Here is a 72,089-nt window from a genome sequence, read left to right as displayed (position 1 = left end):
CTGTTCGACCAGGCCTGACTGGCATACTAACTGCATTGCTCTCTAAACTTTCTTTGGCACATTGGTCGACTAGCTCGTTTCCCTCAATACCCATGTGAGCTGGGACCCACAGAAATGAGATGTAACAGCTTCTCTTGTAAAGGTCATTCAACAGTAGAAGAATATCAGAGATTAAATCAGGACGAGCATTAGAAGAATAAACTTGAAGACAGCGAAGGACTGACAGGGAGTCGGAGCAGATCAACACGAGTTTAGTTTGCGCCTCTACCACCCATTGCAGGGCTTTTAAAATGCCCATCGCCTCTGCAGTAAATACAGACATATTGTCACTTATCCTGTACCCTTTTTTTATTATTGAGCACTGGGATACAAAAAGCGCAACTTACTCTACCGGAATCAGGGTCTTTAGATCCATCTGTGAATATTTTTAAAGAAGAGTTCCAGTTAAGATGGATGTATTCCACAGCAGAATCCCTAGAGAATTCTACTTCTTCATCGTGTTTATCTTTGTGCAACCCAAGATCGACTTGTACAGAGGGGAGGAGCCAAGTAGGGACAGGTCCCCAATATGAACTCTGAACTGGAACCAAGTCAACTAACTTAAATTCCTTGGCCCATTCCATGCACTGTTTTAAGAAAGGCTGATTTCTTGCCTGCTCGGGGCCAAATTCATAGCAGTCCGTGAAGATATGACTAGTAGGGCAGGTAGACAATCTTTCTCTGAGTCTATTCCAGTAGTGTAACGAGAGTTGGATTCTCCTTAGCGTTAGAGGCTTCTCTCCCGTTTCGACAAGGAGCGCAGAGGTAGATGTGGAGGAGAACGCACCAAGGCAGACCCTAAGGGCCTTTGACTGCATAATATCAATCTTTTTTAAACAAGAAGGTGCAGCTGCCCCATATACCTGACACCCATAATCAAAAATAGACCTTATCATAGCTTGGTATACGGTTAACAGGGTGCCCTTATCCGCCCCCCAAGAAAACCCAGTCAAACATCTCAAAACATTTAACACCTTGCCAGATTTAGCAATTATATTGGAAATATGGTTGTTCCAATTAAGTTTGCTATCGAGCCACATACCTAGGTATTTGAAAGATTCCACCTTCTCTATGGGGGAGCCATAAAGAGACAAAGACACATCACATATTTTCCTTTTTCGACTAAAAACCACAAATTTAGATTTAACCACAGATATCTTAAAACCCCATTTCCTAGCCCAATTTTCTACAATATTCAACTTGTGTTGCAACTTATTTGAGATAAAAGGGATATTCCTGCCCTTGACCCAAAGGGCCCCATCATCTGTGTACAAGGACTTCCCGGTCCCTTGGGATAGGTCTAAAAACATGTCATTGATCATAACGTTGAAGAGAATCGGGCTGATTACGCTTCCCTAGTTTTCAAAATTGCGAGTCTAAAGTCGGAAAATTCGAACTGACACAACTTTCAGGTCCCTCCCCCAACCTCTAACAAGCTCCGAATCACCCCCCAAACCCCTCCCTCTCTGCGGACGAGGTTGTGCACGTGAATTCACACCAGTGTGAGCGCACACAAGCTGGGGCAGACTCACGCTCAGCAGCGTGTAAACAAGCTGTGATTGACAGGTAGGATTCCTCCACCCTAACTTGATTGGTTAAAAACGGGAGCGCTCGGTTTTTGTAAGCATGATTACAGGCTTCAGAGGGAGCTACAGATTTCGTTATTTTTCCTAAACAGCCTATTTAATATTCTACTTCCAGAATCCCATTACAGTTCAAGCTAATATGACTAAAAAAAAGTTGCCGACTGCCGCTTTAATGTGGAGGCTTGGGTGGAGAGTGCTATCTGTGCCACGGAGCCAATGCCGGTTTGGCAATGGTATTATCCGGGACCTATCCCGGCCCAAACCATCGACCTGGACTGCTTGGCCCATGGGGAAAATAGTTGTAACTAATTTTTGTCACTTATCTTATTCTTGCATTAATATCAATTCAACTGTAGTCTGCATAAATTCACCATTGCAGCGCAGCCGCCTGCTGCATCACAGCAGATTAAATAGGTTCTACCATGTAAGGGAATTCTCTCCTCCCAAATGTTTCAGATGGTTTGGCCCATGGCTCGTCTTTTAAATAACAATGGCGCGAAACAGAGCGCGTCAGTGATGGAGGGTAGAAAGAGGCCAGGTGGAACAGAGAGGGCTAAGCTCAAAAAAAGACAGGAGGTGGCAGCCAAATGTGCCAAATTGACAGATATCTTCTCAAGACAAGCTGGTAGGTTACTGAGAGATATGGATAATAGGCCTGGTTGTGAATTTGATCAAATAGGCTATAACGTGGCGAACGTTTGCAATGTCAACTCAACTGTCATCTGACAGCTTTTGTTGTTAAATATGTAAAATCTCACAATTTATATGATTTAGAAGTGTATTCCTATATTCAAAGAAGAACCGAACACTTTCTTTACATTCCAGTTCTGATGAACAATTAACGCTTTATCACGCTTTATCTCCTCATCAACTGTAGCCTGCATTCCCACAGGCGCGCATGTGGTTACTAACGCAATATTAAATAGGGGCGATCACATTTGTTGTTTGATATTCGTTATTAAATGCATCTCAAACATGCAATTAAAATAAATATAATTATTTAGAAGGGCTGTATGTATGCAAATATTGTACATGGTTTGCGTGCGCAGGGCCAGGGGCAGCGCGAGCACGTTGGGGTGTTTAGTTGCCTTTTTTAATTACTGGAGAGTGCACGCGCGTTCTATCCGCGGGAATCAGCATCATGTTTCATGTTCAAGCCTTCCCCTCCCATTTATTATAATGTGAGTTGAGCCCGCTCACGCCCGTGCAGGGAATAGACTGTTCTATTTTCAAGTTGCAATGAGCACTTATCCGGACACCGCGCGGGCACGACGCTTTGATGTGAAAGGAAGAATCTGTTTTCTTGTTGATTTCTATCCATTTCGGACTGAACACGAATGCAGATGCAGACCCGTGCTTGCTGTGTGTAAACGAACCGAACACTTGCTTTACATTCCAGTTTTCCATTTTTTGACAAACAGTTTCAAATGTGCTGTCACGCTTATCTCCTCTGCAACTGTAACCTATTTGGTCTCGCCGTCATATCGTGCATTTCCACAGAGGCGCGCACACTGTGGTTATCAACTCACTATTAAATATATATTTTTTTATTGTTATCGATTGTTTTTTGTTTGTTTTATCTTTTTTCATGGACTCAAATTCCTCCTCCATATCAGAGTGGCCTGAATTTGAATTAAATTCCCGGACTGAGAAAATGGCCCACCCCGGCCCTGCACGGAGCTGAGAGTGAAACTGAAAGTAACATTCCCAGAGAGAGTGAGAATAAACATCACCTCATTCCAGTAAACAGTGGTGAATGTCCGGCCCTAAACTTGTACTTCTTTCTTTATTCGTGTTTCCCTGTTTTTTGTAAAGGATGAAAACGCAAAACTGCGTTTCTCGTCACATAGAAATTACGTGACAAGCATAATAAAGCGCCAGAAAACCGTGGGAAATGTTGATAGCCTACTGATGTACATCAGTAGGCTATCAACATGTCCGTCCCTGCGGACTTTCAACTCGCGGTAATTGACGTTCATGAGTCATTTCATCAGATAACAGCAATGATGAGCGAGAGTAGTAAAGAACAGACCAAAAATATGAACTACGTTCTCGAAATTCTTGAAGTTCATAGAGAGAGCAGGCGACCTAGCCATCTGTGGGTGAGACCTGGAAGGACTTCTCAGTGGTGGGCGCCATCTGGTGTGTTTACTGCATCGATAAATATGAAACGTCACACACTTTTGCGTTTCCGTATGCACGCAGATTTTCACCCTAAAACGCTCGTCTAAATGCAGATTTAAAAGTGAAACCAAAACGCCACTTTTGCGTTTTGGTTTCAGATTGTTTCCGTGTAAAAGTAGCCTAAAGAAACCAATGACAGAACGGGGGGGACAGCAAGACGATGACGACGTCTATGCGCGACACCGAAGCTTGTAGAGTGTTAATCCAACATGGCAGCGGACACAACGTTACCGTTCGATGCAGCCTAAGAAAGTGTTTTAAGTAGCTTAGAACGCAAGTTTACTTTTATTTTACTTTTTTTTCCTCGTCGAATTTCTGTCGCTCTACATACGTCATCTGGTATAAGTGATACAATTAGCTATGAATCGCGCGCAAAGCAGCATGTGAAGAACCAGACGCCATTTGATAGACATTTGTAGCGCCCAATAAACGGCTCTAGGCATTCGTAAACCACGCCTCAAATACGAGAAAATGCACACCTAGTTCCCAGACCACCATCTCATCGAGATGTGGACGGTCAGCCAGGCTACTTTCATGCTGACATATAGGATACATTTGATATGATGGATTTTAAATGGCAAAATTAAAGGGACCAATTTTCTCTCATCAAATAACAGATTAAATAAAGTCTGATAGATCCCCAGCCCTAATATCAGGTAAAATACCTATTGCTATCCACAGCTTGTGTCACGTGGGTGTGGGGAAGGTAGGACACGGATGCGGACTTATAAAGGAAAACTGTGTTTTAACAAACAAAAACAAAGTTCAAACCAAAGGCGCGGCTGAGCCGGATTCAAAAAAACAACTGTGGCAAAATAAACAAAGAACTAGGCATGGCATGGAAATAAATAAATACTTAAAGGGACACTCCACCCATTTGCATTAGGCTTTGCATTGTTAGAAACCCAGTCATACTTTTGAATGGTCATGCAACACTCTCTCATTTCCCCCTGAGACGGGAGAAATCCGTATTCACCTCTTTACACTTCCTCCTACAATGACGCAAAATGACGATTTTTGCGTCATTTACCCCTCGCCCCTACCCCTCGCCCCTTCAAACGGAGGGGTAGGCGAAGGGGTAGGAATGTCACCCCTTCGAATTGGGACAGCACTTCACACTCACGAACGTAATAAGTCCGCGCCGTCAGTTGTTACGTAACCAAAAGCGACAGCTTTAGCCAGAAGTAAACAAGCATGACCGGTGCTGTGGTGTTCGCGCTGTCCTGGGCTATTCGGATATCTTTAGAAATATCTGCGTCGAATCGACGGAGTGCCATCAGGCGAAGGCGTCTTCGACATCTGGGAGCATTGCTGGATCTTGTTACGGTATGTAGAATAAGAAATTAATGCAAATAACGCTTGTGAGTGAGCAGCTGGTAGCTTCCAGAGCCGGCGTGTGAATATGATAACGTGTGTTTGTGTTTGAAAGTGCTTCTAACTGTACATTTGTGATATCGTGTAATATAGAAACAATTTGCTTGTCTAGTTGGATTTGCTGATTGGAGTAGTATCCTAACCTGGCTAACCTAGCTGAAAGCATAAGCTAACGTTTAGCCTTTGTTACTCGCCTCGTTCCGTTTGGAATAAACATGCAGCTCATGCGTTTTTGAAGCGGTTTTCTTTGTACCAGGTTCAGATTTGATGACATAAATAAATGCACTGCATTGTGTGTGCTATCAATGTGTTGGTTTGGGAGGATGAAAGCCTGATCTTTCCATGTTTTTCTTTCTAGCAGACGGGCCATCCTACAAATTATTGGACCACAACGTGTACCCCAATTTTTTTGTTATCCCTTGTATGATAAATCTCTTCATACCAATATCCGTTCCAGTCGTTAATATGATGTTGATGTGATAATCATGCTCAAACCTTTGCAAACCTTTTGTCCTTAATTTCTTTTATTAGGCTCACATTACAGACTGGTAAGGCAGCTCATTTTCAGAAATAACAGCTTAAAGTGTGTGGTGAAAATATGGACAATAAACAGTATGAATATAAACAATATGAACATAAACGGGCAACAGTGCAATCATCGAGAACGAGATGACCGGAGCAGGAACAGCGGAGGGCACATCGGAGGTACTGGGCTCAGTGATGTTCTGAGGGAACAAGACACGACATGACATTATAGCATGCACTTTCATCCATTGTAAAAAATTTAAAAAGGTGTTTCAGAATGCAGTAGTGGTGGCTGTGTGTACAATAGGTGCATGGCGCATCAACTCACCGTAAAGTTTGTCTATCATGCGCTCAAACAGAGCTAAAAAGCGCTCCGTTTTCTGCTCCTGGCGCTTCTGCTCCTTCAGGCTCTCCTGTATCAGGTAATCCATTATGGGATTGGACTTCCTATTTCTTTTTGTGGTGGTGGCTCAGGTGGTAGAGGAGCCGTTCGGCAACCCAAAGGTTGCAGGTTCGAGCCCTGCTCTACCTGACCCCATCGATGTGTCCTTGAGCAAGATACTTAACCCCAAATTGCTCCTGGTGGCAGGGTGGTACCCTGCATGGCAGCCACTGCCACCGGTGTGTGAATGTGAGTGTGAATGGGTAAAATGTGAGACATACAATGTAAAGCGCTTTGAGTGCTCGAAGGAGTGGAAAGGCGCTATATAAATGCAGTCCATTTACCATTTACCATTTACCATTTGGGGATGACTTTAGAAACAGATCTTCGTTTTCGGCGCTAAACCTGATCAGGCTCTGTTTGTGCTTGAGTCCCTGTGAATCAGTCACGTATATGAATACTTGTGATAATAGGTAGCGAAATGACGCTCATAAGGAACTTCTCTATGGTTAACCAACTACATTGCTTGTAAATACTCGTGTTACGATATAAAAAACGACAACTCTTTCGCAGCACCTTCACATGCATTGACCGATTACTCCATGTAAATAGCGACTTTTCCAATGTGCGTTTATATCAGAAAACAACTACATATTGCCACCATGTTAAACTCACACAATACACCAGTTATCACAACCTAAAACGATTAAAAAGACTCGCGATCTCCCGGTAGTCGCGTTGTACTCTGGGAAATATATCATACCCCTTCAAACGGAGTCTGCCTGGCCGAAGCCCTCCGTTTGAAGGGCTACAACGGAGGGGTAGGGCTAAGGGGAAGGGCTTTGGAAGAGTATTGGGACAACACTACCTCTTCACGTGAACGCGCAAAACGGAGGGGAAGGGGTAAGGGGTAGGGCCAAGGGGTGAATTGGGATTGGGCCTCCGAGGGGTGGATTTCTGTTGAGACTACAAGCCTAGTTCCCACCCTTCAACACCGCCCATAGGGGGTTGGACCTAATGCGCTAACAGACCTATCACAGATCAGTGCCAGTGCTTTAGACTGGCAGAGAGCTGCAGCTAACTATATTTATAGATATCTATATATAGGTATATATAATTGTCATGAGATCCACACTCCTTACCAGTTGGTGGCGGTAATGCTGCTTTAAGTTGTTTGCCAACCGCCAATAAAAAAAACTAAATATAGAGAGATAGAGAGCTGCAGCCTGCAGCTAACACGGAGGACTGTGGAGAAGATATGGCTCGAGCTGGGGCGCATTGGTGGCGTCCTGGAGACCTACTTTAGAATACCTAAAGTCAACTGGAAACGACAGCCAAAGCCTACAGGGCCAAATGGACGTCTTTCTGTAAGTTTGTTTTCTTTGTTACAATAGCCGCTTTCGGACTGTAGGAACCTTTGGCAGTTCTAATAACCTTTTAATCCGCGGGGCCGTTTTCTCCCGTGTTCGGACATACAGGAACTCGGGGCTTTCTCCCTTAGTTCCTATAACTATTTAGCTCCTTCTCCGAGGTCGGGTCTTTTCATAGTTCTATAGAACTAATCTAACGGAGGTGTGTGGTGGTGGTCGGTAGCTACGCCCCATGTCATGCTATCACGGCTGAAATGTCTCCTCATATGACACAGACACAACCGGCGCGTGTTTAATAAGTTAAACTTACACTGGTCTCATTTGTCTGCAGCGCTCTGCTCTCCTTTCTTCCTTCATGAAATAAAAAAGTATTGTCTCCTGACTCTCTCTGTGAGCTTTTCCAGCCTCGATATTAGACGCCTGATGTAATTGTCCATGATTAATATCACCATCATGCATATCATAAACACAGTGGCCTCCCCGCTCTCCATATTAGCTTCTTGGTGGTGTTTTTTTTACTCTCATTACTTTTACCGTTTTGTTTTGTGTTTGAATGTAGCGCTAAACGGCTAACGGCTAACACGTCACTGAAGCAGACGGCTGCGCGCGGCGCATCAGTCCCTATCAGGTCCCGACTCATGTGCGAATGCAGACTGAAACAGTTCCGCTGGGGAAGGATAGTTATCAGAACGAAATTCGAGGAGGGTAGTTCTGATAACTACTTTCTTAGAACGGTCTGTCCGAAAGCGGCTTATGTCAAGGAGTACTCTTGCTAACACGCTAACGTGGCATGTTCATTGCACAAATAGCTTGCAGTAATGCAAGCTACTGTGGCACGCTAAGCTCAAATGCCATCACTCACTTTGTGATAAATGTTTTGTCTAGACAATTTCGTCTAACAGCCTACCGGCACTTTCTGGGTCCTGCAAGGAGAGGGATCGGGCAGAGGGCGTCTGTCGTGCAGGCTATCCGCCAGAACTACCCAGCTCCAGACGGCCAGTACTGCGGGCACCAAGAAGCTCAGGAGGAGCTATAGTTTCCTTGTTTTATATTCATTCAACAGTTGTATTGTTTGTATAGTTATTTAATTAAATGGTTAAAATGTACGTTGTTGTGGTTCTTTCTTAGTAATGTTGCTCCAAGTGTATTCGAGTTATTGAACGACCAACATTTCAGAACGGGAACTACCTAGCTACTGTTACCTCAAATGACAAAACGACAGAATTGTGATCATAGCCTACCTATAATTACTATAAATTATGAAGCATTACAAGTATACATTGCATTATAAGTTTGTTGCAAATCAGTTACCTCCTTCCAAATTTATGATGCTATTCTAAACTTTGTTGAAGGCAGACAGGAGAGGAGTGACATTTTGTTTTTTAATTCACAAAATAAGAATTGTCATGAACATAAAGACACACAAACAACACTATAAAAAAAAAGAGGTATTGACCCTGTGATTGAGTATACAGTAAGGTGCTCGATGGAAGTGCAAACAGGTAAGGCAGTGACATGATTTCCAGGTAGCGTAGTCGGGTGGAGCTCGTACACTCTCGGGGGAGTGGCCTGCGGATCTTGAGCATTGCAATGCATTATGGGGATTGTTGTCTTTAATCCACAAGCACAAAAAAGTCATTATTACCAAATTAGAAATTTATGCTACTATTCTACTACATATATGGCCCACTTTCAATACATATTCATGTCTCCACTGGTGGAATGTTCCTTTAACTTGAAGATGAGAAACATGGAATAAACAGGTAACATTGGTGACGAGGTAAGACATGAAGGGCAAGAAACGAAAATATCTGTCAAACAGACAGGGGAGACAGGAGACTAAGGCCCCGTTTACACGATAGGAAGACGCAGATATTTTCCTGCGGTTTGGCCTCTCATTTACACCAAAACCCCGTTTTTATCACAGAAAACGATTATTTCTAAAACCTCCGGCCAAAGTGGAGATTTCTGATAACGGCGGTTATGTGTTGCCGTGTCAACTGGGAGAAACGGCGTTTTAGGTTCTTAAACGTCACATTATGCGCCAGAAAATGCTTAACGTCATGCGAGCGCCTTATGTTTACAGTTTGTTTGGCTACTGATCAGGATTATCATGGATGATGTTAAAGTTCTACTAATTTTTACGTTTGTGCAAACGATTCTGGCCTTACTGCATTTGCAACAACTGCTCTACATGGAGGAGCAGAGGCGAAGGATTGCACGGAGGTCAGCATTTTTACTGCATCTTTCCCTTATTTCCCATATTTATGCGGGTTGATGTAAATGACAAGTTTTTTGAAAACGATGTGTGCACGATGTTATAGGGCTCGGGCACGTGACGTCACTACGTGAGCGGCGGCCATACTGGAGGCTCAGAACTGTTTTGTTTACATTGTTTTCCACTGCGCGCAGACGTACTCCCGCCTGGTCTCGGAACTTTCTTCGTTGGTTTATCTATTTTACTTATTGTCTTTGCCACTATGGTTGCACGTTGCTGTGTCGTGGGGTGCAATAGCGTAAGCCGTGACAGGAATGGGGGGGAAATCGTAAATGGTTTATCTTTTTACCGGTTTCCTGCTTGGAGGCGCACCCACGGAGACCAAGTGTCCGAGATAACAAAGCGTCGTCGACTAGCATGGATCGCTGCTGTAAGACGACCAAGCATAACTTTCCACTCAATCCCGGTGTCGATGAGAGTGTGTTCTCTGCATTTTCATTCTGGTAAGTTACAGACTTTTGTGTGCTGAGGTAAAGATCCCCGCCTTCACAAGAGGACACTGTCAGTTGGAAGCAAGGGATGTCTCAATGGGTTAAAAGCGGAGGACAAATTTCGTGTGTATGCATGTATATATGACAATGAATCTGATCTTAATCTTAATTTAATGTGGAAAATACAAGGAAAATTGCCCATCTCCAAATTCACATGGAAAGGGCGATTGGAACTGTCAGAAACAATACACCTTTTTGTCAGCAAAAGTACCTATCAACATAGTTTTGCCATGCGAAGGTGAAGACAAAACATTCTTTGACAAGATTGTGTCTGTATGTTGTACTCTGACCACCATGAGCAGGAGTGCTGTGCAAAGTTGAAGTCGTCTGAAATAAATATGCTTTGAGATACAGCCAAGTGTGTGTGTTTCATTATTTATTTACAAGTAGAGTAACATGACAAAAGTGTAAAGTGTCATTATAATTGAAACTGTTGCAAAGTATAAGCACTGACACACCACATACTATATACGCAATTATGTCCGAAAGGGTGAACTTAGGCAGTAAATCTTCGTCGATAATCCATTCCTTGCTCGGTATTTCATAAGGGTCCAGTCCGTTTATAACGCCAATCTCCTGTATGTACCGATCTCTGGCTTCCTTCTGTAATGTATCCCGGTATATCCCACATCCTTTCTTCGATTTTAACATGCTTTTCTCTCACTTTTCTCTCACTGTTTGGTCCTTGATCTCCGTCTTGCCTCAGGGTTTGTTTACGAGATTGTGCCTCCAATATGGCGACCATATCCCAGAATGCAACGCGTGTGCCCGAGCCCTATTATTGAAAACGGAGGGGGGGAAATATTTGTTTCTCTAAATACCCGGCTATGTGTAAATGTGGCCTAAATAGAGGGCTGGGAGTAATTGGAGAGTGAGTGCAGCTGGTGACAATGAGTGCAGGTGACGTGAATGAAACTAATGACCTGAGTAAAAGGGGAACTCCGGGGCATTTGAAGCGCAATCCCATTGCTAGAGGTTGTCAAATACTGACAGTAGGACACAGACTGGTGCAAATCGGCGCTCCCTGTGCGGCGATTGCGCTGTTTGCGAAGTCTGTCATGCTAGCCAAATACGTGGTGGCCAAGGGGCAAATAATAAACCTTCCACGTAAACAACAATACATGCCCAGTAATATTGTTGTAATGTTTTAAATACTTGAACGCAGTTTTTCTGGAGAAGATAATTGTTTTGTATATGGGAGTATCGTCCATTGACTGTTTTGGGCTTTCACATGCGCGCGCATACCAACAACAGGTGAGTGACATGCTGTTTATAAAGTTGTTTTGTAACGTCCCCATGCCAGTAATGTAAGAACCATGCATATGGTTTTGATGGTAAGGCTTGTGACTTTATTGTCGGATGGTTTATAAAGTGGTGTGACGTTTCTGTAGTGTGCAAGTTGTTGTTTTACGTGGAAGGTTTATTATTTGCCCCTTGGCCACCACGTATTTGGCTAGCATGACAGGCTGCGCAATCGCCGCACAGGGAGCGCCGATTTGCACCAAGTCTGTGTCCTACTGTCAGTATTTGACAACCTCTAGCAATGGGATTGCGCTTCAATTGCCCCAGAGTTCCCCTTTAAGGAAGTGAGGGGAAAAACAATGGCAAAACCTAAAACTCAAAACCAAGACATGAACTGAAAATCAAAACGTAACCTAAAACTTAAAACATGAGTCCCATGGCGTGACAGCTTGAGTCAATAAGTTAAACAAAAAACACTAAATAAGCTTGTTACATTACCTTAATGTGGAGGCTTGGGTGGAGAGTGCTATCTGTGCCACGGAGCTCAAAGTGAACCTGAAAGTAACATTCCCAGTGAGAGAAGTAAAAACACCTAATTCCAGTAAACAGGGGTGAATGTCCGGCCCTAAACTTGTACTTTTTTCTTTATTAATGTTTCCCTGTTTTGCATTTTCATGCTGACATTTGATAGGATGGATTTTACATGGCAAAATTAAAGGGACCAATTTTGTCTCATCAAATAACAGATTAAATAAAGTCTGATAGATTCCCAGCCCTAGTATCAAGCATACATGTATAAAGTACTGGCGATTCAGACTTGAGTAGAAGTACAAGTACTCTATCAAAAAAGTGACATAAGTAGAAGTGCCCTTTAAGCACCGTACTTAAGTGGAAGTACTAAAGTATTAAACATGTTTTGTACTTAGGTATTGCAAGTAGTTTATTTTTAAAATTACTACTCAAGTACTGAAAGTAAAAGTATCGTGTAATGTAGTTATTAAAGAAATCAGTCGAAAGTTTGAAAATCAAATTGTTTATATTATTCAAAATGTTTGGCTGTAACAGCAGTACAGCGGAATGTACAAGAGCACCTTAAAACATTGAGCTTAACTCTTTTGAACAAAATAATATGTATTGGCAAGTATGGCCCTTCCCCCTTTAAAGCATCTCCCATCACTTCACACATTACACATTTTCTTTTAATCCTTGTCATTTCTTTCAACTTGTTAAAAAAATCTCAAGGCCAGTAGGCCACATACAAATACACATGTCATGTAAAAACACAAAGTGATTAGAACACCTGAAAACATTGGGCTTAACTCTTTGTGAACAAACAGATCAAGCATGTCCCCTCTCCATTTAAAGCATCCCTCCCCTCTCTTTCCTGCTTGTGCTTTTTTTTCTCTACAACTTTTCCCCTTCTTAAACTGTGTGCATGCTTGTTTGTCTTTCCGTGTGTGTTTTTGTATGTTTTCGTGTTTGTATGCGTGTGGGTGTGTTTGTGCATGAATGAGTGTACGTTTTTGTGTGTGTGTGTGTGCGTTTATAATAACGAGTAACGATGCAGCACATAAAAAATGTATCGGAGTAAAAGTACTAAACGCATTGAAAATATGTACTGAAGTAAAAGTGGAAGTAGGAGAAAAAAATAATACTTCAGTAGAGTACAGATACAGTATTTTAGTACTTAAGTAGAGTAGTGAAGTAGTTCTACTTCGTTACTATACATCTCTGGTATCAAGTAAAATACATATTGCTATCCACAGCTTGAGTCAATAAGTTAAACAAAAAACACTAAACAAGCTTGTTACATTACTTTAATGTGGAGGCTTGGGTGGAGAGTGCTATCTGTGCCACGGAGCTGAGAGTGAACCTATAAATAACACTCCCAGAGAGAGAGAGAGAGGGAGAGAGACGGAAAATCCCCTCAATTCCAGTAAACAGGGGTGAATGTCCGGCCCTAAACTTGTACTTCTTTCTTTATTCGTGTTTCCCTGTTTTCCACTTTCATGCTGACATATAAATAGAGGATACATTTGATAGGATGGATTTTACATGGCAAAATTAAAGGGACCACTTTTGTCTCATCAAATAACAGATTAAATAGAGTCTGATAGAATCCCAGCCCTAATATCAGGTAAAGTACCTATTGCTATCCACAGCTTGAGTCAATAAGTTAAACAAAAAACACTAAACAAGCTTGTTACATTACCTTAATGTGGAGGCTTGGGTGGAGAGTGCTATCTGTGCCACGGAGCTGAAATTGAAACTGAAAGTAACATTCCCAGAGAGAGAGACAGATATAGAGACAATTTTGGCTCATCATGCAGGCATTGCCTTAGCTCTATACATGGGACAGTTTTATGTTTCTTTTGAAAACTGTTTGTGAGCTTCGGTTATTGTCTAAACTCAACAAAGAACACTGAGCAACAACATGGTCTCTTGCCCAGCTCATGTGTATAAAGACTCCCTGCAGGTCTTCCTCTCTCACTCTGCAGACTGCCATGTTTTCTGTATGACCGATGGACCTTTCTTACTTCGAACTAAATACACTTAAGACTCACTTAAGAAAAAAAAAACAGTGGTAATTTTATCCTAAAATAATGTTTTACTAGAAACTTTATTTGCAGATCATGATAGATAAGTATACCTTTGATAACATCTACTGTCAACTTACAAGGTAACTGTTATCCATAACAAGTGTTATCCATTTGGTATTTGGTATTTTATTAGGATCCCCATTAGCTGATAAACATATCAGCTACTCTTCCTGGGGTCCACACAGAACATAAAAACAAACATCAACATACAAGACAATATATATATAAAAGGAAGAAAATAATGAATTCTCTTCTTGGGGGATAATACACTGAAACAGACAAAAACAAACAACAAAACACCAACAATAAGTAACTAACTGAACGAAACAAAAAAATGACAGTACATAGGTGAATGACAAAACTCTACCACAACAGAAAATATACTACACCAAAAGTTGAAATCTGACTAAAATTGCATCATCAAATGTATTTATATTTTTAAACCAAACTTTACTTTTCCACTGTATTCCATTTTAATTTACATCAAATCTCAAGTACAGTTGACCATAAAATACTGCTTTATTTGTTTTTTAAAACTACCTTTACTTTGGGTTTTTAAAATATGGTCTGGAAGGGAATTCCATTCCGCCATGGCTCTGCATAACACTGTGCGTTGTTTTGAGTTTGTTTTGATAGTTGGTATTGTGTAGTTACCACTGGTAGCATGTCTGGTGGGATATGTGTGCAGAGTGGAGCTAAGAGTGAGCTGCTTAAACAAACTGTCAGGTTTGCTCAATGTATTAACATTTTTAATAAAAGAAAGAAGGGATGCTCTCAACCTTTTGTCAACTTTCAGCCAGGAGAGTTGATCATGTAGGTCATCTGTATTGGCTCTCCGGGTGCATTTAAGGGCAAGCCTGGCTGCTCTATTTTGCACCCGTTGAAGCTTCTGTAGATTTGTTTTTGTTGTGCCTGACCAGACCACTGAGCAGTAGTCAAGGTGTGACAGTACAAGAGTCTGCAAGACCTGCTTAGTCAGCTGAGGTGTTAAAAAAGGAGAACATCTTTTGACTACTGATATATTCTTACCCATCTTTTGTACCAGGAGATCGATGTGTACTGACCATGATAAATTACAATCTAAGGTTACCCCTAGAAGCTTGGTTTCTTGTACCTGCTCTACAGCCACATCGTTCAGTACAAGGTTCAACTGAGGTTTGGACCTTAATGAATGTTTAGTTCCAAAAACAATACTTTTAGTTTTTGATATGTTAAGAACCATTTTGTTGTCAGATATCCATTTGAACACCAACTGCAGGTCTTTGTTGAGGACTGAGGTGATTTCCTCCATTGTTTGTGCAGATTTGTAGAGAGTTGAATCGTCAGCATACATACACACACATGCACTCTTACAAACAAGTGGGAGGTCATTTGTAAAAATAGAGAAGAGTAATGGCCCTAATGAAGAACCTTGCGGAATTCCACATTGCATTTGCTGTACATTTGAAAGACATCCATTAAAAAAAACTTTCTGGGTTCTATTGGTTAAATAACTTTTAATCCAAGCTATAGCAGGTGTAGCAAAGCCATAACACCTAAGTTTATTCAATAATATGCTGTGGTCGATGACATCGAAGGCAGCACTAAAATCTAATAGTACTGCTCCTATCATATTTTGTTGGTCAATATCTGTTAGCCAGTCATCTGTCATTTGTGTGAGAGCTGTAGAAGTCGAGTGTCCTTCTCTGTAAGCGTGCTGGTAATTACTAGTTAAATTGTTCAATGCAAAATAGGATTGTATCTGATTAAATACAATTTTCTCCAACAGTTTGCTTAGAACTGGTAACAGGCTGATGGGACGGCTGTTTGAGCCAGTAAAGGCAGCACAAGGATTTTTAGGTAGAGGGATTACCTTAGCCTCTTTCCAGATTTGAGGGAACCTGTTGCTGTTAAGGCTTAGATTAAGGCCCAATCCCAATTCACCCCTTGGCCCTACCCCTTACCCCTTCCCCTCCGTTTTGCGCGTTCACGTGAAGAGGTAGTGTTGTCCCAATACTCTTCCAAAGCCCTTCCCCTTAGCCCTACCCCTCCGTTGTAGCCCTTGAAACGGAGGGGTTCGGCCAGGCAGACTCCGTTTGAAGGGGTATGATATATTTCCCAGAGTACAACGCGACTACCGGGAGATCGCGAGTCTTTTTAACCGTTTTAGGTTGTGATAACTGGTGTATTGTGTGAGTTTAACATGGTGGCAATGTGTAGTTGTTTTCTGCTATAAACGCACATGGGAAAAGTCGCTATTTTACATGGAGTAATCGGTCAATGCATGTGAAGGTGCTGCGAAAGAGTTGTCGTTTTTTATATCGTAACACGAGTATTTACAAGCAATGTAGTTGGTTAACCATAGAGAAGTTCCTTTTGAGCGTCATTTCGCTACCTATTATCACAAGTATTTATACGTGACTGATTCACAGGGACTCAAGCACAAACAAAGAGCCTGATCAGGTTTAGCGCCGAAAACGAAGATCTGTTTCTAAAGTCATCCCCATCCCCAAAAAGAAGTAGGAAGTCCAATCCCATAATGGATTACCTGCTACAGGAGAGCCTGAAGGAGCAGAAGCGCCACGAGCAGAAAACGGAGCGCTTTTTAGCTCTGTTTGAGCGCATGATAGACAAACTTTACGGTGAGTTGATGCGCCATGCACCTATTGTACACACAGCCACCACTACCGCATTCTGAAACACCTTTTTCTTATTTTTTACAATGGATGAAAGTGCATGCTATAATGTCATGTCGTGTCTTGTTCCACCAGAACATCACTGAGCCCAGCACCTCCGATGTGCCCTCCGCTGTTCCTGCTCCGGTCATCTCGTTCTCGATGATTGCACTGTTGCCCGTTTATGTTCATATTGTTTATATTCATACTGTTTATTGTCCATATTTTCACCACACACTTTAAGCTGTTATTTCTGAAAATGAGCTGCCTTACCAGTCTGTAATGTGAGCCTAATAAAAGAAATTAAGGACAAAAGGTTTGCAAAGGTTTGAGCATGATTATCACATCAACATCATATTAACGACTGGAACGGATATTGGTATGAAGAGATTTATTATACAAGGGATAACAAAAAAATTGGGGTACATGTTGTGGTCCAGTAATTTGTAGGATGACCCGTCTGCTGGAAAGAAAAACATGGAAAGATCAGGCTTTCATCCTCCCAAACCAACACATTGATAGCACACACAATGCAGTGCATTTATTTATGTCATCAAATCTGAACCTGGTACAAAGAAAACCGCTTCAAAAACGCATGAGCTGCATGTTTATTCCAAACGGAACGAGGCGAGTAACAAAGGCTAAACGTTAGCTTATGCTTTCAGCTAGGTTAGCCAGGTTAGGATACTACTCCAATCAATAAATCAGCAAATCCAACGAGACAAGCAAATTGTTTCTATATTACACGAGATCACAAATGTACAGTTAGAAGCACTTTCAAACACAAACACACGTTATCATATTCACACGCCGGCTCTGGAAGCTACCAGCTGCTCACTCACAAGCGTTATTTGCATTAATTTCTTATTCTACATACCGTAACAAGATCCAGCAATGCTCCCAGATGTCGAAGACGCCTTCGCCTGATGGCACTCCGTCGATTCGACGCAGATATTTCTAAAGATATCCGAATAGCCCAGGACAGCGCGAACACCACAGCACCAGTCATGTTTGTTTACTTCTGGCTAAAGCTGTCGCTTTTGGTTACGTAACAACTGACGGCGCGGACTTATTACGTTCGTGAGTGTGAAGTGCTGTCCCAATTCGAAGGGGTGACATTCATAGCCCTTCGCCTACCCCTCCGTTTGAAGGGGCGAGGGGTAGGCGAAGGGGTAGAAAATAGAATTGGGATTGGGCCTAAAAATGTGGCATACAGGAATGGCAATCTGCAACAATCTTCAATAACTTTCCATCCAGGTTATCACTGCCTGGTGGTTTCTCATTATGGATAGACAATAATAGTTTTTTCACTTCTTCCACCGTTACTTCACAGAGTTCAAAGTTACAGTTCTTGTCAGACATTATTTTGTTTTGTATATGTGAATACAATGACTCATCATTTGGTGATGACATTTCCTGCCTGAGTTTACATACCTTATTGATAAAGTAATCATTAAAATAGTTTGCGATCTCAACAGGCTTAGTTATAAAGGAGCCTTCCACTTCAATGAAGGATGGAGTCAGGCTACTATTCCTTCCCATGATGTCATTTAAGGTACTCCATAGTTTCTTCCCGTCATGTTTTACATAATTTATTCTTGATTCATAATACAGTTTCTTCTTCTTTCTGTTCAGCTTAGAGGTGTAGTTTCTTAGTTTACAGTACACTTGCCAGTCAGACATGCAGCCTGAAATATTTGCTGTTTCTTTTGCCTCCTTTCTCTCTGACATGCATTGTTTTAATTCATCATCAATCCAGGGACATCTAGTGGCTCTGACCGTCAACTTCCTGACAGGTGTATGTTTATTCATAACTGGAACCAGCAGTTCTGTGAAAGCATTCAGTGCAGTATCTGGGTCACTATGCTTACTGACATTAGTCCAGCCAATATTATTGACATCATTAACATATGAGTCACAACAGAAACCCCTGTATGATCTTTTGTACACAATTTTTGGTCCGGCCTTTGGGACTTTTGCATTTCTGGAAATGGCCACTAGGTTATGGTCGCTAAAACCTACAGCAACTGATATAGCTTTTGAACATAATTCAATAGAATTGGTGTAAATGTGATCAATGTATGCGGATGATATACAACCAGTCTTATTAATGAACACTCTGGTTGGTTGATTAATAACCTGAACAAGATTGCAGACACTGATGGTATTAACAATTTTCTTTTTCAGAGGACAATTTGGCCCAATCCCAATTCTATTTTCTACCCCTTCGCCTACCCCTCGCCCCTTCAAACGGAGGGGTAGGCGAAGGGCTATGAATGTCACCCCTTCGAATTGGGACAGCACTTCACACTCACGAACGTAATAAGTCCGCGCCGTCAGTTGTTACGTAACCAAAAGCGACAGCTTTAGCCAGAAGTAAACAAACATGACCGGTGCTGTGGTGTTCGCGCTGTCCTGGGCTATTCGGATATTTTTAGAAATATCTGCGTCGAATCGACGGAGTGCCATCAGGCGAAGGCGTCTTCGACATCTGGGAGCATTGCTGGATCTTGTTACGGTATGTAGAATTATAAATTAATACAAATAACGCTTGTGAGTGAGCAGCTGGTAGCTTCCAGAGCTGGCGTGTGAAAATGATTGTGTGTGTGTGTGTGTGTGTTTGAAAGTGCTTCTAACTGTACATTTGTGATATCGTGTAATATAGAAACAATTTGCTTGTCTCGTTGGATTTGCTGATTTATTGACTGGAGTAGTATCCTAACCTGGCTAACCTAGCTGAAAGCATAAGCTAACGTTTAGCCTTTGTTACTCGCCTCGTTCCGTTTGGAATAAACATGCAGCTCATGCGTTTTTGAAGCGGTTTTCTTTGTACCAGGTTCAGATTTGATGACATAAATAAATGCACTGCATTGTGTGTGCTATCAATGTGTTGGTTTGGGGGGATAAAAGCCTGATCTTTCCATGTTTTTCCTTCCAGCAGACGGGTCATCCTACAAATCATTGCCCATTGGACCACAACATGTACCCCAATTTTTTTGTTATCCCTTGTATAATAAATCTCTTCATACCAATATCCGTTCCAGTCGTTCATATGATGTTGATGTGATAATCATGCTCACAAACCTTTTGTCCTTAATTTATTTTATTAGGCTCACATTACAGACTGGTAAGGCAGCTTATTTTCAGAAATAACAGCTTAAAGTGTCTGCTGTAAAGTGTGTGGTGCAAATATGGACAATAAACAGTATGAATATAAACAATATGAATATAAACGGGCAACAGTGCAATCATCAAGAACGAGATGACCGGAGCAGGAACAGCGGAGGGCGCATCGGAGGTGCTGCATGGGCTCAGTGATGTTCTGGGGGAACAAGACACGATATGACATTATAGCATGCACTTTCATCCATTGTAAAAAATTAAAAAAAGGTGTTTCAGAATGCGGTAGTGGTGGCTGTGTGTACAATAGGTGCATGGCGCACCGTAAAGTTTGTCTATCATGCGCTCAAACAGAGCTAAAAAGCGCTCCGTTTTCTGCTCCTGGCGCTTCTGCTCCTTCAGGCTCTCCTGTATCAGGTAATCCATTATGGGATTGGACTTCCTACTTCTTTTTGGGGATGGGGATGACTTTAGAAACAGATATTCGTTTTCGGCGCTAAACCTGATCAGGCTCTTTGTTTGTGCTTGAGTCCCTGTGAATCAGTCACGTATATGAATACTTGTGATAATAGGTAGCGAAATGACACTCACGTAACTCAAAAGGAACTTCTCTATGGTTAACCAACTACATTGCTTGTAAATACTCGTGTTACAATTTAAAAAACGACAACTCTTTCGCAGTACCTTCACATGCATTGACCGATTACTCCATGTAAAATAGCGACTTTTCCCATGTGCGTTTATAGCAGAAAACAACTACACATTGCCACCACTTTAAACTCACACAATACACCAGTTATCACAACCTAAAACAGTTAAATTATGGCAAAAAAAATAGAAGAACTTACATTTGTGTGGTGCTCTCTTTGCTTCTGCCATTTTTAAAAAGACTCGCGATCTCCCGGTAGTCGCGTTGTATTCTGGGAAATATATCATACCCCTTCAAACGGAGTCTGCCTGGCCGAAGCCCTCCGTTTGAAGGGCTACAACGGAGGGGTAGGGCTAAGGGGAAGGGCTTTGGAAGAGTATTGGGACAACACTACCTCTTCACGTGAACGCGCAAAACGGAGGGGAAGGGGTAAGGGGTAGGGCCAAGGGGTGAATTGGGATTGGGCCTTTGACACCATAAAATTGATATTCAAGTCTCCCAGTATGTAGATTTCTCGATTTTCATCACATGCCCTTTCAAACATATCACACAGATTGTCTAGATACTGACTGCTAGAGCTTGGTGGTCTGTAGCAGCATCCCACCAATATAGGTTTTAGGTGAGGTAAATGAACCTGTAACCATAGCATTTCTACATCACATGACATGAGATCCCGTCTGAGTTGAACAGGAATGTGGCTTTGGATGTATATTGCCACACCACCCCCATGCATATTCCTGTCCTTTCTATGAATCCTGTATCCTTGTATGTCCACTGTGGCATTATTGAATGTTTTATCAAGGAGAGTTTCCGAGATGGCAAGGATATGAAAATTGTCAGCTGTTAACAGGTTCTCAATTTCTTGCACCTTATTTCTCAAGCTGCATATATTTAGATGAGCTATTTTTAGCCCTTTCTTGGGAAGTGTTGATCGCGACATAGTGAAAAGAAAAGCGAAAGAAATATCGTACTCCACAGTTTGTGTGCGTGCATGCAAGCGACTTACGGATCGTTGTCCTCAGCTGGTGTCTCCCCTACGACTCCTTCGGTGTGGAGCTGAGCTACATTTGCAACTCCGACAGGCTTTTGGGAGGGAGAGTGGACAATAAGTTTGTCGTGGCGAATGTAAGCAATATTGCCCTTTGCTCTTTCCGCCTTCATGATTGGGATGAGTTCCTTTCGTCTCCGCCTCACAGCCTCGGAGTAGTCCTCGTTAAGATAGATGTTCGTTCCCCTTAACTTGTTGGCTCTCGCCATCACAGCCTCCTTGTCCTTCCACCTGAAGAATTTAACTATGATCGGTCTATGTCGGCCTAATTCTGTTGTCGTTTCGCCCATTCGATGGGCTCGTTCCACCTCCATCTCTTCCATGTTTATTCCCAACTTTTCAGATAAAATCTGGCGGACCTTATTCTCCGTGTCCTGCCAGCTCTCACGTTTGGACTCCGGAATGCCATCAATAATTATGTTGTTCCTTTTTGACTGGGCCTTGAGATAGTCCACCTTGCCATCAAGTGACAGCGCAGATTCGCAAACAGTGTTAATGTCTTTGCGTGCGTCCTTGCACATTGCATTGATCTCGTTGTTGATCTTTTTTTGGCTATCCACCTGCGTTTGGGTGTAGTCCAGGCTCTGTTTGTACTCCGTGAACTCTCTCACGAGGTCATCGACACGCTTGTTTGTCGTTTCCATGATCAGTTGCAGGAAAGTTTTGAAGTTCTTTTCCTGAAGATCCATCATTTCTTTAAAGAATGATTTCTGCTGTTCAAGCATTTCTGTGAGGACATTAACGGTAACAAATTCCTCCTCAGGAGCAGACTCTTTCCCAGATTTTTTCGGACCCATTTTGAATTGAACAAACAATTGAATTGAAAATGTGTGATTATCATCCATTAATGTCCCCTTCCTTGCAGTTTCATTACCTCTGGACCTACCGCTGATTGGATTTGACTTCTTAGAAAACCATCCCGGAAAGGATTTTTGATCAAGACAAGGAGTACTATCAAAGGTTTATGGCAGAAGGTTCATGATATATCTTCCAAATGCACTATAGGTGTAATGACCATAGACATGATAAGAATCAAGGCAGGTTGAATAGGAATCAGCTAGTGACAATGGATGACATTTTTTAGAGAAAAAAATTATCTTTGTCAATGTATAACGATACCATCATGAAATATCATTAATATGTAACTGTAAAACTTTGATCTTTGCTAAAAGGGATGAAACAAAAAGTGTATTTTTTGTGTCAAATTTTGAATCACAAGTGCTGGGATGGAACTGGGTTACATACTAATAAAAAGGAGTTGACTGTTTACCACACTACTTATTTGGAGCCGTTGTTGTCACGTTTTTGCGTTGCTTCATTATTCATCTGTGGAACGTGTTGGTGGTGAAATTACTTGAACTCCCACGCCCTGATGTGGCAATGCAGTCAAATCTCTGCAGGAAAGCACTCATGTTAAGTAACAGCCCACGTCAGACTGTACACATGCAACTTCATTGTTTCATCATGGATTTTTCCACAGCAATCTAAACACATACAGCAGCTTAACTTTCATTGACTCAAACTGGGAGCTGACCACAGTGAGTCTCAAAGTGTTTACATCCTCAGTGCAGAAAAGCGCATCCATCTGCAGTCGATAATTAAAGATGTAGCCGATTGTTACAGTATGTTACCAAAGCAAGAGTATCTTGTTAAAACAAACTTCAAGATGCAAGTTCACAGAAGGGCTGGAACCATTTAGAAAGCGAGTCAGACTACGTTCAGACTGCAGGCCTTAATGCTCAATTCTGGTTTAATATTCAGATCTGTTTTTTTTTTTTTTATTGTTGGCATGTTCTTTTTAATGTGGCCAATATAAGATTTCAGTGTGAACAGCTCACTGCACTGAACGACCCCTCGTGCAAAAAACAACAAAAACAGACGCATTCATGTGGTGACTTCCACCTGCGCAGAATTGTGACGAACGTCGATCGAGAGTGACATAGAGGTCGCATGAATTCCGATGTGACCATACAGACTGAGGTTGCATTGCAAAACATCTGATCTTCATAACCGCATACTAAAGTGTCCCAAATCCGAATTGAAAAAATCTGGTTCCATGTGATTTGTGCTGTTTACACTGACATGAAAAACTCAGATCTGAGTCACATAAGAGCAAAAAAAAAAAAAAACTGATTTGGGCCACATTTGACATGAGGTCGGAACTATCCGAAGATGTTAATGAGGCTACTGCACATGACAAGTCAGATGTTTACCGACGTTGTTTTTCCCCCAAAAATATTCAATATTTCCTGTAGTGTCTGCAGCATTACAATATATATTCTATCGTCAATTGACTTATTGTAAGAATGTGGTTTGGTTACACAGGACCAAACTAGGGTTTGGACAGGAAGTCAGTAAAGAGACGCCAAAACCTGAGTGATGTGCTCTCGTTTTGCCTGCACCAGCCATCCAGACGTGAGGTAATAAAAGCATGAATCACTGTCTCTAGGTGGCATCTAGACAGGAGGGACTTCATTTTTGACAGCCGCCTCAACTGAAAAAAAGAAAAAAACAGGAGATAAGACATGTTATGAAACGGCAAACTTTATATCAAAGTGTTGTTTATCACACTAGTATTCATACTAGCAATAACCTCCATTTTGTAATTTATTCTAAGACATTTCACTCCTAATTGAATTAATCCCACCAGAACATAAGAGTTTAGGCACTAACTCCGCTTAGATAAAACCTTAAGTATGAACTTAATTACTAAAAAAAAGAAATCCTGTGATTCAACAAAAAGAAGAAAAAAAAAGGTTTTAACAGTTTTTCATGTATTAAGCAGAACAGGTATCCTATCTGAATCTGAAGATCTTTGATATCTTATTTCACACATGCGCGCGTGCACACACAATGATATTAATTCATATATACCTTAAGAAATTGTGTATAAAATAAAGGGGAAAATCACACAAAACAAAGATTTTCAAATAAAAATTGGTTGAAAGAAATAGGTTGAAAACCAACATTTGAAAACCTCACCAACCTATCTAACAACACGTACAAACATCTAACATCATGTGTTCAGTACTTTGCTCACTCCAAAACAAATAAATGATCAGATTCACAAAGTTCCTGCAAAGGTTGACCAGCAACTTTTGAGCTAATCTTCATTTGGTGGAAAAAACACGACTTTAAAGTCGTGGACAAACACATGTATCATGTCGTTTTTTCACAACTGTAAAGCACTCATAACCTCAGAGCTGAAAAACAAGAAGAATCTGTTTCATTTCAACTGAAATGAATTCAGTTTTATTTCTATAGCGCCAAATTACAACCAATGTCATCTCGAGGCACTTCAAAGATAATTGGTTTGAATCCGATTCAAGTCAATTAGAATCCAAGTCATTGTAATAGAATCATAATCCAGTTGCCCACGAGGACTAAAGAAACAATCTCAATGTCAGAGTTATCTGAGTCACTTAACAAAGATATACCATCCCATTTTATTTCTAAAGCACCTTGAAAACAACGTAACAGTTGACCAAAGAGTTGTACAATACAGTTTAAGAGAAATAAAAATAAAAAACATAGCACATACGTGAAATTAAAATGCAGATAGAGATAAAATGGACAATTAAAAAGAATGAAATAAAATTGAATAAAATGAAAACACAGGACCAGTGGTGTCAAAAGTACACACATTTGTTACTTAAGTAGAAGTATAGATACTGCAGTTTAAAAACACTCTGGTAAAAGTTGAAGTATCAACTTGACCTCTTTACTCAAGTAAAAGTGAAAAAGTATGTGCTCCAAAACCTACTTAAAGTATAAAAGTATAAAGTAACCTTTAAATAAAAAAAAAAAAAAAACATTTAACGTTTGCAGTTTGTAGAACACTTGGTTGCTTCTGACGAATGACGATTTCCTTGTGTGTCAGCACAAATTTGACGAATAGCCTAACCGATGAGTGTTTGCGTTATGTGATTCATCCAATTACACTCGTTCTCACTAGGTGTGGATGCCGCCACTGATCTGTATCGGATGGCGCACATGACGTGAAATACATATACATTAAACTGAAGCCAAGAGTTAACAAAAAAAAACTGAATGCAAGAGTAACGAGGCTGTTTGTTTTGAACATGTAAGGAATAGAAAGTACAGATACTTGTGTGAAAATGTAATGAGTAGAAGTCAGAAGTAGGCAGAAAAATAAGTAATGGAGTAAAGTACAGATACCTAAAAAGTGTACTTAAGTACAGTAACGAAATATTTGTACTTCGTTACTTGACACCTCTGCACAGGACCTATAAAAATTTTGAAGAAAAGAGTACAAGAATAAGATTTAAATCACATACAACGACTCACACTGGGTCAAAGGCCAGTGAGTACAAGTGAGCTCTTAAAAGAGTTTTAAAAAATGGCAACAGAGGGAACCTGTCTGACCTGCAGTGGTTCCACATTTGGGGAGCTGCAGCTGAGAAGCCTCTGTCTCCTATGGATTTATAAATGTTTTACATCCTGTTAAAAGCATCTGGTCAGCTGGTCTGAGAGCATGTGGTGGTACATAAGGATGAAGCAGTTCAGACAGATAAAAAAGGGGCAAGACCATTAACGGATAAAATCTTTTTAAAATGGATTCATGATATGGACAGGAAGCCAGTAAAGAGACGCCAAAACCGGAGTGATGTGCTCTCGTTTTGCCTGCACCAGCCATCCAGGCGTGAGGTAATAAAAGCACGAATCACTGTCTCTTGGTGGCATCTAGACAGGAGGGACTTGATTTTTGACAGCCGCCTCAACTGAAAAAAGAAAAAAAAACAGGAGATAAGACATGTTATGAAACTGTGATTACTGTCATCATTTTGTCTGCACAATATTTGGGTCTCTGTAAACAAAACTCCATATTTCTCCATATACAATGTATATCAAACAGCTGTAATTTCTACACAACTTACCAGATATTTTATCACTCAAGATGTGGTCAAGCCCCAACTCGTGAAATACTCCTGTGACGACTTTAGATGGTGTAAAGCATTGGTACCGTTGGTGCTTCCTCTTTGTTCACATGAAAGCAGCCGGTGGGCAGCTAGTATATAAAGACCCGTGTGTTTCACACTCTGTAGTTCCTCAGCCATGGACAAAGGTTTACTGCTGGCCCTGTTGACTCTGGAGGTCTTCCTGCTCACCGCAGCCTTCACCTCTTCAGGTGAAGCTGCTCTTCTGACCGATGACCGTCAACAAGGAGAGCAACAACAGCCCGCTGATCTGGTAAGACAACGGTCAGACATTTTTATTGTGATGTCAGAACCTTGTGTTTTCACATCAGATTTGTTTACTTGTGAAGTAAAAAGTTTTAGTTAAAACTCATATTACAAGGTAACAGCATGAGAGGGCATTTTTTTCATACAACATTGATACATTTATCTTTATTTTGTCACAGAATGTGAGAAAAGGAGAAGTGGAGAAGGTGAGGGTACGAGTCAGGAGATTCTGTAGCTTCAAACGAGGAGGATGCAGTCCTTTCGAAGTGGTAAGCTTGCTTCACTTTGAACGTATTTGTTGGTTAAGAAAGTGGAAAAAAACAAATCTTATCAAAATACTGAAAATGTGGATAACAGTTGGTTAACGCTTCCTCTTTCTACTATTTAGAAGCCAAAAACAAAACCCACCGAGGCTGCTTTACTTTTTTGAAGGAAAATGTCAAGATGATGGAAACACATTCATGTGTGCACGTCAACATCAGAAGTTCAAAGCAAGTTTTTAAGGAATTGCTATGTTATGCTTCAACCCACAAAGGAATCTCTGCTTTGCCATTTATTGCCATGCTTCTAATCTGCTGATTATTATTACAAAAATAAAATATTTCACATTGATTTTGTGTTATTTCTGTCCACATTTGAAATGCCATGTATCAGATTAAAATCCTTTTAGTACCAACAGACTCTAAATAGTTAATAACCTGGCACACATTTAAAATCAATACTGATCTAAACTGGGAAGCTTTTTTTTAATAACAAATAACAAACGGCAAACTTTATATCAAAGTGTTGTTTATCACACTAGTATTCATAAGATTTATGCCAACCTACCTATAACCTCCATTTGGTCATTTATTCTAAGACATTTCATTACTAATTGAATTAATCCCACCAGAACATAAGAGTTTAGGCACAGCTACTAATTCAAAAGGAATGAGTCCAAACTGTTGAATAGAAGGTAAGGGACTAACTTCTCTTAGGTAAAACCTTAAGTATGAACTTAATTACTAAAAAATAGAAATCTGGTGATTCAACAAAAAGAAGAAAAAAAAGGTTTTAACAGTTTTTCATGTATAAAGCAGAACAGGTATCCTATCTGAATCTGAAGATGTTTGATTTTTCCCCACATGATGATTTTTTAATCACTGGATGGCAGTATAATACTATGAGACTGTTGACAAAGGGATGATACATTACTGATTTTATAGAGTCGTGGCAATGTTTGTTGCGGTTTGAGTGTTAATAATTTGTTACCTTCAGCACCATGGACAGAGGAGCCACGGAGGCCGCAGCTGAGGGTTCATTAACCCTCTGGAGTCTAAGGACTTTTCAGAGACTTTGAGGCAGTTGTCAACTTGTCACCACCTTGACATTTTCAAGTATTTCAACTAACTGTAAACATCTATGCAAAAGTGACACATATTGTTGTATTCTGAAAAGCCTAACAAAAAATAATATGAGAGTAAAGTGAATGTAATACAAACAAGTTTTATTAAAATTGAGGGTAAACACAACTGTACAAAAAAAAAAAGTTTTAGAGGTCTTCAAACAGTGCAAGAAAACACACTATAAATATATCTAGCCAAGACTTTTGAACCTTGTAAACAAAAGTATTGGCTGAATAAAAGAAAAAAGTGCAGTCAGAAATGTTTTTGTTTCCACACAAACTGTAAAAAAGTAATTGTAACTCAAGGCAGTGTCTCTGTTAGTTGAATACTAATTAGATGGGTGTGTAACACCCCTGATTGCCCCCACTCCCCTGTCACTCTCCATGTGATAATTGTCTGTCTCGGGCAGGACATTGTTGTTGAATGGGGTGTGTTCTCACCTGTGAATAGCCACTCAATCATCTGGTATTTAACATGTGAATAGCGATAGGTGTGGCCTAGGAGGCTGCTGCAGTCAGAGAGTACAGAAAATCCAAAGATTTATTTTCACTCTCTTTAAAAAGGGCCAGCTATATAGCTTATTTATAAATATTTCAACCTGGAGAGACTCAGACGGAGAGATAGGAGACAATTGCAAGGTTTATTGTCAATATTTCTTTGGCGCTCGGGCCCCGGCGGAGGACATGCAAGCTGAACCGCTGTGAGCTTGCAAGTCCGGCATAGGGAGATAGATGCTGAATATCTTCCCCCTTGGGACCCGAACCTGGTGGCGGAGTCATAAAAGGAAGGAGATCTCGAGACAGCGGGTGGAGATGGGGAGGTGGTGGGATGCAGCTTGCCGATGAACCGGTAAAGCCCCATGCAGGAGCGCCTTATATGTGGATCTGAATGGTTGATGAGCGATTGCCAACACCTGGAAGTTGATGAGCGATTGCCAACACCTGGTGAGTCTGCCATGTTGAATTTGCGGCTAGCCTTCATTTCAACCTGGAGAGACTCAGACGGAGAGATAGGAGACAATTGCAAGGTTTATTGTCAATATTTCTTTGGCGCTCGGGCCCCGGCGGAGGACATGCAAGCTGAACCGCTGTGAGCTTGCAAGTCCGGCATAGGGAGATAGATGCTGAATATCTTCCCCCCAAAAACTGAGCCGGGGCCGAGCTGGTGAGGGACTGGCTGCAAGGTGAGGAAGGAGCCTGTGAGAAGAGTTGCCCACCCTCCAAAAAAGAAGAGAGCCCGCCTGGGCTGCCTGAGGAGAGAGAACGGGAGAGTGATCCCGCCTAGGCTGTGGTAGACTGAGACTGCCTGGGCTGCCTGAGGAGAGAAAGAACGAGAGAGTGAGCCCGCCTGGCTGCGGTATTCTGAGCCCGCCTGGGCTGCCTGAGGAGAGAGAGAACGTAAGAGTGAGCCCGCCTGGCTGCCGTGAATTGAGCCCACCTGGGCTGCCTGCGGAGAGAGTGAGAACGTGAGAGTGAGCCCGCCTGCGGAGAGAGAGAGAACGTGAGATTGAGCCCGCCTGGGCTGCAGCAGATTGAGCCCGCCTGGGCTGCAGCAGATTGAGCCCGCCTGGGCTGCCGTGGATTGAGCCCGCCTGGGCTGCAGCGGATTGAGCCCGCCTGGGCTGCAGCAGATTGAGCCCGCCTGGCTGCCGTGGATTGAGCCCACCTGGGCTGCCTGCGGAGAGAGAGAATGTAAGAGTGAGCCCGCCTGGCTGCAGTAGATTTGAGCCCACCAGGGCTGCCTGAGGAGAAAGAGAAAGGGAGATTAAACCCGCCTGGGCTGCAGCAGACTGAGCCCGCCTAGGCTGCCTGAGGAGAGAGAGAACGTAAGAGTGAGCCCACCTGGGCTGCCTGCGGAGAGAGCGAACGAGAGAGTGAGCCCGCCTGGCTGCCGTGGATTGAGCCCACCTGGGCTGCCTGCGGAGAGAGCGAACGTGAGAGTGAGCCCGCCTGGGCTGCAGCAGATTGAGCCTGCCTGGGCTGCCTGAGGAGAGAGAACGTGAGAGTGAGCCCGCCTGGCTGCAGCAGATTGAGCCCGCCTGGGCTGCAGTAGATTTGAGCCCGCCTGAAGAGAAAGGGAGATTAAACCCGCCTGGGCTGCAGCAGACTGAGCCTGCCTGGGCTGCCTGAGGAGAGAGAACGTGAGAGTGAGCCCGCCTGGCTGCAGCAGATTGAGCCCGCCTGGGCTGCAGCAGATTGGAGCCCGCCTGAGGAGAAAGAGAAAGGGAGATTAAACCCGCCTGGGCTGCAGCAGACTGAGCCCGCCTGGGCTGCCTGAGGAGAGAGAACGTGAGATTGAGCCCGCCTGGGCTGCAGCAGATTGAGCCCGCCTGGGCTGCAGCAGATTGAGCCCGCCTGGGCTGCAGCAGATTGAGCCCGCCTGAGGAGAAAGAGAAAGGGAGATTAAACCTGCCTGGGCTGCAGCAGACTGAGCCCGCCTGGGCTGCCTGAGGAGAGAGAACGTGAGATTGAGCCCGCCTGGCTGCAGCAGATTGAGCCCGCCTGGGCTGCAGCAGATTGAGCCCGCCTGGGCTGCAGCAGATTGAGCCCGCCTGGGCTGCAGCAGATTGAGCCCGCCTGGGCTGCAGCAGATTGAGCCCGCCTGAGGAGAAAGGGAGATCAAACCCGCCTGGGCTGCATCAGACTGAGCCCGCCTGGGCTGCCTGAGGAGAGAGCGAACGTAAGAGTGAGCCCGCCTGGCTGCAGTAGATTGAGCCCGCCTGGGCTGCAGCAGATTGAGCCCGCCTGAGGAGAAAGGGAGATCAAACCCGCCTGGGCTGCATCAGACTGAGCCCGCCTGGGCTGCCTGAGGAGAGAGCGAACGTAAGAGTGAGCCCGCCTGGCTGCAGTAGATTGAGCGCGCCTGGGCTGCAGTAGATTGAGCCCGCCTGGGCTGCAGTAGATTGAGCCCGCCTGGGCTGCAGTAGATTGAGCCCGCCTGGGCTGCAGTAGATTGAGCCCGCCTGGGCTGCCTGCGGAGAGAGAACGTAAGAGTGAGCCTGCCTGGCTGCCGTGGATAGAACCCGTCTGGGCTGCCTGCAGAGAGAGAGATCCCACCTGGGCTCCCTGCGGAGAGAGAGAGTAAAAGGAAGAGTGAGCCCACCTGGGCTGCAGTAGATTAAGCCCGCCTGGGCTGCCTGCAGAGAGAGAGAGAAAGGGAGAGTGAGCCCGCCTGGGCTGCCTGTGGACAGAGAGAAAGAGAGAGTGAGCCCGCCTGGGCTAAGGCAGGAACAGTGAGCCCGCCTGGGCTGCAGGGGAAGAGCGAGAACGGGGAGAGTGAGCTCACTTGATTTGCCATAGAGATCGAAAGCCCCCTTTTTCTGCCAAAGAGATAGTGCTGCCAGAGAGAAGCGACAATTAGAGCTGAAGGACTCCACCACCAGTAGTTGCGAGAGCTTACCTATAAGCTGAGCGAGCGCTGAGCAGCGAGCACGGATTGAAGGTCTGGACGGATGCAGGAGGAGTAGGCTGCCGAAGACCAGCGACCGAGCTGTTGGAGAGATGCCTCAGGAACACCCTGGACGGCTGCGGAGGTAGCTGCCCCAATCCGAAACTAATGTCCGGAGTAGCTCCGAGTGGCTAAAATCTTTAAAAACAATATTTCATTGATCCGGGACGAAAGTAGCTGTGTGAGGTGCGCCCAGACACAATGAGAGATGACTGCTGTCACACTGCCTTGGGAGCGGCTGCTTGAGAATACGGTGGCGTCGGTTTAAAAACAACTAATAACAAAATCTATCATGCGGCACGATAGTCTGCAAATGTCCCGCAGATCAGTGTGGCCTTGTGCAAGAGGCAGAAGCGTCACATCATTCGAGCAGCTGCCAGCAGTAAAGATTAAAGCCCTGTCTAATGGGGCAGCAGGGCGTGAGGCAGTGCCAAGGAGCATAGCTGAGCAGAGCACTGCAGAGCAGGGCACACAGCGCAGAACCGGGCACAGCAGAGCAGGGCACGGGAGAACAGAGCAGAGCCGGCTACAGCAGAGCAGGGCACGGGAGAACAGAGCAGAGCCGGCTACAGCAGAGCAGGGCACTGCAGAGCAGGGCACTGCAGAGCAGGGCACACAGCGCAGAACCGGGCACAGCACAGCGCAGAACCGGGCACAGCAGAGCAGGGCACGGGAGAACAGAGCAGAGCCGGCTACAGCAGGGCACTGCAGAGCACAGCGGAACAGGGCACCGCAGGGTACAGCAGGGCACTGCAGAGCAGAGCTGGGCACACAGCACAGAACCGGGCACAGCAGAGCACGGGAGAACAGAGCAGAGCCGGGCACAGCAGAGCAGAGCCAGACAGAGCAGGGTACAGCAGAGCACAGCAGGGCAGAGCAGAGCAGGGCTCAGCAGAGCAGAGCACACAGCGCAGAGCCGGGCACAGCAGAGCAGAGCCAGACAGAGCAGGGTACAGCAGAGCAGAGCACACAGCGCAGAACCGGGCACAGCAGGGCACTGCAGAGCACAGCCGAGCAGGGCACAGCAGAGCAGAGCAGGGTACAGCAGAGCACGGGAGAGCACAGCAGAGCAGAGCAGAGCAGGGCAGGGCAGAGCAGGTATGTGAGCGCAGTCTCTCGCTGTGATGACTACTGCTGTGGTTATGTCCAGCTGTAACAGTTTATGCTGCTCCAGAACACGGCATCTGTAATGCTGCATTGCAGCAGCCGTCGCTTTGCATCGAGCTGTTGCATGTCATGAACACTAAAACAAATGTGCTGCCGCCATAATCCTAACAACGCCAACAGCGGCCCCAGTGACAGCCATGTCATCTCAAGGCTGCACTCACAATCGCAGCTAGCTGTTCGAGGAGCTCCTCTATACATTTGAATGCAGTGGAGTAGCTGTGTACATGTTGCCACGCTGAAGGACTCTTTATGTGGTCTGCAACATATCCGCATACCAAACGTATTGTGTCACAGCACAGCCCTGACTTCCCTTGTGGGAAATGCAATGTGAAGACCGTTTGAGGTAATAAGACATTTCCTCCAATTGTAAAGTTCTGCCTTCCAGACAGCAAGAGAAAATACGCCTGCATTTCTCACTTGACACGCACACAACTGTTTTCACATCAGAGTCAACATCATAGTCAGTTCCATCGTTATCGATATTCCGGTCTTTTCTCTTCCTGGTCTGATTTAGTCAATATCATTACAAGTTAATATCTATCATAGTTGAGCTGCAACACTTATGAAACATGGTGTCACCAACATCTTTACATGCTGATCATATGTTAACGCCTTACCCAACAGTTTGGTCATTTCTTGGCTGGCTTTGGGCTGCAACATCATTTCGTTAGACTAAGAAATAAATGGTCCTTGTTAGCAAGACATCATTTTTTTTGATCATTCAAAAAGGCACCACTGCGGATGCTGTGATGGTGGTAACAGAGCTGAACTTTGACTTAAGTGCAAACATCTGTTGATTATACTGCTACGCCCAACGTAGGGCTCGAAACCACGACCCTGAGATTACCAGTCTCGTGCTCTACCGACTGAGCTAGCCGGGCTGTTACCTGTACGGTGATCAGCTGGCGGAGCGGAGGGGGCCGGCTTAACGGAATGGAGGGACAGAGGGCGCTACTGTGGCCGACGGCCTAGCATGAGGAAGCAAACAGGGAGACCAGGTGAGGCATGTTAAAACAACAGAGACAGAGTCCCGCATCTTACCCTGTGATGAGCCGGGGCGAGCTTCGGCGAGGGAAAACGCACCCTGGAGAAGTTGAGAAGCCTGTTGATTCGACTGCACCGAAGAAGTCGGAGAGGGGCTGTGCGGATAGCTGCTGCGGCGGGCAGGAGGTGTGTGGAGAGAGCTGCGATGGATTGTTGCAATATATCCATGGAGGAGATGAGAGCTGCCGTGAGCTGCTGGGCGTCCAGGGGAGGCAGAGCTGAAGACAGATCGGTAAGCGAGGAGGGGGGCAGAAGGGCAGAAGTCGAAGCCAGCGGAGAACCAACCGGGGCGGAATAATCCGAGCGGCTCGCGGCTGAGGTGGGCCCCGCAGCTGGAGCGGAGGAACCGCAGGGCAGGGACGGCCTCGGCTTCGCTTAGCCGGAGGCGGGGGTCGCTTCTTGGACCTTACCAGCTGTGGGTGGGGAAGGAGTGGATGAATCGCCGGTTTGGAGAAGCTCTGCCAAAGAAGCGAGCTGATCGGAGCCGAGGCCATCGGCTGGGCGGATGCTCTTGGACCGGAGAACAGATGCTGAAGAGCCGGCAGCAGAGAGAGGAGCGAGCCGGGCGCTCCGACGAAAGGGAGCGGGTAAAGCAGGTTTGGAAATGCCAGAATGACTGCTCGGAGGCCTCTGAGCGGCGTCAGAATCCGAGTCAGACATGATAATCCTGTGGGGTTGACCAACAAGCGAGAGCTAATGCATGCAGCTTGCTGATGAACCGGTAAAGCCCCATGCAGGAGCGCCTTATATGTGGATCTGAATGGTTGATGAGCGATTGCCAACACCTGGAAGTTGATGAGCGATTGCCAACACCTGGTGAGTCTGCCATGTTGAATTTGCGGCTAGCCTTCATTTGAAAAGTAAAAGTTTTAAGGTTTTTAATGGTGTCACTTATATGTTTGAATGACAAAAACTCACAGAGTTACAGATGTGTTTTTGGAGAAGTGTCAAAAAAATCATGCCGGCGGGATTTAGACTCCAGAGTGTTAAGGGCTGATGTGCGACACCTGCGAGCAGCCACACAGAAACGCCCCTCTCGCCACCAGAGAACTTTTACCACCTACCCTTTCCCTGATTTTATATAGGAATTTGTGAAGTAAATAAACTATCCATTTTTATTCTTCCAAACCTCGACTCCTCATATGTCAACGTTTATAAAAAGCAACCTGAAATCCACTTCTTGTTATGAGTGGGAATTCATGTCAAATAATACTTAGAACCTAACAAGTTAACTCCTTGTTGATGTTGATATTTCATTGAGCATCTGAAAATAACTGCTCATCTCAAACCCTCACACGAGCTGATTGTTTTTCTAGTCTTCCTCTACTCCTCTTTTAATCAGCAGAAAACTAAAAGAGCTTTGTTTAAGAAAAAAAAGTTTTAATCCCTGTCTCATGTAATTTTGTACATCATTTAGAAGTTTTCCAATTACAGATCAAACCCTCTCAACTGCTATAGAAATTGTTTTCAACCTTGCTTGTAGTCAGGATTCAGATGTTCCTGAAGCATCCTAAATAGCTAAGATAAAAAAAAGCAACTCCAAACTTTAAAACAGTGTAAAGCTGCAATGAATATTAGCTCAATATGACTGCCCAGTATAACTAATATCATCATTGCTAAAAAAGATTAAGCATGATATATAATTATTCAACCATATACCGTGTGCAAACATGCTATTTAAATATTCTTATTTGTAGATAAACAGTGATCTATTCTTGTCATTTTATTTGATTATATATGTTAATCATGTCATTCCATGCACTTAAGTTAGTATAAGGTACTATTTGAGATTTTCATTTTCATGATTTTCATTTTTTTAAATTATGATTATGTTATTCAATTATTATGATATGTTTATGCATCTTATGCTTATGCATTTGGCAGATGCTTTTACAAAAAGCGACTTACACTCATATCCCAGGTAGGCAGGTAGAAAAAGGGGGTCTTGCCTAATATTAAGATATTATGAAATCATAATAACATTTCATGTTTGGCTGTTTTATGGTAATAGGCACTTCACAAACTAATATGTATAAATTTAATGATTCACTGGTATAGATTTTTTTTAATTCTTCTGGACAACAAAAGAGTCGTGAAACCAAACATCAGCTAAATTTATCACGTCCTTTCTTGCACCATCGGCCTGCTTAAAATGTGATTTTGCAGCAACCTTCCAAGTCATAGTAAAATTTAAAAAATCTGTTTGTTGAATGATTGTTTATTATGTGGTTATTCAAAACTGCTTATTTGTTGTTGGTAGATTTTTAGATTAATAAATATCCATAAACCAAGTTGTTGTTCTTTATGTTCCTTTTGTGAGAAAAGTGACGAGAAGTGAAAATGACAATCCTCTGTTTTATTTATATTTCTAATTAAGCAAGTATTCTAACTAAAGACCGATTCAAATTCATCCATCCATCCATTATCTTCCGCTTGTCCGGGGATCGGGTCGCGGGGGCAGCAGCTTGAGCAGAGAGACCCAGACGTCCCTGTCCCCGGCCACTTCCTCCAGCTCTTCTGGGGGACCCCGAGGCGTTCCCAGGCCAGCCGAGAGACATAGTTTCTCCAACGTGTCCTGGGTCTTCCCCGGGGTCTCCTCCCAGTGGGACGGGCCCGGAACACCTCACCAGGGAGGCATCCTAACCAGATGCCCGAGCCACCTCATCTGACTCCTCTCGATGCGGAGGAGCAGCGGTTCTACTCCGAGCCCCTCCTGGATGACCGACCTTCTCACCCTATCTCTAAGGGAGAGCCAATTTTGCAATTTCAAATATTTATTTCAAATGTCCTTGAAATGGCTCGATATTTATGATTCTATAGGATGCAGTAATCTACAGATAGCTGATCTTTAGTGCTGTAAATTGTTCAACTCGCACATGCTGAGTTACATCGAGCAGTGACTCACATCAGGAAAAGACATCGTAAAACTGTTTTGGTTTATAAGCCTGAAACCATGAGGCTAGAAAAGCAAGTCTGATGTCTATGCAGTCATTGGTTGACTGCAGTTAATAAATTCATTATCTTAAATGGGGAAATGTGTGTGGCCTGCTGTGATAGAAAGAACTGCGCTACCAGTTTTGTTGCATACGCAGTTTATTACAGCCTTCATTTGAACATGTACAGTTGTTATGAGAAAAAATCTGACACAATTTTCAAGATAATGCATGAGATGCTACTGACACAGCACAGTGGCTCAGTGATAAACAGAATGATCGGAATTAAATCAAAAACATTTCTGTAGCAAGATTATTTTATGGTAGAAGATTTTATTGAGGGTTAAATTATCTTTGTTAAAAGCATTGTTGGAATCCAAATTGTCTGAGGTCTGTTTCTGTCTTAAAACCCTGCCTGTGTTCACTTCATCAAATCAGCGATTCAGCAAATTAAATGTTCACATCTGCAACACATCTTAAGCTTTATCCTAAAATATTCCTCTAAATTATTTCCCAGCATTACTCTCAGTTATTTTCTGTAAGCATTTTATTAGCATCAAATATTGCACTAGAAAATATTTACCTCTGAATGCTGGGTTGCACTCTGTTGTCCTATGTTTTAACACTTTTCAAATTAAATTCAGTTTATTTATATAGCGCCAAATCACAACAAATGTCATCTCAAGGCACTTCAATGATACAGTCCTATTCAAGCCAATTAGAGTTAATTAAGTATTTTTAATTACTCAGAGAAACCCTTTATATGAATAAAGCACACTGGCTTTGGATCTCAGAGCAGCAGAGCATTTACATTCAGTTTCATTTGTTCTACAGCAAGTCAGAAAACGTTAGCTTGTATATATGAGTACCCGCTGGCATGACAAACACAACTACAACACAACACAGATAAGATGAATAGGTGCATTTCTTACATTTCTCATTTGGTGCCTGCTGACTGTCCATTCAAAGACTTTACTGTTCAGAGTACACACTGAAGAAATGTCACAAAGGTCATCCCATTTTTAAATCAGGTATGATGTGCTTTAGTCACCAAGCTGTACGCGAGTACACAACACAAAGAAATACTGTTGCATCAATGTGTAATATTCATGCACATTTCACAAAACATTATGCTAATTTGATATGGAAGACATCTTTATCATCACTGTGGGTCATAAAACAATATCATATCAGAAATCGCTCAGTAAAAGCATATGATTATTAGCAACAACAATAATAACAATTAGTACTGATATCATGGCTATGTCTTATGGCTTAGGGCGTCAAAGCCACCAATACAAGTATGATCTGTGTTGTATAAAGCTGTTGGGTAAAGCTCAAATCAGAGAGAGAACACTAGCCAATCAGAGGCAATAAGGTGTTGATGGCCTACTCACCATCCATCCATTTATCCATTTTCTATTTCCACTTAAAGCAATTCAGGATTGCACATGTGCTAAACCCTTTCCCAGCTGTCATTGGGCAAAAAACAGGGTGCACCCAAGACGGGTCAGTAAATCTGATTTGTCGATAGCAACAGAAAATTAGAAAAATATTTTTTTGTATTGTTTGTTATTTTATGTATCAGTCTGGAAAACGAGACAAGGACACACATTGTCTCTTTTTTTGGACTCATATTGGACTCCAAGTCCAATATGAAAAACACCCCATTTCTGTTTCTGCAGGTGTCATTAATACTGAAAAATCAAATTGTGCAAATGTGTCTTCAAGCCCCAGAAATGGCTACAGTTAAAAAATGGGGAATCTGAAAGCCAAACTTTTCTTAAATTTGAAACCAACTATATCTTTTCTATGTCTTTGAAAAATGGTGAAACATAAACATATGCTGGGGAGATAAGTAGAAATATGTATGAAATGAGCCCCATATTGATTTCCAAATATGTTTCTATCTGTGACACCCACAAATGTTTGGTCACAATTGTTTGAGTTGTTTGAAGTACTGTGTGTGAAGGCCAGATTTAAATATGGGTTTTATATGGGTTTTAGCAGAGTGTGTTTCCCAACTCCACCACAAGGGGGAGTATCGCCGAAATTGAGCGCCAGTAGTGGTAAGCTACGTTAGGCTTCCGTTTCTCAGACAGAGGACAGCCTGTGAAACAAGTACAACTGACGGCTCTTGTCTGTACTTTTCCTGTACAAAACAGGTTTGTAATGTGTGTTCATTTATCACAAGATATGCAGAAGGACTTACAAAGCCTTTTTTTGATGTTGTTGGAATAGAGTTGAGATACAAGATCGGGTGTTGAGAACTTTAAGGGACACAGCATTAGGATTTTCTTTACAGAGGGAAACAATAAAACAAAATGGCGGACGTACTGCCGATATTATCATTTGGTTGTATAGAGCTCCTGCGCATTTCTATTTCATTTCATTAATTTGATTTATTATAAAATCGTTAATTAATTTTATGTTGTTGATAAGGTAAAAACGTTAAATTTTATATTGTTGTATAGTGAAAAGACTGACGTTTGTTACTGGGAAGTCTACATCATTAAGTAAAAAGTGTATAAAAGTGTCCAGGCATAGAATAGAAAAAGAAAGCTATGTTAAGCAAACTGTAGAAACAGTGCTGTAGCACTGGTATAATACCTATCGAGGCTGGTTGAAGTAGCATGAGGAAAGTATGTGTTGGAGTGCACATTTGTTGTTTACAATAATCCAACAGTAATATGTCTGTTAATTTGCGAAATTGTGTATTGGTGGATGTTTAATACTGCAAAAAGAAATGTAAAAGCCTGTTATTAAAGAGACAGAGGACAGCCTGTGAAACAAGCACAACTGACGGCTCTTGTCTGTACTTTTCCTGTACAAAACAGTACAAAACAGGTAACTCATACTGAGGCCTGTAACATATCCAATCCACATTCCAGAGCGGGGAGGGAGGACGACACTGGGCGGGTCGCAGGTCCATCACAGGGCCTGTCAGTACATCAGTACATGTATAAAAAGAGCGCAGATTCACTCTGGTCAACTGTTAACTGGTCAACCATAACACAAAGTATATAGTTACAGTTACTCCTCAATAATTGTAAACACCATAGATTATCATAAATGATAATATTATAGATTTAAACAAAAAATGATTGATATCTATGTGCTTTAATTTAGTATTATGTCAAATGGGATCTTACCTTTGTCATTATAGAAGGTCGGCAACTTTGTTCCTGAGAGGATCGTTTTGATTGTTGTAGCCCTCGTTGTTGATCCATGTTTTAATGGTGTCACAATCTTGCTGAGTCATGACATCTTTTCCTCTGAACTCTTTAAACCAGTTGTCAACCATCTTTTCACTCTGTTTCTGAAAACTATTTTCAAAAACATCACGCTGGAATTTAGAGCGATTATCTTTCTTAAAATCCGGAAAGCCCTTGGTGGAATTCAGCTGGAATCTGGGCATTGACCCAAGGATCGTCAGTTTGAACGAGTCCACAACATTGTCTGTGCTGATGGTTTCAGTCAGCAATTTTCTGAAGGCTGGTGATTTTGTACTGGGAAACTCATGATGACAGTCTGCGGGCACAAAAACAGCTGGAAGTTCACGGCCGTGGGATTTCTTCACAGCAGGAATCAGTCTGTGATTCAGAGGAGAGGAGTTTGTTGCCACTTCAAGCATGGCTGTTGCTAATTTGCTATTTTGGTTCAAGGTTATAGCTCCTCGTATACAGCTGACTGGTGGCTGGTGATCAGCATTGATGAATTGCCCCATGTTTCTTTTTTGTTGATCTTTTTGCATTAATTTGTATTTTCCTACTCCTCCAACTTCTTTCATACATGTTTCTTTCTGTTTTTTTGTGAGTTTTGGTGCAGCTCCCTCTGCCATGTACCAGTCTCCTCCTCTGAGTGTTTCAGTCCACACTTTTCGTTTGATGAAAGGCTCCCAATGGCCTGGATGTCTGAGTAGAGTATCGGCCTCCAGAGATCGGAGGTTGTCTGCCTCCAAAGCAATCTTTTCTTCACGAGCTTTTGGTTTCATGCCTCGTGCCAAAGCATGAAACAGGCAGCTCTTGCCCTTTCCTTCAATGATCATTGTCTCATTATTGATGCGCACATCATAATGGCCACTGGGATATTGGGAACCCTTTGGTCTGTAGATCAGTGTCACAGTTTGGCTTGCAGGTTTAGTACTCGGGTTCACCTCCTGCATTTTGTTGAGTCTGCCACGTTTATCCTCTGTTAGGATGACAACCTTAGTACCAGTGGCCTCTGACAGGACTCTGACATCGAGAATGGTGCCCACAGTCTCACGGTTCTTGATCCTCTCAGCATGTGACCTTGACTGTTTACCTGCATCTCCTTCAACTTTAGAATTCAGATTTACTGGCATGTTTGTGATATATCTGTTGTTTTGTCCAGCTCTGAGTTTTTCATCTGTTCTGTCACTCTTTAATCCACTTCTTACATGTTTCCGAACGACACCATTCACTCCACTTTGAACACGAGAAGCAATGTGACCAGAGAACTTCTGGTGGAAGACTTCTACTAAAGCATCAGCCAATAAATCACTGATGACTTTGGCTAAATCTTGTTTAAATGCCTTCAGCATCTCAGTATCTGAGGGAGATAGATCATTTACCATCACTGTCTCTGGATTTACTTTTTCTTTGAATAATTTCAGCTCTTTCTGAAGGTTTGAGAAGAATTTGCTGGAGAGGGTGAGTACTGCAGCGATGGCATCTCCTGCAAGTGTCATGTAGTGGATAGCTTGAATGGATGATAAAATTGCATGCACTTTTCCTTTGGCCCCTGCTTTAGCGCCTGCTTTAGCTGCATCAATCACTGTGATGAGGGATGAGTTCAGCTTGTTCTGCCAGTTGAGGTCTGCATAGAATGGCTGTATTGCTGTGAGGCTTAACTGTCTGAAAATGGCCAGCAGATCACTCCTTCGGTTTTTGTCACTCAGCAGATCATTGAGTTGATCTTTATCCTGGAGGTGTGAGAGGATAATGGAGTCCACTAATGTAGCCAAAGGCTTTTTTTCTATGTTGGATTTTACGTCGTCAGTAATTCCCTTCTGCACTTCACTTTTGATCTCTTTTAAGATTTGTTTCAGTATTTCTTCCTCTGCCTTCCCGAGTCCATAGGTAATGATTTCCTCTCCTACCTTTTTAGTCACATGCTTTACTGCATTCTTCATGTTTGCCTTTGCAACAACACTTAAACCGTCTGCAGTCTGCCTAGAGAAGAACTTTGGCAATGACTTAAGCGTTTTGTTTAAACCTTTAATTAGAACTTTGCAAGGTTTGAGGCCCATTGCAATCAACTTCCCAACTCCAAATGTTATGATGGATAGACCAACAGAAATGGCCTTCTGTATAGCCCATGATTTCCAGCTGAACTCTCCCGTTACCATGGCCTCTACACCAGAGATGCAGTCTGATATTCCTTCAATGATCAACCCAAAGCCAACTTGAGCTAATATACCACATGTAAACACAGTGAGCAATGCTCCTCCAACAATTTGCAAAAGTCCTAAACAGAACACCAGCAGACCTTCCCATGAGAAACGAGGCTCCTCTTCCACAGAAAATACATATTTCAGACCTTGATTGTAGAGGTTGTAGGCTTCCACTTGGAGTTCCTCATCAGCATTTGACACCAAAGAGAAAACTGGTGATTTTTTGGCCAAAGCATCCCGATCTCTTTCTTTAATTTCATCAAGCTTTCTGATGGCCTCACTGATGTTTTCATCAAATAATTTGTACATAGAGCACCTGGTTGTTAACTGTGTTTCAAGGCTGGTTGATTCATTGTTTGTTGAGTCTGCAGAGGCCATTTTTATGAACTGCAAACAGGCCATGGATTCTTCAGTGAGATACTTCAGAGACTCCTGTGCCTTTCTTAGATCTTCTCCAGCATTACTAAGGTAATCTGCCTTCTTCTGCTTGATAGTGCAGTATGCGTGGCTGTAAAAAGCTACAGCTGCCAAAGATTTATCTTGATTCATGGCTTTTTCAAAGAGCCTGGCGCCAAGGTCCCATTGTTTTTCATCCACAGCAATATTTCCAAACTTGATGTAGTGATAAATGCTAGAACATGGTGACGTTTGACTTTGAGACTGACATCTTGCCTTTGTCAAATCAGCTTTCAAACTCTGTTGCAATTCATCTCTTTTCAGCTGGTCAATTTGTTCTGACTTAGTTTGCAGCCAGATCCCCCAGTACTCGTTCATGATCGCAACAACAGCTCTTTCTTCATCTCCATCTGTGTTCTTGTAAATATCTTGAAGAGTTTCACAGTACTGTGAAAACAGGTCCTCCCGCAGATTCATCTCAGTGACATCATTCATCATGTGATTCATCTTTTCTGCTGCAAGTCTATCTCTTGTGCTCTTAGCTTCCTCCAGAGACGACGTCATCCTGAAATCCTGCTGCATGTGTTCAGTGGACATGATTATCTGAGCAGATCCAGGTTTACCTTTTCGTGCTGTTCGGCCAAAAGCCTGCAGTTCCACTCTTGTATTTTCAGAGAGGAAGGAGAGGATTACAAATAATCCTCCACTTTTGTTCACCGTTTTGGATACTTTAATGTCTGTGCCACGCCCAGCAAGGTTTGTGGCAACAAGGACATCACCAGGAAGTAGTTCCTTGTCTATTTTGCTCAAACTTTCTTTGTTACTGCGGCAGTAGAGAACGATTTCACCTGGAATGCTGCTTTTCAGCTCGTCATAGATCTCTTTAGCTTTGTTGATTGTTTCACAGATTACCAGGGCTGCTCTTCCATCTCTGTATGAGTTTGGGGAAATCTGAGCCATAACCACACGTTTTATTTCAGATTTCCACTCTTCAGATGATTTCTTCACAGTACCTTTGACTTCAAACAACTTCTTCCTGTTGAATGTTGGCATTTTGCAGGCAGACAAATTTGGATATAGATTCTGCAAAAACAAAATGTCTGTTTTGCTGCCAAGTGTACCCGTTGTTCCATACATCTTCCCCTGGTACTTTTCAAAGAAGGAGATGTTAGAAATGTAGTTTGTCACTGTTGAAATTGTGCTCAGTTTGATTTGATGTTTAATCTCAACAAACTGCTGCAGGCCATCACCCCATTTCTTATTCAGTTCTACAATTCCAGTAGATCTGAAGTCCACAGGACAGACATTGTTGTTTTCTACAACATAATCTCGTCCTTCCCTCAGCTTCATTGCCAGAAAGGCATTCTGAACCCACACTGACACTTTCTGCTCAATCAGATTCTTCAAGAATCCAGGTATACTGATTTTGTCTTCATTGTTTGCACAAGGGGTGTACTGAATTTTGTCTGAGATTAACTCTGCAATGGGCTTAATGAGAATATCCTCTGAGTCATAGAGAGCACAGCACACGCCTTCCTCCAAGACAAGAAACTTCAGCTCTGGAATGTGGTTTTTGTTGTACGAGCTGAGCTTTTTCAGACAGAGCAATCCCTCTTCATTTAATGTGTACACGGTAAAGCCATAGGGGACATAGTTCTCCAGTTCTTCAAAAAGATCAACCACAGCATCCTGACTCACAGTTTTCAGTTTTCTAAGAAGTTCATCCTTTTCACTTTTGTAGATATCCTCTGTAAAGCCTTCTGGTACAGTGTTTGTTTTCTCAGCAATGTATAAAATGTCCATTGGATCATTAATTTCACTTTCTTCTGTGTTGATTGAGTCAAAGATGGCCTTGAAGAATGAAGCAGGAGGACCCTGTACAAGTACCTGGTGCCCTGAAGACAGGTAGCCATACTGGCTGACATGGCCCCAGATCATGGCCAGAATAGTGTTCAGGTGCTGCATGGAGACCATGGGGCTGGACAGGTAGGTCAGCTGCACTCCCTGATCCAACAGTAGTGAGTCTACTTCATCAATTATGATACACTGATAGCTGCGATCAGATCTCACATCCTTCATCTCAAATACCTGGCGAAGGTGATCTGCAGCAAAGGTTTCAATAGTTCCATAGACAACATCCCTCTGGTAGCACTTTTTTCTATCCTTGTCCTCAGTCTTATTTGTGTTTGTGTCAACTGTAATGCCAAAGTACTTGTAGAATTCACTCCATTCTTCTGCATCTCTTTGACATAACACTGACGAAGTCGACACCACATCTACTTTTTCGCCTCTAAGCACACGCAGCGCTGCAAACATTGCTATGACACAAGACTTCCCCTCTCCAGTGCCCATTTCCAGGAGCTTCCCAGTGTCAGACAAGGCCAAAAGGCACCAGCTAATCATCTGAGTGGCTCTGGGCCACCACTTCCCTTCAGCAATTCTCAGGTGAACAGCATTGCATAAGACTGCCAGGAGCTCCTGGAGGTTTTCTGTTTCCATGTCATGACTCAGATTTTTTGCTTGATGTACATCTTTGTGTTGTTCAATTTCACCAGTTTTAATCAGATTGGCTACATGAGTTACTACACTGTATGTTTTACTCAGTGTTTGTTCATCAATGTGTTTCATCTGTCGTATTTCATCAAAAAGAGTGTCAATATCTTTCATTTTCTCATCTCTAAGGTTCTTTTCTAACTGTTCAACCAGACTCTCAGTCTGATGTGAACCTAAGAGTTTGAGAAGGGACCGGTTCCTGTCATCTGTCCACTTGGAAGAAACTTGGTATGTTGCCATCAAATGTAAAATCTTCATGATGGAAATACATCCTTCATCATAATGGTGGTCAGTTAATTCTCCAAGGAGGTTCAAGGTTTCTGCTGGTGACCAAAGTCCAAGGTCTGAAACCATCTGAAAGATGTCTTTGACTTCTTCTTTTAGACCCAGGAGTTCTTCTGCACAGGCAAATAAAACCTCTAAACACCATCTGTCAGCAGATGATGTCAGGTTTTTTTCAGCCTCTTTTTCACCAGTGACCACTCTCAGGAGGTTCTCAAGAAAGGTCAAAATGAACATCTCCTTAGAAGACAATCCCTTCCCAGTAGTTTTCTTTAAGATGTTGGTGATTTTACTCTCAGGATTTGTGTCTTTGTTTAGGTTCAAGTGGAGTAGCTTGAAAAAAGCCTTGATAAAGCTTTGTTTTTGTGCCATGTCATGACTTTGGAATTTACACATGAGGTTTTTCAGAACTTTTGCAGCAAACTCCAGGGAATCATTGTCATTGAGCCTTGAAAGTTTCAGATTATGGAATGAACTCAAACATTGTTCTTCAATGATGTATCCTCGAATACGCTCAGGAATCCCTGTTTCCATCAACTTGATGCTGTTCGCAAAGTAATCTGACACAAAGTTATCCAGTGTACCATACACAATGTCTGCCTGATACACATCCTGGAATGCTGCATCGTTTTCTCTTGTGTTTGTGTTGAGAGAAACTCCAAGATTCTTGTAGAAGTCAGACCACTCCTTAGTTTGCTCTTCTGCCTGACCATCAGAGCTCAGCACAATGTCCACTTTGTTTCCAAAGCGGACTTGTGTGGCTGCAAACATGGCTATAGCACAAGGGTCTTCTTCCACACCAACTAGGTGTGGCACTCCAGTCTTCTCCTTCAGCATCAGTACGCACCACTGCAACATGTGCTTCACCGTGGGCCACCAGCCTTTTGTGTCAAAGACTGCTTTGCAGAGCTGAGACAGACATTTCTGTAAGTCAGCAGCATTTAAGGCTCCACATTTCAGGTCATCTTTTTGTAGCGTTGCAACCTTTTCTGAATGTCGCAAGACATCAGTGGTGATGTTTTCTATCATATCAATCACACAATCATCCAATTTCTGTGACAACCTTAGTTCTTCCAGAGCTACACGTAGACTGCTCCCATCTATCTTTCTGAGTATCTTTTGGAAATCTTCATGGAACCTTTCAGAGTCAACAAAATCGAGAACCTGGACGAGAGAGTGCCCAGACTCATCTGTCCATTCTGGTGATATGTCATATACTTGAATCAACATTAGGACTCGAGTTATTGAAACATCGTTTGTACATTTCCCTGACAGTACTTTGAGCAGAGCCAGTGCCTCCATTGGGGTCCATTGGTTTGTTTCCACAATTCTAAGGACCATTTCAGTGGATTCTGAGTGTGTTTCTTTGTCATTTAAATGTGTGAGTGTGGATAAAAGGAGCTTCAAGCACTGGATCTCCGTATTAAAAATAAACATGGAGTTTCTGTTAACTGCATCATCCAGTGATGATGTGAGGATGCTCAGGAATTCTGTAGCAATGAGGTGCTCAGTGGTGAGCTCACCTTCAGCCCATTGATTGGCTATCAGAACTGCGTCAGTGTCAGAGCTATTGCTGTTGGTGAAAAAGTGCATCAGGGTAAGATACAGGGCTTGAGTCAACATGAAACTCTCAGAAACATTACATGCTGATTGGCTGATGGACTCCACCAGGGACTGCACATGATTGCCGATGCTTTCTAGAGAAATTTCCTCGGATATTTCCAGAGACAGGGCACACAGCTCTGTGATGTACACTTGAGCGTGCTGCAGAGTGCCGAGAGATGGAGGAGCACTAATCCATTCATCAAACAGAAGTTTGTCCAGAGCTGACAAGATCTTTCCCAGCTGATCAGCTGGCAGCTCGGTGAGACTGAGATCTGAAACCTCAATATCGCATTTCAAAGAGAGGATTTCTAGAAGCTCATCATTGCCACTGTCTGAGTCATAGTCAATCTCAAATTGATCCAAATGATCTTTCAGAACCTTTTGCTTGGACTCCTGCTCCTCTGATATGCTGCTGCTCAGTTGTCTGTCATATTGCTCTTTGGCTTGTTGCTGTGATTCTTCAAGTCTTTGATTCAGTTGTTTTTCTCGTTCCTCTTCTCTTCTCCTTTCCTCTTCTTCTCTCCTCTGTCTTTCCTCCTCTTGTCTCCTCTCTTCCTCTATTTTCTGTCTCTCCTCCGCTCTTCTTCTTTCCTCCTCTCTCCTCCTTCTTTCTTCCTCCCTTCTCCTTTCCTCTTCTCTCCTCCTCTCCTCCTCCCTTCTCGTGTTTTCTCTTTGTTCATTAAAGCAATAATTACACTCGTACATGTTACCTATGTCAACTGGTCTGTAGTATTCACCTCTATTAAACACATGTACATATCGGCCATGAATTGTACTTTGATATAAATCATCAAAGGATGTGCATGGAGGCAGGACATTGTTGCACTTGCAACATCTCAGGCTATCGCCCATGTTACTTTCTGATGGTACATTTCCCATGTTGAATTAGTTATTCAGTGGTTAATGGATGCTTTTCAGATGATAATCTTCCTAGAAAAAAATGGATAAAATTACTTTATCATATATTTGTGCAGTCGGATCATTGTGGATCATTTGAAAAAAATATATATGAATAGCTACATTATTTGACCATAGGGTTAGCCTGTGTAATCAGTTGCTGGTATCAATGTTGCTAAGAATAGGGGATGCAGGTGTTTCACTGTGTCCCAGTTTCACTAAGATAATATAGCTTTATCATCACAATATATAACATGTTCAAGGTCAGTTGATTAACTAACATAAGTAAGAGAGTGAGGGGGTTCTGATGTCAAACACTGAGATAAGAAACAATACTTAAATTCTCAACAATACTCTGGTGTTCTATAGCTGTGGTGTGCCTTCTGATATATAAAACACACCCAGTTGGAGCTCTGGTCATATAGTGTTTGAAATCAGATTTAAAGCAATTTCACTGAACAATCATTCTCTTTGCTGGCTTATGCTCGTTTTTCTTTGACTTAAAAGCTGATCCTACATTACTCATATCTCAAATTAAAGGTTGTTGGTCTCAATAAGAATCCTTATGACCTACCAAAGAATATATGACCCACGGATATTAATATCTGGCCAGGTCTCCTGATGAATTGTCAAGCTGTTATGTGATGGTTTTCACGTGTAAGCCACGTATTCCTGTAAAACAAATATACACACATGATAAACATTTGCAAGACGCTTTCCTGCGGTTTGGCCTTTACACCAAAACCCCGTTTTTATCACAGAAAACGATTATTTCTAAAACCTCCGGCCAAAGTGGAGATTTCTGATAACGCCGGTTATGTGTTGCCGTGTCAACTGGGAGAAACGGCGTTTTAGGTTCTTAAACGTCACATTATGCGCCAGAAAATGCTTAACGTCATGCGAGCGCCTTATGTTTACAGTTTGTTTGGCTACTGATCAGGATTATCATGGATGATGTTAAAGTTCTACTAATTTTTACGTTTGTGCAAACGATTCTGGCTTTATTGCATTTGCAACAACTGCTCTACATGGAGTAGCAGAGGCGAAGGATTGCACGGAGGTCAGCATTTTTACTGCATCTTTCCCTTATTTCCCATATTTATGCGGGTTGATGTAAATGAAGTTTTTTGAAAACGATGTTGTGTGCACGATGTTATTATTGAAAACGGAGGGGGGGGAAATATTTGTTTCTCTAAATACCCGGCTATGTGTAAATGTGGCCTAAATAGAGGGCTGGGAGTAATTGGAGAGTGAGTGCAGCTGGTACTGCTGCACTCACTCTAATGACCTAAGTAAAAGGGGAACTCCGGGGCATTTGAAGCGCAATCCCATTGCTAGAGGTTGTCAGATACTGACAGTAGGACACAGACTGGTGCAAATCGGCGCTCCCTGTGCGGCGATTGCGCTGTTTGCAAAGTCTGTCATGCTAGCCAAATACGTGGTGGCTAAGGGGCAAATAATAAACCTTCCACGTAAACAACAATACATGCCCAGTAATATTGTTGTACTGTTTTAAATACTTGAACGCAGTTTTTCTGGAGAAGATAATTGTTTTGTATATGGGAGTATCGTCCATTGACTGTTTTGGGCTTTCACATGCGCGCGCATACCAACAACCGGTAAGTGACATGCTGTTTATAAAGTTGTTTTGTAACGTCCCCATGCCATTAATGTAAGAACCATGCATATGGTTTTGATGGTAAGGCTTGTGACTTTATTGTCGGATGGTTTATAAAGTGGTGTGACGATTCTGCAGTGTGCAAGTTGTTGTTTTACGTGGAAGGTTTAGAATTTGCCCCTTGGCCACCACGTATTTGGCTAGCATGACAGGCTGCGCAAACAGCGCAATCGCCGCACAGGGAGCGCCGATTTGCACCAGTCTGTGTCCTACTGTCAGTATTTGACAACCTCTAGCAATGGGATTGCGCTTCAATTGCCCCGGAGTTCCCCTTTAAGGAAGTGAGGGGAAAAACAATGGCAAAACCTAAAACGCAAAACCAAGACATGAACTGAAAATCAAAACGTAACCTAAAACCTAAAACTTAAAACATGAGTCCCATGGCGTGACAGCTTGAGTCAATAAGTTAAACAAAAAACACTAAACAAGCCTGTTACATTACCTTAATGTGGAGGCTTGGGTGGAGAGTGCTATCTGTGCCACGGAGCTGAGAGTGAACCTGAAAGTAACATTCCCAGTGAGAGAAGTAAAAACACCTAATTCCAGTAAACATGGGTGAATGTCCGGCCCTAAACTTGTACTTTTTTCTTTATTAATGTTTCCCTGTTTTGCACTTTCATTCCAACATTTGATAGGATGGATTTTACATGGCAAAATTAAAGGGACCACTTTTGTCTCATCAAATAACAGATTAAATAGAGTCTGATAGAATCCCAGCCCTAGTATCAAGTAAAATACATATTGCTATCCACAGCTTGAGTCAATAAGTTAAACAAAAAACACTAAACAAGCTTGTTACATTACCTTAATGTGGAGGCTTGGGTGGAGAGTGCTATCTGTGCCACGGAGCTGAAAGTAAAACTGAAAGTAACATTCCCAGTGAGAGAGAGAGAGAGAGAGAGACGGAAAATCACCTCATTCCAGTAAACATGGGTGAATGTCCGGCCCTAAACATTTACTTCTTTCTTTATTGTCTTTCCCTGTTTTGCACTTTCATGCTGACATATAAATAGAGGATACATTTGATCGGATGGATTTTACATGGCAAAATTAAAGGGACCACTTTTGTCTCATCAAATAACAGATTAAATAAAGTCTGATAGATTCCCAGCCCTAGTATCAGGTAAAGTACATATTGCTATCCACAGCTTGAGTCAATAAGTTAAACAAAAAACACTAAATAAGCTTGTTACATTACCTTAATGTGGAGGCTTGGGTGGAGAGTGCTATCTGTGCCACGGAGCTGAGAGTGAACCTGAAAGTAACATTCCCAGAGAGAGAGAGAGAGAGAGAGAGAGACGGAAAATCCCCTCAATTCCAGTAAACAGGGGTGAATGTCCGGCCCTAAACTTGTACTTCTTTCTTTAATCGTGTTTCCCTGTTTTGCACTTTCATTCCAACATTTGATAGGATGGATTTTACACTGCAAAATTAAAGGGACCACTCTTGTCTCATCAAATAACAGATTAAATAGAGTCTGATAGAATCCCAGCCCTAGTATCAGGTAAAGTACCTATTGCTATCCACAGCTTGAGTCAATAAGTTAAACAAAAAACACTAAATAAGCTTGTTACATTACCTTAATGTGGAGGCTTGGGTGGAGAGTGCTATCTGTGCCACGGAGCTGAGAGTGAACCTATAAGTAACATTCCCAGAGAGAGAAGTAAAATCACCTCATTCCAGTAAACAGGGGTGAATGTCCAGCCCTAAACTTGTACTTCTTTCTTTAATCGTGTTTCCCTGTTTTGCATTTTCATTCCAACATTTGATAGGATGGATTTTACATGGCAAAATTAAAGGGACCAATTTTGTCTCATCAAATAACAGATTAAATAAAGTCTGATAGATTCCCAGCCCTAGTATCAAGCATACATGTATAAAGTACTGGCGATTCAGACTTGAGTAGAAGTACAAGTACTCTATCAAAAAAGTGACATGAGTAGAAGTAGAAGTGCCCTTTAAGCACCGTACTTAAGTGGAAGTACTAAAGTATTAAACATGTTTTGTACTTAGGTATTGCAAGTAGTTTATTTTTAAAATTACTACTCAAGTACTGAAAGTAAAAGTAAAAGTATTGTGTAATGTAGTTATTAAAGAAATCAGTCGAAAGTTTGAAAATCAAATTGTTTATATTATTCAAAATGTTTGGCTGTAACAGCAGTACAGCGGAATGTACAAGAGCACCTTAAAACATTGAGCTTAACTCTTTTGAACAAAATAATATGTATTGGCAAGTATGTCCCTTTCCCCTTTAAAGCATCTCCCATCACTTCACACATTACACATTTTCTTTTAATCCTTGTCATTTCTTTCAACTTGTTAAAAAAATCTCAAGGCCAGTAGGCCACATACAAATACAAATGTCATGTAAAAACAAAAAGTGATTAGAACACCTGAAAACACTGGGCTTAACTCTTTGTGAACAAACAGATCAAGCATGTCCCCTCTCCATTTAAAGCATCCCTCCCCTCTCTTTCCTGCTTGTGCTTTTTTTTCTCTACAACTTTTCCCCTTCTTAAACTGTGTGCATGCTTGTTTGTCTTTCCGTGTGTGTTTTTGTATGTTTGCGTGTTTGTATGCGTGTGGGTGTGTTTGTGCATGAATGAGTGTACGTTTTTATGTGTGTGTGTGCGTTTATAATAACGAGTAACGATGCAGCACATAAAAAATGTATCGGAGTAAAAGTACTAAACACATTGAAAATATGTACTGAAGTAAAAGTGTAAGTAGGAGAAAAAAATAATACTCCAGTAGAGTACAGATACAGCATTTTAGTACTTAAGTAGAGTAGTGAAGTAGTTCTACTTTGTTACTATACATCTCTGGTATCAAGTAAAATACATATTGCTATCCACAGCTTGAGTCAATAAGTTAAACAAAAAACACTAAACAAGCTTGTTACATTACCTTAATGTGGAGGCTTGGGTGGAGAGTGCTATCTGTGCCACAGAGCTGAGAGTGAACCTGAAAGTAACATTCCCAGAGAGAGAGAGAGAGAGAGAGAGAGACAGAAAATCCCCTCAATTCCAGTAAACAGGGGTGAATGTCCGGCCCTAAACTTGTACTTCTTTCTTTATTCGTGTTTCCCTTTTTTGCACTTTCATGCTGACATATAAATAGAGGATACATTTGATAGGATGGATTTTACATGGCAAAATTAAAGGGACCACTTTTGTCTCATCAAATAACAGATTAAATAAAGTCTGATAGAATCCCAGCCCTAGTATCAAGTAAAATACATATTGCTATCCACAGCTTGAGTCAATAAGTTAAACAAAAAACACTAAATAAGCTTGTTACATTACCTTAATGTGGAGGCTTGGGTGGAGAGTGCTATCTGTGCCACGGAGCTGAGAGTGAACCTGAAAGTAACATTCCCAGAGAGAGAGACAGAGATAGAGACAATTTTGGCCCATCATGCAGGCATTGCCTTAGCTCTATACATGGGACAGTTTTATATGTTTCTTTTGAAAACTGTTTGTGAGCTTCGGTTATTGTCTAAACTCCACAAAGAACACTGAGCAACAACATGGTCTCTTGATAGCAACCCTGTTATCTTGCCCAGCTCATGTGTATAAAGACTCCCTGCAGGTCTTCCTCTCTCACTCTGCAGACTGCCATGTTTTCTGTATGACCGATGGACCTTTCTTGCAAGAACTAAATACACTTAAGACTCACTTAAGAAAAAAAAACAGTGGTAATTTTATCCTAAAATAATGTTTTACTAGAAACTTTATTTGCAGATCATGATAGATAAGTATACCTTTGATAACATCTACTGTCAACTTACCAGGTAATGGGGAGTAAGTGTTATCCATTAATGTCCCCTTCCTTGCAGTTTCATTACCTCTGGACCTACCGCTGATTGGATTTGACTTCTTAGAAAACCATCCCGGAAAGGATTCTTGATCAAGACAAGGAGTACTATCAAAGGTTTATGGCAGAAGGTTCATGATATATCTTCCAAATGCACGATAGGTGTAATGACCATAGACATGATTAGGATCAAGGCAGGTTGAATAGGAATCAGCTAGTGACAATGGATGACATTTTTTAGAGACAAAAATTATCTTTGTCAATGTATAACATTACCATCATGAAATATCATTAATATGTAACCGTAAAACTTTGATCTTTGCTAAAAGGCATGAAACAAAAAGGGTATTTTTTGTGTCAAATTTTGAATCACAAGTGCTGGGAAGGAACTGGGTTACATACTAATAAAAAGGAGTTGACTGTTTACCACACTACTTATTTGGAGCCGTTTTTGTCACGTTTTTGCGTTGCTTCCTCATTATTCATCTGTGGAACGTGTTGGTGGTGAAATTACTTGGACTCCCACGCCCTGATGTGGCAATGCAGTCAAATCTCTGCAGGAAAGCAATCACGTTAAGTAACAGCCCACGTCAGACTGTACACATGCAACTACATTGTTTCATCATGGATTTTTCCACAGCAATCTAAAAACATACAGCAGCTTAACTTTCATTCACTCAAACTGGGAGCTGACCACAGTGAGTCTCAAAGTGTTTACATCCTCAGTGCAGAAAAGCGCATCCATCTGCAGTCGATAATTAAAGATGTAGCCGATTGTTACAGTATTTTACCCCAAACTACTACTAAGTACCTATTTAGTTTCTGCAGTGTATGGTTTTGTTTGGACAACATATTAATTAATCTTGTTACGTCACAAAAAGTTACTTTTATTTCACAAAGCAAGAGTATCTTGTTAAAAACAAACTTCAAGATGCAAGTTCACAGAAGGGCTGGAACCATTTAGAAAGCGAGTCAGACTACGTTCAGACTGCAGGTCTTAATGCTCAATTCCGATTTAATGTTCAGATCTGATTTTCTTTTTTTGTTGGCATATTCTTTTTAATGTGGCCAATATCAGATTTCAGTGTGAACAGCTCACTGCACTGAACGACCCCTCGTGCAAAAAACAACAAAAACAGACGCACTCATGTGGTGACTTCCACCTGCGCAGAATTGTGACGAACGTCGATCGAGAGTGACATAGAAGTCGCATGAATTCCGATGTGACCATACAGACTGAGGTTGCATTGCAAAACATCTGATCTTTATAACCACATACTAAAGTGTCCCAAATCCAAATTGAAAAAATATGGTTCCATTTGATTTGTGCTGTTTACACTGACATGAAAAACTCAGATCTGAGTCACATAAGAGCAAAAAAAAAACAGATTTGGGCCACATTTGACATGAGGTCGGAACTATCCGAAGATGTTAATGAGGCTACTGCACATGACAAGTCAGATGTTTACCGACGTTTTTTTTCCCCAAAAATATTCAATATTTCCTGTAGTGTCTGCAGCATTACAATATATATTCTATCGTCAATTGACTTATTGTAAGAATGTGGTTTGGTTAGACAGGACCAAACTAGGGTTTGGACAGGAAGTCAGTAAAGAGACGCCAAAACCTGAGTGATGTGCTCTCGTTTTGCCTGCACCAGCCATCCAGGCGTGAGGTAATAAAAGCATGAATCACTGTCTCTAGGTGGCATCTAGACAAGAGAGACTTGATTTTTGACAGCCGCCTCAACTGAAAAAAAGAAAAAAACAGGAGATAAGACATGTTATGAAACGGCAAACTTTATATCAAAGTGTTGTTTATCACACTAGTATTCATACTAGCAATAACCTAAATTTTTAAATTTATTCTAAGACATTTCGCTCCTAATTGAATTAATCCCACCAGAACATAAGAGTTTAGGCACAGCTACTCATTCAAAAGGAATGAGTCCAAACTTTTGAATAAAAGGTAAGGGACTAACTCCGCTTAGATAAAACCTTGAGTATGAACTTAATTACTAAAAAAAAGAAATCTGGTTATTCAACAAAAAGAAGAAAAAAAGAGGTTTTAAAAGTTTTTCATGTATTAAGCAGAACAGGTATCCTATCTGAATCTGAAGATGTTTGATATCTTATTTCACACATGCACGCGTGCACACACAATGATATTAATTCATATATACCTTAAGAAATTGTGTATAAAATAAAGGGGAAAATCACACAAAACAAAGATTTTAAAATTGGTTGAAAGAAATAGGTTGAAAACCAACATTTGAAAACCTCACCAACCTATCTAAGAACACGTACAAACCTCTAAGATCATGTGTTCAGTACTTTGCTCACTCCAAAACAAATAAATGATCAGATTCACAAAGTTCCTGCAAAGGTTGACCAGCAACTTCTGAGCTAATCTTCATTTGGTGGAAAAAACACGACTTTAAAGTCGTGGACAAACACATGTATCATGTCGTTTTTCACAACTGTAAAGCACTCATAACCTCAGAGCTGAAAAACAAGAAGAATCTGTTTCATTTCAACTGAAATGAATTCAGTTTTATTTCTATAGCGCCAAATTACAACCAATGTCATCTCGAGGCACTTCAAAGATAATTGGTTTGAATCCGATTCAAGTCAATTAGAATCCAAGTCATTGTAATAGAATCATAATCCAGTTGCCCCCGAGGACTGAAGAAACAATCTCAATGTCAGAGTTATCTGAGTCACTTAACAAAGATATACCATCCCATTTTATTTCTAAAGCACCTTGAAAACAACGTAACAGTTGACCAAAGAGTTGTACAATACAGTATAAGAGAAATAAAAATAAAAAACATAGCACGTACGTGAAATTAAAATGCAGATAGAGATAAAATGGTCAATTAAAAAAGAATGAAATAAAATTGAATAAAATGAACACACAGGACCTATAAAAATTTTTAAGAAAAGAGTACAAAAATAAGATTTAAATCACAGACAACGACTCACACTGGGTCAAAGGCCAGTGAGTACAAGTTAGCTCTTAAAAGAGTTTTAAAAAATGGCAACAGAGGGAACCTGTCTGACCTGCAGTGGTTCCACATTTGGGAAGCTGCAGCTGAGAAGCCTCTGTCTCCTATGGATTTATAAATGTTTTACATCCTGTTAAAAGCATCTGGTCAGCTGGTCTGAGAGCATGTGGTGGTACATAAGGATGAAGCAGTTCAGACAGATAAAAAAGGGGCAAGACCATTAACGGATAAAAGAATTTTAAAATGGATTCATGATATGGACAGGAAGCCAGTAAAGGGACGCCAAAACCCGAGTGATGTGCTCTCGTTTTGCCTGCACCAGCCATCCAGGCGTGAGGTAATAAAAGCATGAATCACTGTCTCTAGGTGGCATCTAGACAGGAGGGACTTGATTTTTGACAGCTGCCTCAACTGAAAAAAAGAAAAAAACAGGAGATAAGACATGTTATGAAACTGTGATTACTGTCATCATTTTGTCTGCACAATATTTGGGTCTCTGTAAACAAAACTCCATATTTCTCCATATACAATGTATATCAAACAGCTGTAATTTCTACACAACTTACCAGATATTTTATGACTCAAGATGTGGTCAAGCCCCAACTCGTGAAATACTCCTGTGACGTCTTTAGATGGTGTAAAGCATTGGTACCGTTGGTGCTTCCTCTTTGTTCACATGAAAGCAGCCGGTGGGCAGCTAGTATATAAAGACCCGTGTGTTTCACACTCTTTAGTTCCTCAGCCATGGACAAAGGTTTACTGCTGGCCCTGTTGACTCTGGAGGTCTTCCTGCTCACCGCAGCCTTCACCTCTTCAGGTGAAGCTGCTCTTCTGACCGATGACCGTCAACAAGGAGAGCAACAACAGCCCGCTGATCTGGTAAGACAACAGTCAGACATTTTTATTGTGATGTCAGAACCTTGTGTTTTCACATCAGATTTGTTTACTTGTGAAGTAAAAAGTTTTAGTTCAAATTTATATTACAAGGTAACAACATGAGAGGGCATTTTTTTCATACAACAATGATACATTTATCTTTATTTTGTCACAGAATATGAGAGAAGGAGAAGCGGAAAAGGTGAGGGTACAAGTCAGGAGATTCTGTAGCCGGCTTACAGGAGGATGCGGTGCTTTCAAAGTGGTAAGCTTGCTTCGCTCTGAACATGTTGGTTAAGAAAGTGGAAAAAAAAAATCTAATCAAAATACTGAAAATGTGGATAACAGTTGGTTAACTCTTCCTCTTTCTACTGTTTAGGAGCCGAAGACAAAACACACCAAGGCTGCTTTACTTTTTTGAAGGAAAATGTCAAGATGATGGAAACACATTCATGTGTGCACGTCAACATCAGAAGTTCAAAGCAAGTTTTTAAGGAATTGCTATGTTATGCTTCAACCCACAAAGGAATCTCCGCTTTGCCATTTATTGCCATGCTTCTAATCTGCTGATTATCATTACGAAATAAAATATTAACACATTGATTTTGTGTGATTTCTGTCCACATTTGAAATTACATGTATCAGATTAAAATCAGAATCAGAATCAAGTTTATTTCCAAGTTTGAACTTATAAGGAATTTGACTTGGTGTAGTTGGAGCAGAGTATTAAGTAAAGATAATATAGAAATATATACAGAATCTCAAAAAATAATGAGCTGCTGTGCAAGTTGAATGCTATAAATACAATAAATGTGCAAATAAACAACAGGAAGAATTGGTCCCAAATAATTAGAGGCTGAGGCAAAAACCCGGGCTTGGGAGGAGTTCGGGGAGACCATGGAGAATGACTTCCGGACGGCCTCGAGGAGATTCTGGTCCGCCATCCGGCGGCTCAGGGGGGGGAAGCGGTGCACCGTCAACACCGTGTATGGTGAGGGCGGGGCTCTGCTGACTTCTACTAGGGACGTCGTGAGTCGGTGGGGGGAATACTTCGAGGGCCTCCTCAATCCTACCGACACGCCTTCCGATGAGGAGGCAGAGTTGGGGAGCTCGGACGTGGGACCTCCCATCTCTGGGGCTGAGGTCGCCGAGGTGGTCAAAAAACTCCTCGGTGGCAAGGCCCCGGGGGTGGATGAGGTCCGTCCTGAGTTCCTCAAGGCTCTGGATGTTGTGGGGCTGTCTTGGTTGACACGCCTCTGCAGCATCGCATGGACATCGGGGGCAGTGCCTCTGGACTGGCAGATTGGGGTGGTGGTCCCCCTCTTTAAAAAGGGGGACCGGAGGGTGTGTTCCAACTATAAGGGGGATCACACTCCTCAGCCTCCCTGGTAAGGTCTTTTCGGGGGTACTGGAGAGGAGGATCCTATGGATAGTCGAATCTCGGATTCAGGAGATGCAGTGTGGTTTTCGTCCTGGCCGTGGAACAGTGGACCAGCTCTATACCCTCCGCAGGATCCTGGAGGGTGCATGGGAGTTCACCCAACCGGTCTACATGTGTTTTGTGGACTTGGAGAAGGCGTTTGACCGTGTCCCTCGAGGATTCTTGTGGGGGGTGCTCCGGGAGTATGGAGTGCCGGACTCCTTGATACAGGCTGTTCGGTCCCTGTATGACCGGTGTCAGAGTTTGGTCCGCATTGCCGGCAGTAAGTCGGACATGTTTCCTGTGAGGGTTGGACTCCGTCAGGGCTGCCCTTTGTCACCGATTCTGTTCATAATTTTTATGGACAGAATTTCTAGGCGCAGCCAGGGCGTTGAGGGGGTCCGTTTTGGCGACCTCAGAATCGGGTCTCTGCTTTTTGCGGACGATTTGGTTCTGCTGGCGTCCTCAGGCCGTGACCTTCAGCTCTCACTGGAGCGGTTTGCAGCCGAGTGTGAAGCGGCTGGGATGAGAATCAGCACCTCCAAATCTGAGACCATGGTCCTCGGCCGGAAAAGGGTGGAATGCCCTCTCCGGGTCGGGAATGAGATCCTTCCCCAAGTGGAGGAGTTCAAGTATCTCGGGGTCTTGTTCACGAGTGAGGGACGAATGGAGCAGGAGATTGACAGACGGATCGGTGCGGCGTCTGCAGTGATGCGGGCTCTGCACCGGCCCGTCGTGGTGAAGAAGGAGCTGAGCCAGAAGGCGAAGCTCTCGATTTACCGGTCAATCTATGTTCCTATCCTCACCTATGGTCACGAGCTGTGGGTAGTGACCGAAAGAACGAGATCGCGAATACAAGCGGCCGAAATGAGTTTCCTCCGCAGGGTGTCTGGGCTCTCCCTTAGAGATAGGGTGAGAAGCTCGGTCATCCGGGAGGGGCTCGGAGTAGAACCGCTGCTCCTCCGCATCGAGAGGAGTCAGATGAGGTGGCTCGGGCATCTAGTGAGGATGCCTCCTGGACGCCTCCCCGGTGAGGTGTTCCGGGCCCGTCCCACTGGGAGGAGGCCCCGGGGACGACCCAGGACACGTTGGAGAGACTATGTTTCTCGGCTGGCCTGGGAACGCCTCGGGGTCCCCCCGGAAGAGCTGGAGGAAGTGGCCGGGGACAGGGACGTCTGGGTCTCTTTGCTCAAGCTGCTGCCCCTGCGACCCGATCCCCGGACCAGCGGAAGATGATGGATGGATGGATGGATGGATAATTAGAGGCTGTGCATTAATGTAACCCAGAAGGTCTGAAGATGCTACGTTAGCTTTTAGGTCTGGAAGGCGAAAGGGAGAGAGTCATTGTAAAGGGGGGCTCCGGGCCTTGTTGATAAGGCTAGTAGCTGTAAATACAATAAATGTGCAAATAAACAACAGGATGAATCTCAAAATTATGAGATAGTATCTCAAAATTATGAGATAGTATCTCATAATTATGTGATAATTATGAGATAATTATCTCATAAACACGAGATAAGATCTCATAATTATGAGATAACTGTCTGCACGAGATGATATGTCCGCTAATAGACTCAGCAGCTTTAGTTCGACTAGTGTCTGACTGATTTGCAAGACAATAATGGACGTCTCTCATGGAATTTGTTTTTATTTCCTTCTTGGCATGAGGCATTGGGAAATATTAGCATTTCTCAGGATGGATGGGATTAAAATAAGCATGTCAACGCTACGAAGGCGACTGAAATCGTTGGGGTTGTACAGGAGGAAAGCCCAATCTGACCTGCTGGAAGTTGCGCTCTTCGTGCAAGAGCAACTAAACCAATATGGTGTGTTACATGGCTACAGATTCATGCATTTGAAATGCATCCAGGCTGACGTAGTAGTTAGTCTACGATGGAGTATTGCATTCACTTAATAATGAAAAATTCACCACGTTATCTCATAATTACGAGATAACTATCTCATAATTACAAGATAAGATCTCAAAATTACGAGATAATTATCTCATAATTACGAGATAAGATCTCAAAATTACAAGATAACCTGGGAATTGTTTTATTTTTGAGTGAATGCAATACTCCATCGTAGGTATCCTATCTGAATCTGAAGATCTTTGATATCTTATTTCCCCCAAAATATTCAATATTTGCCTGTGTGGTTCGGTTACACACACACGTGCGCGCGCGCACACACACACACACACACACACACACAATGATATTAATTCATACATACCTTAAGAAATTGTGTATTTAATAAAGGGGAAAATCACACAAAACAAGGATTTTAAAATAAAGATTACTTGAAAGAAATAGGTTGAAAACCAACATTTGAAAACCTCACCAACCTATCTAAGAACACGTACAAACCTCTAAGATCATGTCTTCAGTACTTTGCTCACTCCAAAACAAATAAATGATCAGACTCACAAAGTTCCTGCAAAGGTTGACCAGCAACTTTTGAGCTAATCTTCATTTGGTGGAAAAAACACGACTTTAAAGTCGTGGACAAACACATGTATCATGTCGTTTTTCACAACTGTAAAGCACTCATAACCTCAGAGCTGAAAAACAAGAAGAATCTGTTTCATTTCAACTGAAATGAATTCAGTTTTATTTCTATAGCGCCAAATTACAACCAATGTCATCTCGAGGCACTTCAAAGATAATTGGTTTGAATCCGATTCAAGTCAATTAGAATCCAAGTCATTGTAATAGAATCATAATCCAGTTGCCCCCGAGGACTGAAGAAACAATCTCAATGTCAGAGTTATCTGAGTCACTTAACAAAGATATACCATCCCATTTTATTTCTAAAGCACCTTGAAAACAACGTAACAGTTGACCAAAGAGTTGTACAATACAGTATAAGAGAAATAAAAATAAAAAACATAGCACATACGTGAAATTAAAATGCAGATAGAGATAAAATGGTCAATTAAAAAAGAATGAAATAAAACTGAATAAAATGAACACACAGGACCTATAAAAATTTTGAAGAAAAGAGTACAAGAATAAGATTTAAATCACAGACAACGACTCACACTGGGTCAAAGGCCAGTGAGTACAAGTTAGCTCTTAAAAGAGTTTTAAAAAATGGCAACAGAGGGAACCTGTCTGACCTGCAGTGGTTCCACATTTGGGGAGCTGCAGCTGAGAAGCCTCTGTCTCCTATGGATTTATAAATGTTTTACATCCTGTTAAAAGCATCTGGTCAGCTGGTCTGAGAGCATGTGGTGGTACATAAGGATGAAGCAGTTCAGACAGATAAAAAAGGGGCAAGACCATTAACGGATAAAAGAATTTTAAAATGGATTCATGATATGGACAGGAAGCCAGTAAAGAGACGCCAAAACCCGAGTGATGTGCTCTCGTTTTGCCTGCACCAGCCATCCAGGCGTGAGGTAATAAAAGCATGAATCACTGTCTCTAGGTGGCATCTAGACAGGAGGGACTTGATTTTTGACAGCTGCCTCAACTGAAAAAAAGAAAAAAACAGGAGATAAGACATGTTCTGAAACTGTGATTACTGTCATCATTTTGTCTGCACAATATTTGGGTCTCTGTAAACAAAACTCCATATTTCTCCATATACAATGTTTATCAAACAGCTGTAATTTCTACACAACTTACCAGATATTTTACGACTCAAGATGTGGTCAAGCCCCAACTCGTGAAATACTCCTGTGACGACCAGTGGCGGAACTAGACTTTTTTTCTTGGGGTAGCAATGGGGTGGCCAAGTGTTTTTCAGGGGGTCAATGGTTTACACCACACACAAATAAGTTTATGCGCTAACAGTAATGTGGCACCAGAAGAACATCAAACCATCTGTTAGTAATTGAGTAATGTATATCTGTTTATTATTATTGTATTATTATTATTTATTCCTATATGGACTTACACATGTTGTTCTCTTGTCTTGTGTTCTTCTTTGATATGTCATGACTTGTGATCATTTTTGTCTTATACTATATATATATATATATATATATATATACACACACACACAATTTCCAGGGACTACAGATGAAAGATGTGAAGTGATTATTTCTGGTGCCTTTACAAGTTAATTAATGTGTATTGATCTTTCTTATATAAACCTATAAACAGTAATTTCAATTTGCAGTAATGTTTAAGTAGCCACGTATTAAGCAGACAGAAGATGCCATTTTGAGTGCAATTTTTAGTTTATTTATGTACAAAATGAATATGGTGCATTTACCAACACCCTGATACCATTGACAGAAACTAAAATGCACATAATAACACACAGTTACTCAGACACTGGGTCTGTTACACAGTTACTCTCACACACAGGTAGTCAGTTGTTCACACAGTCAGCAGTCCCTCAATTGTCAGCAAAAAAAAAAACAAAAACAAAAAAGTAAACTGACAACAATTTGACATGACATACAAAGACTGACAAGGTTTTAACTAAGCAAAACATACTACACAGGTAAGTAGGACACAGTGCAGAGCATGGCCATAACCAGAGACAAACAATACCCATCTTAGCTTCAACAAAGCATATATCTTCTACCTTCTAGGGCAGGGGTATTCAACTAAATTTTAAAGAGGTCCAGTTAGAGAAAATTTCTCGAAGCAAAGGTCCGGAAGATCATAATGTCTAACTATTTAGTGTGATATATATTTAAGTAGCCAAGTAGTTGTATCAACATCTGCATGTAATTAATACCTGACGGTTAAATCAAATGAATTCAGTACAATTCAAAAACTTTTTGACAATATTTATTGTCACATAACATAGAACTGAACATGTATGTATGACTGCAGATAAGTATAATGTTCTCGGTCATAGCAGGGGCTCCAACTGTGGTTATTGAAACCACTTGTTTTGGCTCTATTCCTCTCTTTGTTAACATCTCCTTTATGGCCAGATAGATGTCTTCTCCTCTTGTACTGGTCTGAAGGGGAGTGACACCTAACAGGTCTTCACAGAACGCTTTCTGGACTGGTCATATTGGGCTCTGAAACCACTTATTTTCTGTGATCTCACTTCAGATTTGAGTGGGTATGTTTGTTCAAAACCTTTATGTTTTGTCTCATGGCGTTTCACATTGGCACCTTTTATAAGTGCCACAGTCTCTGAACATATGAGACACACTGTTTTAATGCTTCCAGTGGGAAGTATGAACAGAAACGAGTCTGTCCATTCCGGATTAAATGCTCTATTTTCGCTGTCCACTTTTCTTTTTTTGGAGAGTGCCATTTGTTACTTAATTTTCTATATCTTTCTCTGGCTCCGTCGTCCGTTCCTCTCCCTTTGTCCGTCTCACTCCTGTTTCTCAACTTTCTTCAAGTCAGTCGTCTGTATATCTCCCTTTGTTTTCTCTAACTGTATGCTATCTATCGTCTTTTCATGTGTGACTTGACTCAATCTCTTTTCTGTCTGCACTTTAGATTCGCAATGTTTACCGCCTGTAATGCACAGACTTGATTGGCTGAGTAGTATCACGTGGGATTGGTCTGTGCGTTTCCACAGCAGCTGAACTGCTACCGTAAAGACTGCAAAAGCTGCGCCGGTGAAAATGGAAGCGCTCCGTCAGGTTTTATCATAACCTTCTGTGCGGTAACATGTCAATCATCTGGGGGGTTCTTGGGGTAGCCAATCAGATTTCAAGGGGGTCAAATGCCCCCGTAGCCACCCCTGTAGCTCCGCCCCTGGTGACGACTTTAGATGGTGTAAAGCATTGGTACCGTTGGTGCTTCCTCTTTGTTCACATGAAAGCAGCCGGTGGGCAGCTAGTATATAAAGACCCGTGTGTTTCACACTCTTTTGTTCCTCAGCCATGGTCAAAGGTTTACTGCTGGCCCTGTTGACTCTGGAGGTCTTCCTGCTCACCGCAGCCTTCACCTCTTCAGGTGAAGCTGCTCTTCTGACCGATGACCGTCAACAAGGAGAGCAACAACAGCCCGCTGATCTGGTAAGACAACGGTCAGACATTTTTATTGTGATGTCAGAACCTTGTGTTTTCACATCAGATTTGTTTACTTGTGAAGTAAAAAGTTTTAGTTAAAACTCATATTACAAGGTAACAGCATGAGAGGGCATTTTTTTCATACAACATTGATACATTTATCTTTATTTTGTCACAGAATATGAGAGAAGGAGAAGCGGAAAAGGTGAGGGTACGAGTCAGGAGATTCTGTAGCCGGCTTACAGGAGGATGCGGTGCTTTCAGAGTGGTAAGCTTGCTTCGCTCTGAACATGTTGGTTAAGAAAGTGGAAAAAAAAAATCTAATCAAAATACTGAAAATGTGGATAACAGTTGGTTATTCTTTCTACTATTTAGAAGCCGAAAACAAAACCCACCAAGGCTGCTTTACTTTTTTGAAGGAAAATGTGAAGATGATGGAAACACATTCATGTGTGCACGTCAACGTCAGAAGTTCAAAGCAAGTTTTTAAGGAATTGCTATGTTATGCTTCAACCCACAAAGGAATCTCCGCTTTGCCATTTATTGCCATGCTTCTAATCTGCTGATTATTATTACGAAATAAAATATTAACACATTGATTTTGTGTGATTTCTGTCCACATTTGAAATGACATGTATCTGATTAAAATCAGAATCAGAATCAAGTTTATTGCCAAGTTTCCACTTACAAGGAATTTGACTTGGTGTAGTTGGAGCAGAGTATTAAGTAAAGATAATATAGAAATATATACAGAATCTCAAAAAATAATGAGCTGCTGTGCAAGTTGAATGCTATAAATACAATAAATGTGCAAATAAACAACAGGATGAACTGGTCCCAAATAAATAGAGACTGTGCATTAATGTAACCCAGAAGGTCTGAAGATGCTACGTTAGCTTGTAGGTCTGGAAGGCGAAAGGGAGAGAGTCATTGTCAAGGGGGGGCTCAGGGCCTTGTTGATAAGGCTAGTAGCTGCTAATAGTTAGTATCCTCTTAATACCAACAGACTCTTAATAGTTAATAACCTGGCACACATTTAAAATAAATACTGATCTAAACTGGAAAACTTTTTTAAATAACAAATCATAAACAGCAAACTTGATATCAAAGTGTTGTTTATGACACTAGGATTCATAAGATAGAATAAATGACCAAATGAAGGTTATAGCTAGGTCAGCATAAGACTTTTCACCCCTAATTGAATTAATCCCACCAGAACATAAGAGTTTAGGCACAGCTACTAATTCAAAAGGAATGAGTCCAAACTTTTGAATACGAGGTAAGGGACTAACTCCGCTTAGATAAAACCTTAAGTATGAACTTAATTACTAAAAAAAAGAAATCTGGGGATTCAACAAAAAGAAGAAAAAAAAGGTTTTAACAGTTTTTCATGTATTAAGCAGAACAGGTATCCTATCTGAATCTGAAGATCTTTGATATCTTATTTCCCCCAAAATATTCAATATTTGCCTGTGTGGTGCGGTTACACACACACGTGCGCATGTGCACACACAATGATATTAATTCATACATACCTTAAGAAATTGTGTATAAAATAAAGGGGAAAATCACACAAAACAAAGATTTTAAAATAAAGATTGCTTGAAAGAAATAGGTTGAAAACCAACATTTGAAAACCTCACCAACCTATCTAAGAACACGTACAAACCTCTAAGATCATGTCTTCAGTACTTTGCTCACTCCCAGGGGCGTATCTAGCCATTTTGGGGCCCTAGGCAAAATATAGACATGGGGCCCTCATTTTTTAAATACAAACATAAAACAAATTACCATCCCAATACCCTTACTTTAAATTGAGATTAAAGAATCGCAATAAACCAATACTGCACTGCCACTAACAATGGTATCAACTCTCCACAGTAAAATCAGTTTCAGTTTTCTCCAGCATTTGCCAAAATTATATGTTTATTATTCAGATCAAACGAGAGAGAGAGCACGAGAGAGAGAGAGATTAGAATTTCCATGACACAAGTAAGTTACATGTGAAAATCAAATAATGTTTTCACTGCCAGAGATACAAAATGATCTTATGCTTAACAGAACTAAAATACAAAATGGACATGAGTAAAACCACCATTTACATTTACCAATGAAAGGACCAACGAAAAGATTTTGTGTGTGGACAGGAATAACAGTGGTTCAGTGTTTGCTTTGAAAGCAAAATCAAGCCATAGGAATGATTTAGAAATTTGAGGACTTCCCAGCACTTTACAAAATTCCAGCATTATCCTAGAAGTAAAGCCCTCCCTCAAAGGCCTGCCTGCCAAAGTATTTTGTGAGTGTATGTGTACAGAATAACAACAATATATCAACATAGTAAATTGGGGATTTTTTAAAAGGCTTAGACAGGCTGGATATAGATAGTTAGATACTGTAGCTGGCTAGTTAGATACAGGCCTACACAATTTAGTAACTAAATGTGTATTGATACTTCAAATAAGTCTTTGGTTAGTTTTGCTTTATTTTATAACAGCATTTAACCTACAGAAATAAAATGCAGATGATGGCGCGTTCACCTACCTCCACATATTTTACAGTCATTAAGTCCGCCGTGGGCAATACTGAAGTCACTATTACATACAGTGCACCTTGCCACGGTGTCATCATTCTTCACCTTCTCTAGACATGGATATATAGTATATTATGCTAGCCTGATAAACCAGCCTAAATGGATTGGATGTCTAATTTAGTCTGGCTCCGATCAATGGATACAACGGAACATTGTTGATGACCACAACCCGTTGTCTTTCAAACCGTGTCTGTGCCTATAGGCCAACGCTCTGACCAATCAGCGCAACTGACTGTGACGTAGTAAGCGCGACAGAAAGCTTTGGTGGGAGGGGACTCTTCCAAAACTGATGCCAAGGCTGAATCAAACGAGCGCTGTTCCATTGCCGCCGCCATCTTTCTTGTTGTGCTTTCGCTTCCATAGACATCATATAGAACACTAGACTGAGCAACGAACGTAACCGCTCTTGGGCCGAACGTAACGCAGGGCCGCCATATTGGAGTGGTGATTCGCTCCATTCAGTAAAACCGGGTTGATAGGAGCAATGAACAGTCAGCGCATTTAATTAATAATATATCGCTGAATAACACTCGTGTTTATGCGTTTTAAATGTCATCCGTGAAGCACTGATAAAAAAAAAAACATGGTTTGGCGGGATTTATTGTTCATACTTGGCATAACGTAACACAATATAGGCCTACATGAGTCATTAATAGTTCATGGTTCACCTTTGAAAAACAAACAATGAGATAACGAGTCATTTTTTCATTTTATTTTTATTTTTAGTTCTTAAGTGAATCATACACGGACCTTCAACATTACAATATTGGTTTTTTTCACACTTCTTTTTTTCCCCACAATTATATATATATATATATATATATAGGGAAGATATCCACTGGCCATTAATATACAAAAAAGAGCACTACAATTTTGGATGCACCTCAAAACAAGTCCCTCAGACACACTGCACTTTATTGCAGCAAAAACAATGTGTATAAATTCATCATTACATGTTCATTATATTTTATGCTTTGGCAATACATTTACTTTTTCTGGTTCTCTGAACCTGGAGCAGTTCGGGAATCATCAGCATCAGTGTGTCAATGTTTATAACAAACCCCATGACTGACAGGTACCTGCAATTGGAAAAACAAAAACATTCATTATTCTGATCATAGCAAAACAAGACTCCTCTTGAAAGCACCATGTGATGTCATTAGTGACAGGTTGAAAACATGTATGTCCATTTTTTTTCCTTTTTTAAGCGTTTAAATATAAATCGAAATAGTTTTCCTTGATTGTAGGTCACTTTTGATAAAGGTGTTTGCCAAGTATAATGCAATGTGATAATGTAAAAGATACGAGGTTTCTGCCCGTCACCAACGATGTGCAATTTTTGTAGACAACGGAACCCATGGAAAAAAGTGTGAAATCAAGTCACAAATGTAATGCACGCACCCCACCACCCATATCAACAGTGATACGACTCAGTAACCTTAGCATACGTTCGCCTAAAATGAAGTTCATAAAATGCTGTACAGTTTTTTATTGTTTATCTTTATTTTAAACTTTGTTGTTAAAGTATGTCATGTTTTCATTTCCTTAATTTCAAGCCATTTACATAATAGGATGCTATGGTTGATGCCGAGCTGTCAGCTCTCAGCTGTCATCTGTCAGCTGTTAGCTGATCGGTCATTCATTTACGATGTGGTCGCATAGTGTTAATACGCCAATATTACTCTGCCGTTGCCCTCCGCTATTACTTTGTTGTTCAAGTAGCCTATGTCATGTTTTCATTTTCATTAATTTCATTATCATATCATCAAGCCATTCATATTCATCTTGTGAGCTAATCTAGCTAGCCACGGCCTCAGGAGCATCTATTTATACTACAACACTCTGGTAAAACAAATAGATTCAATAGTACGGTAATGTTAAATCTTACTTGTGAAAAGTAATCCCACGACTTCTGTTTTCCTTGGTTCGCTCGTTTGAGCAGTTGTATGCTGAACACCAGCCAGGCATCTTGACAAGTCTCTAGTTGCAAATTCAATGACAAACGTTATCGTGAGCTTGACGTTCTCCACTCCAAGATGGCGGCCGTTTTTCTCGCGTCTCAGCAGCCAATGCTCAGTCTAGTGTTCTATATGATGTCGATGGCTGTGTTCGAAACCGCCTACTTCTCCTACTATTCCTACTAGTCATACTTTTTTAGGTTCCCGGATGTACACTAGATGCATACTAAATTCGCCGAAATGTTGAGTATTCATCATGAGGTTACTTGTCACACTCAAACTTCCCAAGATGCAACGTAACGTGACGTCGCCCATCGCCATTTGAACGGTCAAATTCCGTTAACGGGACGAGAGCAGTCAAAACGGCATAACCGGAAGTGCGTTGCTCACTGCGGCTAGCTTTAGCGCCGAATTCGTGGGAACAAAATTGTAAATAGCCGGTATTTTGTCAGATTTTCAACACCTTGGGGGTCTAAATGACTACTTTCTCGCCTGAAAATGTTTCAAATGCTGCTAAAGTTATATATTTACAGAGTTTAGAGCTTAAGCGAAATCAGCTTTTCAGGCCAGCTGATTTCGGCTCGGGCAGGAGTGAAGTGCACTGTGTGTAAACGCTCTGCATGCTGTCTGATCGATGAGTATGCCGTTTTCAAGTATGTAGTATGTAGTAGGCGGTTTCGAACACAGCCTATGTTCGCTTCCACTGCCCAACGTCGCACTGCTCTGTCGTCACTCCCTCAAAACCCCGCACCAGAACCCTCTGGCCCGCCCGCGTTGATTCAAAACACATCTCTGCGTTGTGATTGGTTTAGTTGCCATCTGCCAGATTCAGGGCAGTATTTTCAAAATGAAAAGTGGTTCGAGGCCAGACCCAACCGCAGGCAAAACATTTTGCCGTCCAGCAGTTGGCGCTGGTTTTCCAGGCTAATATTCTGCTGTAAAATGAATCTTATATTTTCGTTTTTTACTCGAGGATTCACCCTCTGCCATTTGGCAGGATGCACAGTTTTGAGTGGTAACTTAGGTGACTGTCAGAGTGTAAATCGAAGCCCTCCCACACCGAACGTTTTTGGCTTATTTTGCTGACTAAACCAATCAGCGCGCCCTCTGACAAGCAGTCGCCCTGAACGCTCGTTGAACAGAGCATCGCTTTGGACAGATACGCACAGGTTTCACAAGCAACCTCTCACACCCCTCTCTCTCTCTCTCTCGTGCCGGCGCAGTCGAAACGCGCATGGTGCACGAGTTATTGTATTGCCTGCACGCTCTCACTCGCATTGCAAAAAAAAAAAAAAAGAAAAAAAAACACTCCCTCGCACTGGGGTGGCCGCTGCCACCCCGTGCCGCCCTGGTAGTTTCGCGCGTCTGAGAGTTTCTCAGAGTCTGTTACTACGGTAACTGACCGTGAGGTTAAGTTACCTCTCTTTGTGAAACAGGCTAGAGTTAGCCCTCTTTCTCGGGGTTGAGTTACCTCCCTTTGTGAAACGGAAAACTCAGGGTTTCCCTGATTTCAGGGTTAACCAACTCAGAGTTTTCACTAAACCTGCTTCGTGAAACGGACCTCTGGTCAATCATGGAGCATTATAAATAAATATAGCATTATAAATAAATATCCAAGTCAAGTATCAATGTTTTTTGAATGATTACCTTCTCTCTTTCTCCCTATCTTCTTTTTCTCTGTCTGTATCCCTGTTACTCTTCATCTGTGTCCCTGGTTTGCCTTCAAGCTCCTCTGCTTCACACCTGTCTCACTCATCTCTTCTTCATGTGCTTTTCCTGCCCTTTATCAGGTCTCATTCTCTCATTTTTTCAGCAGTGCATCTGCAATTCTTTTGTTCTCTGTCCGTTTCTTTCTTTTAGCATTACCACTATAATAACTCCGCTTCATTTATCACCGAGTCGCATACAGTTCCCTCGCTTTGATTTGAAATCACGTTATGTCGCACATTGCTACGTCATCATATTCTGGACTAGTCCAATGCACAATGGATGGGGGCATGTGTGCTTGGACAATTATTATTTAGGCATTAGTTCGGTGTTATGCTGATATGTCTGTTTTTTTTTCATAGAAATATGTTTTTTTACTTTACATAAGTAACAAATTAACATTAGTTTTTTTGTGTATTTACTTTGGCTGGGACGGTCAGATTTGGGTGCCCCTATGAAAGACAGATTTGGTTGGGGCCCTAGGCAAATGCCTAGGTTTGCCTAATGGGAGTTACGCCACTGCTCACTCCAAAACAAATAAATGATCAGACTCACAAAGTTCCTGCAAAGGTTGACCAGCAACTTTTGAGCTAATCTTCATTTGGTGGAAAAAACACGACTTTAAAGTCGTGGACAAACACATGTATCATGTCGTTTTTCACAACTGTAAAGCACTCATAACCTCAGAGCTGAAAAACAAGAAGAATCTGTTTCATTTCAACTGAAATGAATTCAGTTTTATTTCTATAGCGCCAAATTACAACCAATGTCATCTCGAGGCACTTCAAAGATAATTGGTTTGAATCCGATTCAAGTCAATTAGAATCCAAGTCATTGTAATAGAATCATAATCCAGTTGCCCCCGAGGACTGAAGAAACAATCTCAATGTCAGAGTTATCTGAGTCACTTAACAAAGATATACCATCCCATTTTATTTCTAAAGCACCTTGAAAACAACGTAACAGTTGACCAAAGAGTTGTACAATACAGTATAAGAGAAATAAAAATAAAAAACATAGCACATACGTGAAATTAAAATGCAGATAGAGATAAAATGGACAATTAAAAAGAATAAAATAAAATTGAATAAAATGAAAACACAGGACCAGTGGTGTCAAAAGTACACACATTTGTTACTTAAGTACAAGTATAGATACTGCAGTTTAAAAACACTCTGGTAAAAGTTGAAGTATCAACTTGACCTCTTTACTCAAGTAAAAGTGA

The 72,089-nt window shown here is 41.8% G+C and overlaps 1 protein-coding gene, 4 long non-coding RNA genes and 1 other non-coding gene across 8 annotated transcripts; 4 read left to right on the top strand and 2 right to left on the bottom strand.

Moving 5' to 3' along the window:
• Positions 1 to 7,247: 7,247 nt before the first annotated feature.
• Positions 7,248 to 8,566, top strand: LOC142398277 (uncharacterized). Its single transcript, XR_012772774.1, has 2 exons — positions 7,248 to 7,457; positions 8,346 to 8,566. It is a non-coding gene; the product is annotated as an uncharacterized LOC142398277 (long non-coding RNA).
• An 18,022-nt stretch (positions 8,567 to 26,588) lies between these two features.
• On the top strand, positions 26,589 to 27,329 carry LOC142398847 (uncharacterized). Its single transcript, XR_012772827.1, has 3 exons — positions 26,589 to 26,753; positions 26,926 to 27,015; positions 27,135 to 27,329. It is a non-coding gene; the product is annotated as an uncharacterized LOC142398847 (long non-coding RNA).
• Positions 27,330 to 33,553: 6,224 nt separating this feature from the next.
• Positions 33,554 to 33,626, bottom strand: trnat-ggu (transfer RNA threonine (anticodon GGU)). The gene has a single exon. It is a non-coding gene; the product is annotated as a tRNA-Thr (tRNA).
• A 3,249-nt stretch (positions 33,627 to 36,875) lies between these two features.
• LOC142398845 (uncharacterized) lies at positions 36,876 to 50,059 on the bottom strand. Of its 3 annotated transcripts, XR_012772826.1 has the most exons (5): positions 49,992 to 50,059; positions 48,446 to 48,543; positions 39,875 to 47,904; positions 39,594 to 39,662; positions 36,876 to 38,628 (listed from the first exon to the last, which is right to left on the bottom strand). XR_012772826.1 is itself a non-coding variant. In XM_075483057.1 (4 exons), the coding sequence occupies exon 3, from the start codon at positions 47,851 to 47,853 to the stop codon at positions 39,883 to 39,885; it is 7,971 nt and encodes a 2,656-aa protein (XP_075339172.1). In that variant the 5' UTR covers positions 47,854 to 47,904; positions 48,446 to 48,543; positions 49,992 to 50,059; the 3' UTR covers positions 36,876 to 39,662; positions 39,875 to 39,882. The 3 variants fall into 3 exon arrangements, 2 of the variants coding, with proteins under 2 accessions (XP_075339172.1, XP_075339173.1); XM_075483057.1 differs by having other exon boundaries at positions 36,876 to 39,662; XM_075483058.1 differs by lacking the exons at positions 48,446 to 48,543; positions 49,992 to 50,059 and having other exon boundaries at positions 36,876 to 39,662; positions 39,875 to 48,082.
• Positions 50,060 to 57,059: 7,000 nt separating this feature from the next.
• On the top strand, positions 57,060 to 57,851 carry LOC142398276 (uncharacterized). Its single transcript, XR_012772773.1, has 3 exons — positions 57,060 to 57,251; positions 57,424 to 57,513; positions 57,628 to 57,851. It is a non-coding gene; the product is annotated as an uncharacterized LOC142398276 (long non-coding RNA).
• A 6,540-nt stretch (positions 57,852 to 64,391) lies between these two features.
• On the top strand, positions 64,392 to 65,208 carry LOC142398275 (uncharacterized). The gene is made up of 3 exons (XR_012772772.1): positions 64,392 to 64,615; positions 64,788 to 64,877; positions 64,985 to 65,208. It is a non-coding gene; the product is annotated as an uncharacterized LOC142398275 (long non-coding RNA).
• Positions 65,209 to 72,089: the final 6,881 nt, after the last annotated feature.

Source organism: Odontesthes bonariensis, chromosome 14, assembly GCF_027942865.1.
Source record: "Odontesthes bonariensis isolate fOdoBon6 chromosome 14, fOdoBon6.hap1, whole genome shotgun sequence".
Classification (NCBI taxonomy): domain Eukaryota; kingdom Metazoa; phylum Chordata; class Actinopteri; order Atheriniformes; family Atherinopsidae; genus Odontesthes; species Odontesthes bonariensis.
Note: the sequence above shows the minus strand (reverse complement) of the source record. Positions and strands in the feature narration are given on the sequence as shown.

Bases quoted from the DNA above. Each gene is read 5' to 3' on its own strand.
- LOC142398845 (XM_075483057.1), bottom strand. From the start codon at position 47,853: ATGGGAAATGTACCATCAGAAAGTAACATGGGCGATAGCCTGAGATGT.